The sequence below is a fragment of the Lactuca sativa genome, chromosome 5, assembly GCF_002870075.4.
Source record: "Lactuca sativa cultivar Salinas chromosome 5, Lsat_Salinas_v11, whole genome shotgun sequence".
In the NCBI taxonomy this organism is placed as follows: domain Eukaryota; kingdom Viridiplantae; phylum Streptophyta; class Magnoliopsida; order Asterales; family Asteraceae; genus Lactuca; species Lactuca sativa.
Window position 1 is genome coordinate 157,027,291 of NC_056627.2, and position 72,089 is coordinate 157,099,379.

The 72,089-nt window shown below is 36.2% G+C and overlaps 2 protein-coding genes across 2 annotated transcripts; both read right to left on the reverse strand.

Annotated features, from left to right (window-relative positions):
- Positions 1-8,989: 8,989 nt before the first annotated feature.
- Positions 8,990-10,114, reverse strand: LOC128134247 (putative F-box only protein 15). The gene has a single exon (XM_052771760.1). The coding sequence runs from the start codon at positions 10,112-10,114 to the stop codon at positions 8,990-8,992; it is 1,125 nt and encodes a 374-aa protein (XP_052627720.1).
- Positions 10,115-23,151: 13,037 nt separating this feature from the next.
- Positions 23,152-24,276, reverse strand: LOC128134248 (putative F-box only protein 15). The gene has a single exon (XM_052771761.1). It carries the CDS (start codon positions 24,274-24,276, stop codon positions 23,152-23,154), a length of 1,125 nt encoding a protein of 374 aa, XP_052627721.1.
- Positions 24,277-72,089: the final 47,813 nt, after the last annotated feature.

Below are 72,089 nucleotides of genomic sequence, written 5' to 3' on the forward strand. Positions count from 1 at the left end.
CCTTCAAAACCGTGGGTTATATATTGACTTCACTTTTTGATTGTTTTGTCATTTTGGCCCTCTTATGCGATTTTCTTAGTTTTAAACAACCTTGTAATGTTTTAAACCTTTTCTTTGCATAATAAGTTGTATTAAGTGCTATGTTCTACATATATCATTATAATTTAGCATATTTTCGAGTTTATGAAGTTTACAACACATAATCACAAAATATATCATGAAAAACATACATAATTATGCATATACACATAGGTCTACACAAAACAACTTGTATTCTCCCCCAAAACATAGTAAAAACCAAAAATAGGGGTATGAATTCACATTGGGTTGATGGATCGTGTTTTGAAGAAGTGAAGAAGGAGATGTCGGCCTTAGCTAACCTCTTGAGGAGGTTTTCGAATCTTGATGGTTCTAGAGAGTAAGTAGATGATATTTGATGTCAGACTCTTGGTATCACCACAAGATCATGAAAATTGCAAGGGATGGATGAATGAGATCTTCTTATGTTTGAGAGGGAACATAAGAGAGTGTTTGATGAATTTTGAAGTGATGAATGGTGGGGAAAGAGGTCTTGGCTGTGAGTAAGAAGAAAGAAGAGAGGAGAGAGACAAAATGTTGCATGGAAACATGAGATTGCATAGATAAATATTGTGTTTTGTGCATTGATATACATTAGGTAATATTAAGGTGTCACTAATTCATATAATCCATGTTTCTTTTTCTTTTTTTTTCAACTGAGAAGATGAGAGGGAAAAGAAGAGAGTGTTTTGGGCTTATATTGAATATTCTTGAAATTATAAGCCCAATATGAAGGTTTTCGGCCCATTGTGCTCTCTTTATGGGTTTACGACCCAATAAGGTTCAAGAAAGTTGTTTACGGCCCAATAAGGACCATGAAACAAAGTGAGACATTTTAGGTCCAATAAGCCCCGTAAAAAGTCTTATGGCCCAAAATGTTGTAGTTTAATGGATGTGGGTCCAATTAGGACCTAAAGAGGCCCAAAACTCCATAAACAAAGATATGAGCATTCATGAGGCAAGATGGAAGCTTTTACCTCAAATGAGCGCCAAAAGGTGGAATAATCTCAGATTCTTGAGCTCAAGATACTTAAGTTCTTCTGCTCCAACTTCTCCTTTCTTCTTTTAAGCCTCTAAACACCACCAAGAACATCACAAAGACAAAAACACACAAGAATGGAGAATGAGAGGTTGTCTTGGGTTTCTGAGGTTGAGAGGCTGATAAGGAGGATAGGGTTTGAGTCATAATGTTCTTTATATAGTGCTTAATCCTAAAAATTAGGGTTTAGGGACTCTGAACATACATTGGGCATACGCTTCTAACATTCGTGTTCAAATACTTCTCTATGTTGGGCGTACCCCCAGCTTACGTTGGGCGTACATTTGCGCTGGCCACCTTGCATGCATGGTATCTTCTTATCACTTTTCTCCATTAAGGACCAATATTGCCAATAACTTCAAAGTGGCATATCTTCCTCATCCGAGGTCTGTTTCTGATGAACCTTATATCCATGAAAAGGTGTCGAGAATCCCTACTCTCCTAACAACGTGCCCAAGTCTTAAAGCCTTTCGAATAAAACCCAAAACCCATAAAAAGCTCGAACTGCCACTTTACCGATATACCCTTTGGGTCCAAGACACAATCCAACTCCCGGATCACCTCAAATACATTATCCGTACATTATAGGTCGGGATCTCTCTTCTCCAAAGGCCCTAAGCCTTATGATATCCTTTCCTCAGGCCACAGTCCTGAATTAGGAAAACCATTTGGAACAGGGCGTTACATAGTGCTTCAAAATCTTGATTAAGCACACATGAAGACATCAAACTTCTAATTTAAGACATGCGCTTCATTTGATCTAATAGATTCATTTATGTTGTTCTAAAGTACTCTAATGGATCAAATAAAAAATAAAGATGTTTTAATCCTTTTAAAACATAATTACATAATGATATATGATTCAAATGTGATGATCCTATAATTTAGAACTCTAAAAGTTTGTTTATGACAATATAAACCATTCCAACTTCCAAATGAGTTATAGCCTCAATTCATCAACATTATTGAATCAAATAGAAATTATAAGCTAGATATGTGACATTTCATGAATTTAAAACAATTTAAATAAGAAATTAGGTAATAACTCAACTCAAATCCCCATTAAAGCTCCCAAACACCTTACAAACTTCAATTGGATAAATATATGCAAAAGTTATATCTATGATGGATTATCTATATAGATGCGAGTTAGAAAAATTGTAATGAAACTAATCTAATATTCAATTTCATAAATGAATCTCAAATTAAAATTCATCATAGTTAGGATTTAAAACTTCAAATTTACACCTAATCTCCCAAACCAAGCAATGCAAGAGTAACTAAGTGTATATTGAAGAATAAATTGTTGAATAGAAAGTAGAACCTCATTTGAGAACTTCAATAGAAATGTTGGATTTAGAGGAATTCTCCATACCCTTTATCAATTTCTGATGAAGAACAATGAAAAACTATACATTTTAAGCTTTCAAGCAATGCCTCTTACCTTAAACTATTCTATTGTCTTCAAGTTCTCTTTCAAATCTCATTTATGATCACAAAATTGTCATTCCTCTTGCTCTCAAGCTCTCACTATCGATCCTTAATTCAAATAGGGAAAGAAAGAGCTTTGTTCTAAACTTTTAACTATTGGCAACTTAAACACATCAATCCTCGTTTATTTCACATTGACTAAAACTAGTCACCAACTATCTAAATAGTTTCTTCACAAGCTAGAATCACCCTAAGTAGCTAAATTTTGACATTTTTATCACTAAACTAAGTCAAAACAAGGTGAAATCGAGCTTTGATAAAATGATACTTTTAGTTCCTCATTCTAAATTTTTAGCTTTAAGCTAAGACTATCTTCCTATTTCACTTGTAAATGTTTATTTTTATTATTATTATTTTATTAATTCATTTGAACCCTCTATAAAAATGACACATACACCCTATGAAATTTCTAGGGTTTTACCGTTTTAGTCACTTCATATTTTAAGTGGATTTATGAGGGAACGAAGTGTGTTGCAACCTAGCAATTTAGTCCCTTTTACTTATTATAGCCAGTAACCATGCCACATTATCTGAATTTGACACATCATCATTGACATGACCAAAATGTCTTACGTCTAATGACCCAAACGACGTCATTTTTGAATGTGAAACGTAGAGGCCATGTTCACACTGTCCCCACCCCCCCCCCCCCGCCGCATTCGTATAAAAGTTGAAGATTATGCCCTAAACTGGCACAATTTGAAACCTGGTTACCCTGACTGCACCCTAAACTTCAATACCAATCGCTAAAACCATGCCTTCACGATCATCTCCAAATCACGGTTGGTCACCCAATTATAGTTTACACATGGTTGAAAATGTCTCAAACGAAGTCACCAATGAAGACATGGTGATCAATCTGTTGTAGACACATTTGCAGGTGCTGCTTGTGGGGGAAGAGATTTGAAACGACCTTCGTGAACTATGATGCAACATCACTAGAGACTTGGATACCCTAAACCATGAAGTCGATGATGTTAGGGCAGGTCAGCTCGATCTATCTAACATGGTTGCTGATTTAAAGAAGCATTTGTGTTCACTACAAGCGTCATATGTCAACATCGTCTTGGGTAAAGACAAGTGCAACAAAGTCAAATGGGTTCTTGGGGTTTTTGTTGTTGCTGTTGTGGGGGTGTTAACCTACAGGTTCTTAAAATGACAGAAGAACTTTAGGTCACAACATTTCTATCCTGGGTTTCTATTTTGTTTTGATGTGCATCTGGTTTATTATCCTTATTAATAAGGCTCTTTGTTCTTTGTCTTTTAGTTTCTGGTGGTAGTATTTGGTGGTCGTGCTTGGTGTTTTTGTGATCATTTTGTTGTGATGATCAGTTTTTTCATGGTAATCACAGGTGATGGTATTCGTATGTAGTAAGATGCAGGTAGAAATATTGTTTTAACTTGTGTAATAGATGTAAAGATGTAACAGAAACCCATGAATGAAATGTTGGTTAAGTTAAAATGTTCTTGTTATAAATCTAAATCTGCATGTGTCATGAAGTAATACCCAAATTTTTTGTTGATGTTCTTCCTGGGACCACATAACAAAGTCAAACTTTTTAAACTATTAACACATGAACCCCAATGTTTCTGCTGGGGACATGGGACAAAAAAAGAAGAATCTAATACACGAGGCATGTAATACCCAAATTTTGTCGTTGCATATATCCCAGAAATAGAAAACAATGGAAAAGTTCTTTTTTGTTGTTTTTGTGGTTGCCTACTTCGATAAATGCCTGGAAGAAATGATATACTCCTAATGGGTTAAGTCAAATAAAAAAGTAATGACTGAAATACCCCTAATGGGTTAAGTCACATAAAAATATTGACTGAAATACCCCTGATTGGGTTAAGTCACATAAAAAATAATGACTAAAATACCCCTATTTGTTTAAATAATTAAAATGAAACTAATACCCCTAACATATTGTAATTAATCTAACTTCTTTGATTTACTAAAATACCCCTACTTTATTAATTACTTGAAATAACATACACCTATTGGATTAACTGATTCGAATGACTAAAGTACCCCTAAACTAACATTAACATGCCTTGTTGAAATATTTGCAATGACTAAAGTACCGGTACACACTAATATAAATAAGATCATATATATTGTAAATACATACACGAATCCAAATATCAAATGTTAAGGTTAGTATAACATACATGAACATAACAAACACAAAATCCCTTGTTCAATCCACATAACAGACACACAATTAAAATTTTAATTAATCTAACTCCATTGGCGATCCAACACTACTAACTTCACCTTCAACTCCTTTAGAAAGATTTAGTTTAAGTTTTCTCTCAGACTTTTTCCTCTTGCTTGGTTGACCTGTAGTATACACATGCCCAACAACTTGATTAATCCTACCCAGTTTCTCATGTTCATTAACCCTCACCACTTGCTCAGATTCGTTTACCCTCATAACTTCCTCAGCTTGTGGCTCAACTGCATCACCCATAACAACATCTTCTCCACCCCCTTGCATACTCACTGACTATTGTGTTTGCATGGTCTTCTGTTTCTTTGTGACATTAGTTTTAGGTGGCCTTGGCACTTGAGTGCATATGGTCTTATTGTGCCCTTCCTTTTTGCATATGCCACAAGAAAAATTTCCCCTGCCTTTGAAACCATGTGTTTTCCAAACCTTTCAGAAGCATCCCATATTCTTTTCATGGTTGGCCTACCTGGCATTCTTCTTTTTAATGGAGGCAATGGAGGTAAAAAGTTTGTAAAATGCCACATGCTCATCTCATTCATGCCACTAATGGATTGTTTGTAGGTATTATGGAAGAAAGCTCCCAGGTACAATGGGTCTACATATGCTCCATCAGGTGTGATGTTTAAATATGTTAATGTTGCTACTGAATGAACATAACCATTCTCATTTAATTGCCATAACCTACAAATGCATTCCTTTTTTCTGACATCAACAATGTATGACTCATCAATTTTCCTTGTTATAAACTTCATACCCCCACAAGATACAACCTTCCAATGCCTACATAATGTAATGCAAATGTTTAGAGTTGAGAGAGGTATGGTATGTATGAATAAATAAGTGTGCAAACCTTCGCTCATTTTGGAGAATATTCAATTTGGTGCTGATGTTTGGACAAACAGAATAACGATTCCATTCTTGATATGTTAGTTTCATAGTCACCATCCTTTGTATCACATATATATGAATTTCCTCTAACATGCTGATAATAGGTTTCCTCCTAGCATCTAAATCACACTATTAAAGCTCTCTAAAGAGCCATTCTCCACATATTCACAAGATGAATTGTGAACTCTAAAAAAAAGATAGAGACCAAGTCTTTGGATCTCTATCTATAAGATGATTAACAGCTTTAGGATTCAACTTTTCAATCTCTTTCATGACTATGTTAAAATGTGCTTCAGTTGTTGCCTTGTTTGCTCTCCAAAACAAATTTTCAAACTTGGCTCCACTAAACTTCTTTCTAAAATTGGCATATATATGCCTAGCACACTGCCTATGTTATGTTGTTGGGAATACTTCTTTGACTGCCTCAACCAAACCCTACATATGTACTAGGAATAGGCGAAGTTAGAAATGTAAATATTTATTATACTATTTTAATATTTTACAAAATACCTTGTGTTGATCAGAAATTAAAACCAAACCACTTCCTTCATTCCAACACTACAAATCTTCTGAAAGATTTTCAATGAACCATTTCCAATTCTTCTTGTTTTCCACACATACAACTGCCCAAGAAATTGGGAATATTCCATTATTAGCATCCCTACCAATAGCACAAAGCAACTCACCTTGACAAAAACTTTTTAGATAACAACCATCCAAGTTAATGATCGTTCTACACCCTCCCCTCCACCCCTCTTTTAACTATAGCAAAGCATATGTAAATCTTACTGAAGTAATTCTTACCATCAGGCATTGCATCAACATAAATTTTAACGGTGAATTTAGGATTTGATCTTTTAATCTCTTCACCGTAAGACCATATTCTAGCATAATTTTATGCAACCGTGCCTTCGGCTAGACTCAGTGCATACTTCTTGGCTCTCCTACACCGACTCATACTCACAACAATGCCAAAAGTGGTTTTCACTTCCTCTCTAAGTAATCTCACACTCATCTTTCGATTGTTAAAAAATTATTGGGTAAAGTGGGTACCCATCCATTTATACGTAACAATTTATCAGAATTTGAAATTCTTTGAACAAATATGGTCACTAATAAGAGACTTGATTTGGAAAGACTTATCATTATTCATCCATGAACCCTAAACCCTAAATGTACATTTTCCATCACAACATTTGGCTAGCAACCATCTACTATTATTTTACACAAAACATAATTGATAACCATTTGCAACAGCATAGTTACAGAGCATGTGTTTCAATTGTTTAGGACTCTTAAACCTCATACCTAACACAGGTTCCTGCTCCTTCCAGTGCATCTTTTCATTGAAAATATTTGGCAACTTAGGATAAACATCTTCATTGTCATACATGGCTTCTTCCAAAGGGTCACCCAAACCTGCATTCTCATCCATGTCGACATCAGGGCCATTATCTTTTTTGAAAAAAATGAGGGTTGCTATGGTCATCTTCATCTTCATCAGCATCCACATCCTTAGCCCTATGATCATCCTCATCTTCATCATCATCCTCATCTTCATCTTCATCCTCATCCTCATCCTTATCCAAATGGCCTGTCTCAATCTCTGTAATCCCCCCGGTGTAGTGTATGGGGTATTTTGTGAAGATTCCTTGGAAATGCGCATCGACTTGGATGAATACGGGATCCATGTTTGAGGTTTGAGGAGACAAAAGCAAGTAAGAGTTTATCGAAATAGATGGAAGTGGTGAACAGTTGATGGGAAAATATCTCGTTTAAGTAAAGCTATTATTAAATGACATGCATACACGGTCAGCAAGCTAAGGGGTTTAAGTAACACAGATGACACAAATATGACCGGCTGACCCCTTCATAAATGAAATAATGACGTAATCGACCCAACAAAATAAAATTTGTTCACTCATAAAGTCATTTAAAAAGTTAAGTGACTAAAAGGGTAAATCGTAAAAAGTTCATAAGTCGAATGTGTCATTTTCCCATTATTTAATTAATAAAAAAATTAATTTGCCTCAAAATTAGGATGCTACTTATAAGAGGGTTGCATTTAGTAATTAGAGTATGTATATAGTAGCACCTCAAATAAATCAATATCCTACCACCATAAATTCGTTATTGTCCTCCCTTTTAAAATAATAATGCTCCCACATAGATACAGCGAGCTAGCATTATGTTAATATGCATCAACGCATCCAATTTTGAATTAAGATGATACATTAGCAACTATATAAGTTATAACCCAGATAAACTTTAAACCATATTCCGACATTAAACCATATTCCGACAATTCTGAAATATGTAATCAGTGGTAGGTTTGATGTAAGAGAAGATAAACATTTGGACAGAATCCTCAATGAATCCTCAAGTTTGAAGCCTTTTGGAGGAATGGAAGCATAAAGGAATATTTACGATAATAGAAAACCTACTTATTTCAACTCAAACACCTTTCATCTCCATGTTTGCCAATTTATATATTAAATGCCTGAAGTAAATCTTTCCACATGATCATTTGTAGTACTTAAATCATAAAAACATAAATCAACTTTATAACATATGTAGACAAGAAAATACTTATTTCAAGTGGAAACACCTTTTTATGGAAAAGGCTCGAGGAAATCTACATTTGAAAAAAAACAGATGGATTAAACTAAAAATCTAGGAACGACAATACCAAAGAAAATGTCTAACATTAAGGCCGAAGGGTAGGTATATCATGGCAATAGTGGTGGTTTCCTTCCACCTCAACCCCCATCTATTTCCACCTCATCACAATCTCCTTCTAGAATGGTGATGGTATATCCACAATAATAAGAATATAAAGGAACGATGAAGAAAAAGGAACAGAGAAGAAAAAGAAAGATCATTGGGTATGGTGTCTCATGGTATATACCTCATGAGGCCACGATCGTGGCTCCAAGTCATCACCACGAGACTTCTGGGGTTGTGTGCATGGTGGTTTCTTTCCTCCAATCACCACGAGACCTTCGCAAGGCCTAACCAAACATAATTAATTATGCATATTGCTCCAAAAAAATGTTAGAAACATTGATCTAAAAGCTAACACGTCATAAATTTATATATAATGCATTTAAATTATTATCAAAAATGGTAACTCACATACCACTAACAACACTTTGAAGATCCTTTATTACATAGGCCAATTAACTTATTATATATCAACTTCAACTAATATGGACTCCATTGCCTGCTACAAAATTTGTCTTCGAATCCTCGATTTATGTCAATAATCATTACAATCACACCGACCAAGGAAAAGTAGTGTTTCCACATAAGAGTTCACAGACATCATATCACTTGTTCTAGAAAACTCAAGATCAGTGAAATGGTCTGAGCAGCGTGTGTAGGTTTTACAAACAACAAGTTCAGAAGCATCATCTACTTTCACATCCATTATAGGTTCGCCACTCTTCAAAAATCCCATTATTGATCCATGGGGTGCCGTAATGTTGAACATCTTTGCAAACGATCTTTCAACATCCATCATCCATACATCATAAACTCTGGTGTTTATATTGTATTCAAGAATGGCAAGAGACTCCTTTAGTTTAGAAATGGACAAGTCTTTTAGAGGGTGGCATGCTAAACTCTTTGGGAGGTCTACCACTTTAAAACTATCATTAGTCATATCAAATGACATAACCACATTATGAAACCTGCGTAACCCATTATCTATAGTCAATCTCTGCTCTGCACACCAATAGATAAACCTATCAACAATCACCTGAGGACATTGAACTCGAACTGATTTACTTGGAAGATTTCTAGATAAGCTTTTCCATTTTGCAGAGCTCAATCTGTAAACCTTCACGTCCCAAAGGCCAGTGAACCCGACTTTTACAGGCCACTTATGAAACTGCGTAATCACCATGATCATAGGGTCATAAGTAAGAGGACAAACTCCAAAACCAAGAACTGTTTCATCGTTTTCATATAACTCAATAGACACATTGCGAACAATCGATTTTCTAATAGAGGGATTCCAAATAACAGTCATATATGTCCTGCTGATATATCCTAGATTAGGTTGATTCGAATCAGTAAAAGCGTTGAAGCACAACAAGCCTTGAGAGCTACCGACTATTCTTGAATGCTGGTGAACTGACCGGGGAAGAGTCGGAACTAGACCCTGATCGGGGAAAGTGTCGTCGTCGACAAAAGAAACAATTTTTTGATCTTTGAAGGTTACAAGCATATGCTGTGGACGGAAGATGTGATTGGCAATAAACTCGGAGTTCTCGATCAAAGATTTCCATGCTTTTGAAACGCACGTAAATCGAATAAGTGATTTGACAGGAAGCCTTTTCATGATCTCCGCTTGAATATGGAAAGGTATATGGTCTGACATTTTGATTTCTGGTAATAGTTTTTAGGGTTGTTGTTGATGTTGTTGTGATGAAAAGAGATCGGGGAGAGTGAAGACCCTTTTTGTCGAAACGGCGAGTCCATGCGAAATTGAGCCCCATCAAATAAACGCACAAATCGCAACGATCATTTTAAATTTTGGTTTGACCACAATTTCAAGCATAAACTTAATATATCTTTCATATAACCATATGAATAAAAACAAATATACAACAAACTTTTATATATAAAAAACTATACAATAATGATCCACAAATCAATTACTTTTAACAAAAGTATTGATATTTTAGGCGGGCTACAAAATTAGCTCAAAGTAGAGGTTGAAGAGCGTTAAAATTTTAAGTACGACATATAATTTAAAATATTATGTTAAATTATATATATGAGTGTTTTTTTATTTATGAAAATGAATATATTAAAAATAAATGTTTATATGTTTTTAGAATTATACATATATGAAAACCAGTATTTGGAAACATTAGAAAGTGAAATTGTTAAGCAAATATTTTGTAAAAATGGAAAATTATAAAAACATACATAACTTAATTCTATATTAATAAAACAATAGTTTAATCTATTTTGTCATGTGTCACTTTAATACAACTTTACATTAATATTATGTCATATATCAAGGAGATATATTAGGCAAATCACTATCATAATTAATGAGATTAAAGTTTTAAATAATAGATTTTAAACTTTTTATAGAAACATTTACTTTTTTAATTATATACTAGGTGTGAGACCCGTATGTTATACGGGTTTGATAAACAAAAAATTAAATATAAACGTTTAAACAAAATTTTATTTAAATTTAAAATTTAAAATTAAAAATTTCAATTTTAAAGGAAACATATTAAATACTATATGAGTATTAATATTGTAATTTATTGGTTATTTTCAATTAAGGTAATCATTAATTGAGGTGTAAATATGATGTGCTAATTAAGAAAAAATAAAAACAAAATAAGAAAATGACAAATGGAAAAAACATTTAATCAAAAATACCAAAAAGTAACATGTGTCCAAGTTAATGAAAGAGTACCATGTGGCAAAATTATTTTCATTTATTAGAGACGATTAAATTTAAGAGAAATTAAATATCATCATACCATTTGTTCCTATTTTTCCTCCTACCATATCAAATGTTGACATGTGTCACATTTAATTAGACATTTAATGAAATTAATAATCATTTAATCCACTTGTCAACATTTGATATGGTAGGAGGAAAAGTAGGAACAAATGATAGAAGGATATGTAATTTCTCTAAATTTAAAGTTATAACTAACTTTTAAATTTTGGTATATCTTTTAATTAATAATTTATTTAAAATTATTGATTAATAATTATAAATTTTTGCTATCAAAATTAAATTAATTTTGTAATCGTGGTTTCCACCTGTTATAAACTAATACGAAAATATATAAATATTAAAAAAAAATTGTGAAAACACTAACCTCCGTCAATTCTATTTGATTTGCACTCTTGATGTGTAGTTTTAGCTTCTCCACATGGTAAATTCATCTCTAATAAATGAATATTTTTTTTGTCACTTGTCACATTTTTATTCAATTTATCAAATGTTATTTTGTGGTTATTTTGAACTAATTTTTTTCCACATGTCATTTTATGAGTTTTTTTATTTTATTAAATTTCACAAAATATTTTAATATAATAATTGCAATAAATATAGTAATAAATTGATATCAATTTCATTTATGAACTCACATTTTAATTTCAAAATTCTCAAAATTAAAGTTTATTAGTTTCTTTTATTTATTTAAATTATTTCTTTAAATTTAAAAGATAAAAGACATTTCTATTATAATAATTCATTATTTTTTATTTTCTTATAAATTCAAGGTTGTCAGATATTTTGACATTTATATTTATTTATTTTTTTAATTTAACTTATATAATACACGGGTCTCACAACAAGTTATTGATTAATTCACAATCGATCCTAAGGATAGAAGAAATGATAACACTCCTAACATCTTGCTACATTATTTTTTTAGTGTCACATTATTTCTTTGTTATTTACATCTCATCCAATTCTTAACATTCCATATGAAGTCGTAACATGCACTCCTAGCACTCTATTTTTTTTTCTTATTGAAATTTAATGAAATTATATTTTTTTAGAAACACAAATAATTAATATTAAATAAATTTTATTTTTTTAAACCACAAACAATTAATATCAAATAAATTATATTTTTTAGAACACAAGCATTTCATATTGAATTAAAAAAGTTACAATGAATTAAAACTTAAAATACCTAGAAGCACGAGTTAATAATTCAAATCACGACAAACATGATTTAATACCTAGAAACACAACTTAATATGTAAGAAACACACTTCATAACTAAAACATACATCATAAAAAACACATTAAAGCAACAGATCTTCCTCTGAAAATTGGCCTTCCAATTCGTCTTCTAGAAGCATATTAAGATCAAGATTATCCATCGTCCCAAGATAATCGATCAAATGGCGGCGAAGATCGGCATGGATTATTGCATTGTTAATTGTCCTCATTCTCTGTATCCATTTTTTGACTACTATATTCTAGTGGTTGTGTCTCGAGAATGACTTCATTTTCTTCGTACATACATATTGGGTTTCCTTCATGTTCTAGTATCATATTATGCAATATGATACACATATACATCACATCTGTCATAGTAGAAACATCATGAAACAAAGATGTTTTGGTAGCTATTTACCAATGCTTTTTAAGTGCTTCAAACGCTCGTTCGATATATTTCCTCGCTTTTTCTTAGACTCTCTTAAACCTATACCTTTGAGGGTCATCCGTACATGATAAAGTTTTAACGAAACATAAAGGTCAAGATAGATCTCATCGACAAGATAGTACCCAAATTTGTATTTGATTCCTCGGAGTATAAATGACAAATTTAGGGTAGTACCATCATACACCTTGTTGAATATTGCTAAGTTATTGAGAATATTAACATCATTAATTGAACCAGGGCTACTGAGCTAGGCATGGCAGAACCACAAATCTCGTGAGGCTGCAGCTTCAAGTACGACTGTAGAATAATGATAATTGCCCTTTGTGTAATTTCCATGATACGCATTTGGACACAAATTCCATCTCCAATGCATGCAATCTAAACATCCTAACATCGTATGTAAACCATGCACATTCACATGATGAGCATACAACATTTGTATGTCACTAGAAGTAGGATGATGCAAATATTGTGGACCATGCAAAGACAAGACCAGTATGCAAAATTCGTGAAGATTTTTTCGTATGGTACGTCCAGACATCCTAAAACTCTCATCTAGTGCATCAGGAGGGGTGGCATATACTAACATATGAAATACACTAGTACATTTTTTAATTGGGTTAAAGCCTAACATACCTCTTGCGTCTGAGCGTTGCCGCATATACTCAGACACTGAACTCACACCTTCGACAATATGCATAAATAAATTTGTATGCATCCATAACCATCGGTGGAAATAATATCCTTGAAAGATAGCATGCTCGTCAAGATAATCATGCATGAGACATTGGTGGGTTGTTGTACGCTGTCTTTGGATATATATTCTCCATTTACATTGCATATTGCTCGATTTGTGGTTGTTAAGATGTTGTTCTAGCCTATTGTGGTAAAAATGACACTTTAGGTTCCTTAAACCAAAAGTTTACCTTTAAGGGCTTGTATCAAATAAAACAACATTTTTAGCCAACATTTGTCAAGAATAACATTTTCGGCCCAATTTTATGAAAATTTACATTTTTGCCTAAAATGATTATAAATTATATTTGCGGCCCAAGCTTAATAAAATTGTCATTTTCAACCCATAAATCTGAAAAATAATATTTTTTGGCTCAAATTCGTAAAAAATGACACTCAAGCCCACAAAAGACCAAAAATTTACAAACTTAGCCCAAAAACCGTGAAAGCCCAATATGAGGCCCATTGTGAAACTTTACACTTTTAGCCCTTTTAAAATCATAAATACCATAAAGATCCATATTTATTCAAAATAAATCCTTTTTGGTCCCTTCAAAACCGTGGGTTATATATTGACTTCACTTTTTGATTGTTTTGTCATTTTGGCCCTCTTATGCGATTTTCTTAGTTTTAAACAACCTTGTAATGTTTTAAACCTTTTCTTTGCATAATAAGTTGTATTAAGTGCTATGTTCTACATATATCATTATAATTTAGCATATTTTCGAGTTTATGAAGTTTACAACACATAATCACAAAATATATCATGAAAAACATACATAATTATGCATATACACATAGGTCTACACAAAACAACTTGTATTCTCCCCCAAAACATAGTAAAAACCAAAAATAGGGGTATGAATTCACATTGGGTTGATGGATCGTTTTTTGAAGAAGTGAAGAAGGAGATGTCGGCCTTAGCTAACCTCTTGAGGAGGTTTTCGAATCTTGATGGTTCTAGAGAGTAAGTAGATGATATTTGATGTCAGACTCTTGGTATCACCACAAGATCATGAAAATTGCAAGGGATGGATGAATGAGATCTTTTTATGTTTGAGAGGGAACATAAGAGAGTGTTTGATGAATTTTGAAGTGATGAATGGTGGGGAAAGAGGTCTTGGCTGTGAGTAAGAAGAAAGAAGAGAGGAGAGAGACAAAATGTTGCATGGAAACATGAGATTGCATAGATAAATATTGTGTTTTGTGCATTGATATACATTAGGTAATATTAAGGTGTCACTAATTCATATAATCCATGTTTCTTTTTCTTTTTTTTTTCAACTGAGAAGATGAGAGGGAAAAGAAGAGAGTGTTTTGGGCTTATATTGAATATTCTTGAAATTATAAGCCCAATATGAAGGTTTTCGGCCCATTGTGCTCTCTTTATGGGTTTACGACCCAATAAGGTTCAAGAAAGTTGTTTACGGCCCAATAAGGACCATGAAACAAAGTGAGACATTTTAGGTCCAATAAGCCCCGTAAAAAGTCTTATGGCCCAAAATGTTGTAGTTTAATGGATGTGGGTCCAATTAGGACCTAAAGAGGCCCAAAACTCCATAAACAAAGATATGAGCATTCATGAGGCAAGATGGAAGCTTTTACCTCAAATGAGCGCCAAAAGGTGGAATAATCTCAGATTCTTGAGCTCAAGATACTTAAGTTCTTCTGCTCCAACTTCTCCTTTCTTCTTTTAAGCCTCTAAACACCACCAAGAACATCACAAAGACAAAAACACACAAGAATGGAGAATGAGAGGTTGTCTTGGGTTTCTGAGGTTGAGAGGCTGATAAGGAGGCTAGGGTTTGAGTCATAATGTTCTTTATATAGTGCTTAATCCTAAAAATTAGGGTTTAGGGACTCTGAACATACATTGGGCATACGCTTCTAACATTCGTGTTCAAATACTTCTCTATGTTGGGTGTACCCCCAACTTACGTTGGGCATACATTCGCGCTGGCCACCTTGCATGCATGGTATCTTCTTGTCACTTTTCTCCATTAAGGACCAATATTGCCAATAACTTCAAAGTGGCATATCTTCCTCATCCGAGGTCTGTTTCTGATGAACCTTATATCCACGAAAAGGTGTCGAGAATCCCTACTCTCCTAACAACGTGCCCAAGTCTTAAAGCCTTCCGAATAAAACCCAAAACCCATAAAAAGCTCGAACTGCCACTTTACCGATATACCCTTTGGGTCCAAGACACAATCCAACTCCCGGATCACCTCAAATACATTATCCATACATTATAGGTCGGGATCTCTCTTCTCCAAAGGCCCTAAGCCTTATGATATCCTTTCCTCAGGCCACAGTCCTGAATTAGGAAAACCATTCGGAACAGGGCGTTACATAGTGCTTCAAAATCTTGATTAACCACACATGAAGACATCAAACTTCTAATTTAAGACATGCGCTTCATTTGATCTAATAGATTCATTTATGTTGTTCTAAAGTACTCTAATGGATCAAATAAAAAATAAAGATGTTTTAATCCTTTTAAAACATAATTACATAATGATATATGATTCAAATGTGATGATCCTATAATTTAGAACTCTAAAAGTTTGTTTATGACAATATAAACCATTCCAACTTCCAAATGAGTTATAACCTCAATTCATCAACATTATTGAATCAAATAGAAATTATAAGCTAGATATGTGACATTTCATGAATTTAAAACAATTTAAATAAGAAATTAGGTAATAACTCAACTCAAATCCCCATTAAAGCTCCCAAACACCTTACAAACTTCAATTGGATAAATATAAGAAAAAGTTATATCTATGATGGATTATCTATATAGATGCGAGTTAGAAAAATTGTAATGAAACTAATCTAATATTCAATTTCATAAATGAATCTCAAATTAAAATTCATCATAGTTAGGATTTAAAACTTCAAATTTACACCTAATCTCCCAAACCAAGCAATGCAAGAGTAACTAAGTGTATATTGAAGAATAAATTGTTGAATAGAAAGTAGAACCTCATTTGAGAACTTCAATAGAAATGTTGGATTTAGAGGAATTCTCCATACCCTTTATCAATTTCTGATGAAGAACAATGAAAAACTATACATTTTAAGCTTTCAAGCAATGCCTCTTACCTTAAACTATTCTATTGTCTTCAAGTTCTCTTTCAAATCTCATTTATGATCACAAAATTGTCATTCCTCTTGCTTTCAAGCTCTCACTATCGATCCTTAATTCAAATAGGGAAAGAAAGAGCTTTGTTCTAAACTTTTAACTATTGGCAACTTAAACACATCAATCCTCGTTTATTTCACATTGACTAAAACTAGTCACCAACTATCTAAATAGTTTCTTCACAAGCTAGAATCACCCTAAGTAGCTAAATTTTGACATTTTTATCACTAAACTAAGTCAAAACAAGGTGAAATCGAGCTTTGATAAAATGATACTTTTAGTCCCTCATTCTAAATTTTTATCTTTAAGCTAAGACTATCTCCTATTTCACTTGTAAATGTTTATTTTTATTATTATTATTTTATTAATTCATTTGAACCCTCTATAAAAATGACACATACACCCTATGAAATTTCTAGGGTTTTACCGTTTTAGTCACTTCATATTTTAAGTGGATTTATGAGGGAACGAAGTGTGTTGCAACCTAGCAATTTAGTCCCTTTTACTTATTATAGCCAGTAACCATGCCACATTATCTGAATTTGACACATCATCATTGACATGACCAAAATGTCTTACGTCCAATGACCCAAACGACGTCATTTTTGAATGTGAAACGTAGAGGCCATGTTCACACTGTCCCCCCCCCCCCCCCCGCCGCCGCATTCGTATAAAAGTTGAAGATTATGCCCTAAACTGGCACAATTTGAAACCTGGTTACCCTGACTGCACCCTAAACTTCAATACCAATCGCAAAAACCATGCCTTCACGGTCATCTCCAAATCACGGTTGGTCACCCAATTATAGTTTACACATGGTTGAAAATGTCTCAAACGAAGTCACCAATGAAGACATGGTGATCAATCTGTTGTAGACACATTTGCAGGTGCCGCTTGTGGGGGAAGAGATTTGAAACGACCTTCGTGAACTATGATGCAACATCACTAGAGACTTGGATAACCTAAACCATGAAGTTGATGATGTTAGGGCAGGTCAGCTCGATCTATCTAACATGGTTGCTGATTTAAAGAAGCATTTGTGTTCACTACAAGCGTCATATGTCAACATCGTCTTGGGTAAAGGCAAGTGCAACAAAGTCAAATGGGTTCTTGGGGTTTTTGTTGTTGTTGTTGTGGGGGTGTTAACCTACAGGTTCTTAAAATGACAGAAGAACTTTAGGTCACAACATTTCTATCCTGGGTTTCTATTTTGTTTTGATGTGCATCTGGTTTATTATCCTTATTAGTAAGGCTCTTTGTTCTTTGTCTTTTAGTTTCTGGTGGTAGTATTTGGTGGTCGTGCTTGGTGTTTTTGTGATCATTTTGTTGTGATGATCAGTTTTTTGATGGTAATCACAGGTGATGGTATTCGTATGTAGTAAGATGCAGGTAGAAATATTGTTTTAACTTGTGTAATAGATGTAAAGATGTAACAGAAACCCATGAATGAAATGTTGGTTAAGTTAAAATGTTCTTGTTATAAATCTAAATCTGCATGTGTCATGAAGTAATACCCAAATTTTTTGTTGATGTTCTTCCTGGGACCACATAACAAAGTCAAACTTTTTAAACTATTAACACATGAACCCCAATGTTTCTGCTGGGGACATGGGACAAAAAAAGAAGAATCTAATACACGAGGCATGTAATACCCAAATTTTGTCGTTGCATATATCCCAGAAATAGAAAACAATGGAAAAGTTCTTTTTTGTTGTTTTTGTGGTTGCCTACTTCGATAAATGCCTGGAAGAAATGATATACTCCTAATGGGTTAAGTCAAATAAAAAAGTAATGACTGAAATACCCCTAATGGGTTAAGTCACATAAAAATATTGACTGAAATACCCCTGATTGGGTTAAGTCACATAAAAAATAATGACTAAAATACCCCTATTTGTTTAAATAATTAAAATGAAACTAATACCCCTAACATATTGTAATTAATCTAACTTCTTTGATTTACTAAAATACCCCTACTTTATTAATTACTTGAAATAACATACACCTATTGGATTAACTGATTCGAATGACTAAAGTACCCCTAAACTAACATTAACATGCCTTGTTGAAATATTTGCAATGACTAAAGTACCGGTACATACTAATATAAATAAGATCATACATATTGTAAATACATACACGAATCCAAATATCAAATGTTAAGGTTAGTATAACATACATGAACATAACAAACACAAAATCCCTTGTTCAATCCACATAACAGACACACAATTAAAATTTTAATTAATCTAACTCCATTGGCGATCCAACACTACTAACTTCACCTTTAACTCCTTTAGAAAGATTTAGTTTAAGTTTTCTCTCAGACTTTTTCCTCTTGCTTGGTTGACCTGTAGTATACACATGCCCAACAACTTGATTAATCCTACCCAGTTTCTCATGTTCATTAACCCTCACCACTTGCTCAGATTCGTTTACCCTCATAACTTCCTCAGCTTGTGGCTCAACTGCATCACCCATAACAACATCTTCTCCACCCCCTTGCATACTCACTGACTCTTGTGTTTGCATGGTCTTCTGTTTCTTTGTGACATTAGTTTTAGGTGGCCTTGGCACTTGAGTGCATATGGTCTTATTGTGCCCTTCCTTTTTGCATATGCCACAAGAAAAATTTTCCTTGCCTTTGAAACCACGTGTTTTCCAAACCTTTCAGAAGCATCCCATATTCTTTTCATGGTTGGCCTACCTGGCATTCTTCTTTTTAATGGAGGCAATGGAGGTAAAAAGTTTGTAAAATGCCACATGCTCATCTCATTCATGCCACTAATGGATTGTTTGTAGGTATTATGGAAGAAAGCTCCCAGGTACAATGGGTCTACATATGCTCCATCAGGTGTGATGTTTAAATATGTTAATGTAGCTACTGAATGAACATAACCATACTCATTTAATTGCCATAACCTACAAATGCATTCCTTTTTTGTGACATCAACAATGTATGACTCATCAGTTTTCCTTGTTATAAACTTCATACCCCTACAAGATACAACCTTCCAATGCCTACATAATGTAATGCAAATGTTTAGAGTTGAGAGAGGTATGGTATGTATGAATAAATAAGTGTGCAAACCTTCGCTCATTTTGGAGAATATTCAATTTGGTGCTGATGTTTGGACAAACAGAATAACGATTCCATTCTTGATATGTTAGTTTCATAGTCACCATCCTTTGTATCACATATATATGAATTTCCTCTAACATGCTGATAATAGGTTTCCTCCTAGCATCTAAATCACACTATTAAAGCTCTCTAAAGAGCCATTCTCCACATATTCACAAGATGAATTGTGAACTCTAAAAAAAGATAGAGACCAAGTCTTTGGATCTTTATCTATAAGATGATTAACAGTTTTAGGATTCAACTTTTCAATCTCTTTCATGACTATGTTAAAATGTGCTTCAGTTGTTGCCTTGTTTGCTCTCCAAAACAAATTTTCAAACTTGGCTCCACTAAACTTCTTTCTAAAATTGGCATATATATGCCTAGCACACTGCATATGTTATGTTGTTGGGAATACTTCTTTGACTGCCTCAACCAAACCCTACATATGTACTAGGAATAGGCGAAGTTAGAAATGTAAATATTTATTAAACTATTTTAATATTTTACAAAATACCTTGTGTTGATCAGAAATTAAAACCAAACCACTTCCTTCATTCCAACACTACAAATCTTCTGAAAGATTTTCAGTGAACCATTTCCAATTCTTCTTGTTTTCCACACATACAACTGCCCAAGAAATTGGGAATATTCCATTATTAGCATCCCTACCAATAGCACAAAGCAACTCACCTTGACAAAAACTTTTTCGATAACAACCATCCAAGTTAATGATCGTTCTACACCCTCCCCTCCACCCCTCTTTTAACTATGGCAAAGCATATGTAAATCTTACTGAAGTAATTCTTACCATCAGGCATTGCATCAACATAAATTTTAACGGTGAATTTAGGATTTGATCTTTTAATCTCTTCACCGTAAGACCATATTCTAGCATAATTTTATGCAACCGTGCCTTCGGCTAGACTCAGTGCATACTTCTTGGCTCTCCTCCACCGACTCATACTCACAACAATGCCAAAAGTGGTTTTCACTTCCTCTCTAAGTAATCTCACACTCATCTTTCGATTGTTAAAAAATTATTGGGTAAAGTGGGTACCCATCCATTTATACGTAACAATTTATCAGAATTTGAAATTCTTTGAACAAATATGGTCACTAATAAGAGACTTGATTTGGAAAGACTTATCATTATTCATCCATGAACCCTAAACCCTAAATGTACATTTTCCATCACAACATTTGGCTAGCAACCATCTACTATTATTTTACACAAAACATAATTGATAACCATTTGCAACAGCATAGTTACAGAGCATGTGTTTCAATTGTTTAGGACTCTTAAACCTCATACCTAACACAGGTTCCTGCTCCTTCCAGTGCATCTTTTCATTGAAAATATTTGGCAACTTAGGATAAACATCTTCATTGTCATACATGGCTTCTTCCAAAGGGTCACCCAAACCTGCATTCTCATCCATGTCGACATCAGGGCCATTATCTTTTTTGAAAAAAATGAGGGTTGCTATGGTCATCTTCATCTTCATCAGCATCCACATCCTTAGCCCTATGATCATCCTCATCTTCATCATCATCCTCATCTTCATCTTCATCCTCATCCTCATCCTTATCCAAATGGCCTGTCTCAATCTCTGTAATCCCCCCGGTGTAGTGTATGGGGTATTTTGTGAAGATTCCTTGGAAATGCGCATCGACTTGGATGAATACGGGATCCATGTTTGAGGTTTGAGGAGACAAAAGCAAGTAAGAGTTTATCGAAATAGATGGAAGTGGTGAACAGTTGATGGGAAAATATCTCGTTTAAGTAAAGCTATTATTAAATGACATGCATACACGGTCAGCAAGCTAAGGGGTTTAAGTAACACAGATGACACAAATATGACCGGCTGACCCCTTCATAAATGAAATAATGACGTAATCGACCCAACAAAATAAAATTTGTTCACTCATAAAGTCATTTAAAAAGTTAAGTGACTAAAAGGGTAAATCGTAAAAAGTTCATAAGTCGAATGTGTCATTTTCCCATTATTTAATTAATAAAAAAATTAATTTGCCTCAAAATTAGGATGCTACTTATAAGAGGGTTGCATTTAGTAATTAGAGTATGTATATAGTAGCACCTCAAATAAATCAATATCCTACCACCATAAATTCGTTATTGTCCTCCCTTTTAAAATAATAACGCTCCCGCATAGATACAGCGAGCTAGCATTATGTTAATATGCATCAACGCATCCAATTTTGAATTAAGATGATACATTAGCAACTATATAAGTTATAACCCAGATAAACTTTAAACCATATTCCGACAATTCTGAAATATGTAATCAGTGGTAGGTTTGATGTAAGAGAAGATAAACATTTGGACAGAATCCTCAATGAATCCTCAAGTTTGAAGCCTTTTGGAGGAATGGAAGCATAAAGGAATATTTACGATAATAGAAAACCTACTTATTTCAACTCAAACACCTTTCATCTCCATGTTTGCCAATTTATATATTAAATGCCTGAAGTAAATCTTTCCACATGATCATTTGTAGTACTTAAATCATAAAAACATAAATCAACTTTATAACATATGTAGACAAGAAAATACTTATTTCAAGTGGAAACACCTTTTTATGGAAAAGGCTCGAGGAAATCTACATTTGAAAAAAAACAGATGGATTAAACTAAAAATCTAGGAACGACAATACCAAAGAAAATGTCTAACATTAAGGCCGAAGGGTAGGTATATCATGGCAATAGTGGTGGTTTCCTTCCACCTCAACCCCCATCTATTTCCACCTCATCACAATCTCCTTCTAGAATGGTGATGGTATATCCACAATAATAAGAATATAAAGGAACGATGAAGAAAAAAGAACAGAGAAGAAAAAGAAAGATCATTGGGTATGGTGTCTCATGGTATATACCTCATGAGGCCACGATCGTGGCTCCAAGTCATCACCACGAGACTTCTGGGGTTGTGTGCATGGTGGTTTCTTTCCTCCAATCACCACGAGACCTTCGCAAGGCCTAACCAAACATAATTAATTATGCATATTGCTCCAAAAAAATGTTAGAAACATTGATCTAAAAGCTAACACGTCATAAATTTATATATAATGCATTTAAATTATTATCAAAAATGGTAACTCACATACCACTAACAACACTTTGAAGATCCTTTATTACATAGGCCAATTAACTTATTATATATCAACTTCAACTAATATGGACTCCATTGCCTGCTACAAAATTTGTCTTCGAATCCTCGATTTATGTCAATAATCATTACAATCACAATGACCAAGGAAAAGTAGTGTTTCCACATAAGAGTTCACAGACATCATATCACTTGTTCTAGAAAACTCAAGATCAGTGAAATGGTCTGAGCAGCGTGTGTAGGTTTTACAAACAACAAGTTCAGAAGCATCATCTACTTTCACATCCATTATAGGTTCGCCACTCTTCAAAAATCCCATTATTGATCCATGGGGTGCCGTAATGTTGAACATCTTTGCAAACGATCTTTCAACATCCATCATCCATACATCATAAACTCTGGTGTTTATATTGTATTCAAGAATGGCAAGAGACTCCTTTAGTTTAGAAATGGACAAGTCTTTTAGAGGGTGGCATGCTAAACTCTTTGGGAGGTCTACCACTTTAAAACTATCATTAGTCATATCAAATGACATAACCACATTATGAAACCTGCGTAACCCATTATCTATAGTCAATCTCTGCTCTGCACACCAATAGATAAACCTATCAACAATCACCTGAGGACATTGAACTCGAACTGATTTACTTGGAAGATTTCTAGATAAGCTTTTCCATTTTGCAGAGCTCAATCTGTAAACCTTCACGTCCCAAAGGCCAGTGAACCCGACTTTTACAGGCCACTTATGAAACTGCGTAATCACCATGATCATAGGGTCATAAGTAAGAGGACAAACTCCAAAACCAAGAACTGTTTCATCGTTTTCATATAACTCAATAGACACATTGCGAACAATCGATTTTCTAATAGAGGGATTCCAAATAACAGTCATATATGTCCTGCTGATATATCCTAGATTAGGTTGATTCGAATCAGTAAAAGCGTTGAAGCACAACAAGCCTTGAGAGCTACCGACTATTCTTGAATGCTGGTGAACTGACCGGGGAAGAGTCGGAACTAGACCCTGATCGGGGAAAGTGTCGTCGTCGACAAAAGAAACAATTTTTTGATCTTTGAAGGTTACAGGCATATGCTGTGGACGGAAGATGTGATTGGCAATAAACTCGGAGTTCTCGATCAAAGATTTCCATGCTTTTGAAACACACGTAAATCGAATAAGTGATTTGACAGGAAGCCTTTTCATGATCTCCGCTTGAATATGGAAAGGTATATGGTCTGACATTTTGATTTCTGGTAATAGTTTTTAGGGTTGTTGTTGATGTTGTTGTGATGAAAAGAGATCGGGGAGAGTGAAGACCCTTTTTGTCGAAACGGCGAGTCCATGCGAAATTGAGCCCCATCAAATAAACGCACAAATCGCAACGATCATTTTAAATTTTGGTTTGACCACAATTTCAAGCATAAACTTAATATATCTTTCATATAACCATATGAATAAAAACAAATATACAACAAACTTTTATATATAAAAAACTATACAATAATGATCCACAAATCAATTACTTTTAACAAAAGTATTGATATTTTAGGCGGGCTACAAAATTAGCTCAAAGTAGAGGTTGAAGAGCGTTAAAATTTTAAGTACGACATATAATTTAAAATATTATGTTAAATTATATATATGAGTGTTTTTTTATTTATGAAAATGAATATATTAAAAATAAATGTTTATATGTTTTTAGAATTATACATATATGAAAACCAGTATTTGGAAACATTAGAAAGTGAAATTGTTAAGCAAATATTTTTTAAAAATGGAAAATTATAAAAACATACATAACTTAATTCTATATTAATAAAACAATAGTTTAATCTATTTTGTCATGTGTCACTTTAATACAACTTTACATTAATATTATGTCATATATCAAGGAGATATATTAGGCAAATCACTATCATAATTAATGAGATTAAAGTTTTAAATAATAGATTTTAAACTTTTTATAGAAACATTTACTTTTTTAATTATATACTAGGTGTGAGACCCGTATGTTATACGGGTTTGATAAACAAAAAATTAAATATAAACGTTTAAACAAAATTTTATTTAAATTTAAAATTTAAAATTAAAAATTTCAATTTTAAAGGAAACATATTAAATACTATATGAGTATTAATATTGTAATTTATTGGTTATTTTCAATTAAGGTAATCATTAATTGAGGTGTAAATATGATGTGCTAATTAAGAAAAAATAAAAACAAAATAAGAAAATGACAAATGGAAAAAACATTTAATCAAAAATACCAAAAAATAACATGTGTCCAAGTTAATGAAAGAGTACCATGTGGCAAAATTATTTTCATTTATTAGAGACGATTAAATTTAAGAGAAATTAAATATCATCATACCATTTGTTCCTATTTTTCCTCCTACCATATCAAATGTTGACATGTGTCACATTTAATTAGACATTTAATGAAATTAATAATCATTTAATCCACTTGTCAACATTTGATATGGTAGGAGGAAAAGTAGGAACAAATGATAGAAGGATATGTAATTTCTCTAAATTTAAAGTTATAACTAACTTTTAAATTTTGGTATATCTTTTAATTAATAATTTATTTAAAATTATTGATTAATAATTATAAATTTTTGCTATCAAAATTAAATTAATTTTGTAATCGAGGTTTCCACCTGTTATAAACTAATACGAAAATATATAAATATTAAAAAAAAATTGTGAAAACACTAACCTCCGTCAATTCTATTTGATTTGCACTCTTGATGTGTAGTTTTAGCTTCTCCACATGGTAAATTCATCTCTAATAAATGAATATTTTTTTTGTCACTTGTCACATTTTTATTCAATTTATCAAATGTTATTTTGTGGTTATTTTGAACTAATTTTTTTCCACATGTCGTTTTATGAGTTTTTTTTTGTTTATTAAATTTCACAAAATATTTTAATATAATAATTGCAATAAATATAGTAATAAATTGATATCAATTTCATTTATGAACTCACATTTTAATTTCAAAATTCTCAAAATTAAAGTTTATTAGTTTCTTTTATTTATTTAAATTATTTCTTTAAATTTAAAAGATAAAAGACATTTCTATTATAATAATTCATTATTTTTTATTTTCTTATAAATTCAAGGTTGTCAGATATTTTGACATTTATATTTATTTATTTTTTTAATTTAACTTATATAATACAAGGGTCTCACAACAAGTTATTGATTAATTCACAATCGATCCTAAGGATAGAAGAAATGATAACACTCCTAACATCTTGCTACATTATTTTTTTAGTGTCACATTATTTCTTTGTTATTTACATCTCATCCAATTCTTAACATTCCATATGAAGTCGTAACATGCACTCCTAGCACTCTATTTTTTTTTCTTATTGAAATTTAATGAAATTATATTTTTTTAGAAACACAAATAATTAATATTAAATAAATTTTATTTTTTTAAACCACAAACAATTAATATCAAATAAATTATATTTTTTAGAACACAAGCATTTCATATTGAATTAAAAAAGTTACAATGAATTAAAACTTAAAATACCTAGAAGCACGAGTTAATAATTCAAATCACGACAAACATGATTTAATACCTAGAAACACAACTTAATATGTAAGAAACACACTTCATAACTAAAACATACATCATAAAAAACACATTAAAGCAACAGATCTTCCTCTGAAAATTGGCCTTCCAATTCGTCTTCTAGAAGCATATTAAGATCAAGATTATCCATCGTCCCAAGATAATCGATCAAATGGCGGCGAAGATCGGCATGGATTACTGCATTGTTAATTGTCCTCATTCTCTGTATCCATTTTTTGACTACTATATTCTAGTGGTTGTGTCTCGAGAATGACTTCATTTTCTTCGTACATACATATTGGGTTTCCTTCATGTTCTAGTATCATATTATGCAATATGATACACATATACATCACATCTGTCATAGTAGAAACATCATGAAACAAAGATGTTTTGGTAGCTATTTACCAATGCTTTTTAAGTGCTTCAAACGCTCGTTCGATATATTTCCTCGCTTTTTCTTAGACTCTCTTAAACCTATACCTTTGAGGGTCATCCGTACATGATAAAGTTTTAACGAAACATAAAGGTCAAGATAGATCTCATCGACAAGATAGTACCCAAATTTGTATTTGATTCCTCGGAGTATAAATGACAAATTTAGGGTAGTACCATCATACACCTTGTTGAATATTGCTAAGTTATTGAGAATATTAACATCATTAATTGAACCAGGGCTACTGAGCTAGGCATGCAGAACCACAAATCTCGTGAGGCTGCAGCTTCAAGTACGACTGTAGAATAATGATAATTGCCCTTTGTGTAATTTCCATGATACGCATTTGGACACAAATTCCATCTCCAATGCATGCAATCTAAACATCCTAACATCGTATGTAAACCATGCACATTCACATGATGAGCATACAACATTTGTATGTCACTAGAAGTAGGATGATGCAAATATTGTGGACCATGCAAAGACAAGACCAGTATGCAAAATTCGTGAAGATTTTTTCGTATGGTACGTCCAGACATCCTAAAACTCTCATCTAGTGCATCATTAGGGGTGGCATATACTAACATATGAAATACACTAGTACATTTTTTAATTGGGTTAAAGCCTAACGTACCTCTTGCGTCTGAGCGTTGCCGCATATACTCAGACACTGAACTCACACCTTCGACAATATGCATAAATAAATATGTATGCATCCATAACCATCGGTGGAAATAATATCCTTGAAAGATAGCATGCTCGTCAAGATAATCATGCATGAGACATTGGTGGGTTGTTGTACGCTGTCTTTGGATATATATTCTCCATTTACGTTGCGTATTGCTCGATTTGTGGTTGTTAAGATGTTGTTCTAGCCTATTATGTATGGAGACGACTGATTGTATTACATTATCAAAAACATTGTCCGATGAAGAAGATGATGATGATGATGATGACAAAGACGACACTTTTTATAGTTTGTGTGTGTAAAATGTTGAGATTGTAGTATTGATTTATAGGGGTTGGATTAAAATTTAAAATTTTGAAATTGGGTAACAACATATATTTTTAATAAAAAAGATAAATTATGTTTAATTTGAATGTTGCGTCCATTCAAAGAGAAAGCAATCAATCACCTTCACCAAATTCTTTCTCTCTCATCTCACCAAGTCAGTAGCGACTCCATCGTAGCGAGCCCTGTAACGCTGGCTAGCGTGCGGTATTTCATTTACTTGGTGAGCTTTAGTGACCCCCCTTGGCAACTCGACTTTGTCTAGCCTTGCATGGAAATGTCCTTTCATCCTTCTATTTTTGTTAACATAATGGTCATGTAGCACCCTTTTAAAGGGTTTACTTGCATACCATTGTTTAGTCGTTAAGTATATCTCTGGTTAGATAAATCCCTTTCGATTTTAACTATTTTTTGGTAACTGCTAAGATTTATCTCTCTGGCAAAACATTATTAGTCGTGTTTGATGGCAGTAAGAACTCACTGAGTTTCATGATACGGTTCATTATGATTTTCATACCAATATACTCAGAATCAATTACATTGCTAGGTTGGATTCAATTATGGATTTGTAAGGCTCAATTATTCAAGATTTAAATAATTTCGATTACGAATGAATTAGCAGATATTAACAAATAGGAGGAATCGACAAGGATATAACATGAGGAGTGTCTAGAAGTGGTTGGGATTAAGGGTATATAATACAACTATAAAACGAATCAAACTCACATGGAAAAATTGCATAATCGGTCTATGTGACAAACTTTCCACAACATTTCGGAACGTGTGACCTATAGGAAACATGTGCAAGACAAGATGCATTAATCGATATTTTTTATCTCACCAATATTATCTGAGTTGGATAAATATATGGGGACCTTTATATTTTATGTAGAGAAAAAGAAAAAGTATTCTTTTTGTTAGATAGGGAAGATATTTTCTTTGTTATGTTTGTAAAGGTTAGCAACATAGAGAAATTGTTGAAGCTATTATGTTATACATGGATGTCATTTCTGCTTGATTGTGGTGAGGCAAAGATTCATAAGAAACGCTAATGGGAAGCATACACATGATCATATAGAATTAGCTAAATGCCCATACAAACATTATCATGTTCCAACCTATGACCGTAAATCTTAAGTTAGTGATGTGTTGGGTGATCATGATAAGCAAAAAGGAGAAGTTCGTTTCTTCTAATCTAATATTTATTTTCATGTTGATAATGTTGCTTTTCTTCGGTTTGTTGGCCATGTTATTGATGTTCATAATCAATTATGTGTTTTATGTGGAAAGTTGAAATGTTTTCATATGAATCCTAATATAATAAGCATTTGTCTTAATGAGGCTTTTAATGAAATTAAGTTGAAGTTGTTGGGTTTGTGACAACTGGAAAAATTTCATCCCCGATCACTGTTAGGAAAGAGTTAGAAAAGATTAAATGTAATAACTTAGGCTTGTATGGTTTGATTTATATCATAATATAATCAAATATGTTGTTACATTTAGAGTTAAATCAACTGTTAGGCTCAAAAATTAGCATCCAAAAAGTTGTATCATCTTTTAAAACGGTTTAGATATTTAAATAGCACTCTTCGACGCGATCTCAATGATATAAAATTTGTAAATATCCGATTCCGATTAGAGGAGTTATGGATTTAGTTAAAAGTAAAAAATCAATCGTGTAGTTAAAGTTAATTACATCAAAATGGTATCATGAAATCCGTTGAGTTTTTGCTAGTGTCGTCAAAAGGAGAGTTGTAGTACTCCTTGGGATAAAAACTTTAAGATAAAGAATGTTGAAAACGTGATCCGCATGAGAGAGATATGATTTTTGTAAAATCATTTAATCTTTCCCCCGTTTGACTTAAAAATAAAAGTCTAAACTAGCTAACGCAACCTAAATGAAAGTTGTAGTAGTAATTGAGAGCATTGTATAGATACAAAGAGGGCTTAGATCGAAGTTCACAAGAAAAAGTAATGATTTTTTAAAAAGCTTTTCATCCGTGTGAGGGGCGCGTCTATGCCCGTCGCTCACCTAACACGGGATTCGAGTAGATTGCGAGTGACATGGCCGAGCGGGGGAGTGACACATGGCAAGTTCATGTGAAGCCATGATGTTTATGCTTTTCAAGCATGGATCTTACCCGACGTGCACCTCCAAAACTCGACTATAAATAGAAAGCAGTGTTATTCCATCTCTGCCCACCTCTCTAATCTTTATCTTACTCTCTAGCTCGAAGTTGGTACTTCCTAGGCGGTTCCCCAGAGTCCCGAGCTCGATCCTACCCTACACCAGTAGTTTCAAACACCTAGAGTGAGTTTCACAGCCCCATTTTACGATTTTAAAGGTTTTTTTTGTTTTTTTTTGGGGGGGGGGGGATACATGTTATATTTAAACTGTTTTATAAAAATATATTTTATAAATATATTAGTAGTTTTTATAAATGCATATAACTTTAGGATGATATATAGATACCATGCCTAAATGTAAGCTATGATATTATGCCTAAGAGTTATGTTGCCCAATAGCTTAGGAAATGATTTTACCTAGATGTTATGCTGGCCAAATTCCTAGGATAACATAGTACCTAGAGGCTATGTTGATCAAATTATCCAAATATGCATTATACTTGGTTGTTACTCTGTTGAATATCCTGTTTTCAAACTAAACATAAATATAGGGTATATATACAAAGATAATTATGTGAAAAATAAATAATAATTATCATATAAATAGAGGTATATATTGATAATTATGAAGAGTTTTTATAAAATAAAAGATTCAAAGATAAGATAAATTACCCAAGGTTAAAGTGTTAATGAGCTTAAATTATTCATCATTTAGCCTTGATTAAATCCGTCTACCCCGGCCTATAATCATTAATCTTAAAGAGAGCTAGAAAAATATGTATAAATCTATACGGGGTTTGACACCCCAACCTATGATTGCTAGCTACAATCCCGACAAGATACATTTCTTTAATCAGTTAATATTACGACATCCGATGAAGCGTCGTACGGGGTTATTATAAGTCTACAATGTCGGTTATAGGAGCTCATGGTAATGCGATTAACAACCTTAGGAGAAGCGAATACTAAGAGGGATGACTTCAAGTAGTTAAAATGTTAAGATATCATAAGATAAGATAGATCTAGGATAAATAAAATACCCTAAAACTTAGGAGGTTAGGATTTTCAAATAACAAAAAAAGATGTTTCAAAAGAGATTAATATACAAAGAAAAGGATTTTATATCTAAAAGATAATATAAAGTAGAAATCAATAAAAACTTGTGAACTCAGTAACATCCTGTTGACGTTTTCAAGAAACAGGTATTCTCAGGGACATAAATGTGGAGAACGGACAGTACGAAGAGGGAGTCGTCGTGGAAGAATGCTAGAACTTGTTCATGTTTATTCTATTGTAACACCCTATTTCGAGTCGTTTCATAATTTGAGTCTGTGACCCGAAGATCAAGTATCACAAGGCTTCGAGCTTTAGGAAAGAGAGGTTTAGACCCATTTGGATGTAGGTAATGTATATTACGGGATCCAAGAGTTTGGTTTGTGTTTGAGTCAAAGGGTAAAACGGGAAAAGTGATGTTTCGGACTTCTTTCATGAAATAAGGATTTTTGTTTGGGACATTTTTAGTCCAAGATATCTAGATAATATTTAGGGTAACCTTCTAAACCTTTCTATAGATATAAAGATTGTTGAAAACGGAGTTGGAACGAAGAAGTTATGATTGTTTGAAGTTTGGAAGGTTTTGGGCTTAGTCTAGTATGTTGGGTGTACCGGATGTACGTTGGGCGTATTAGGTATACCTAGAGTACGTTGGGCGTACGCAATCAGTGCTCAAACCCTATTTTCGTGGTTTGAGCCCTATTTAAGCTTCTTAACTTCCCCAAACCCATTCTATTCTCATCCTCCACCTCTCTAACACCCTCCCTTGAAACCCTAACCCTAGTTTGAGCCTTGTGATCAAAAGATGGTGTTCTTGAGTGCTTTGGAATGTTCTTGGTGCATCTTAGAGAAGAAGGATCTAATCAGTGAAGTGTTGGTTGCATTAGAGCTTGTAGATCCAGACTTTGTTCACTTTGATCTTTCTTCTAAAGGTATAAAGGTTGAATCTTGATGATGCATTTGTTAGATCTAGCTTGTTTTGGGTGTTATGAACTTTTGGTCACTTTAGTGCATAAAGTTTAGATCTTGAAAGTTTGTGACCCTGTTATGGATAAAGTTGGAAACTTTATCCATCTAAACCTCATATTGATTCAGATCTAAAGGTTGGAGACTTGGACTTAATGGATTAAGTTGAAAAAGATGCACTTTTGGGTCCCTTTGAGACTTAAATACTAGATATTGGTTGTTTGGAACATTCTAATGGATAAAGTTGGAAACTTTATTCACTATGGAGTCAATAGAAACCATAAAAATGTGACCTTTGTCCCTAGTTTTCGTCCATGAGTGGTATTGGATGTCTTAATGGGCTAAGAAGTTAGGGTTTTTGGATGTTGAATACTTAATGGCCATGCAAGACCATAAAGTTGGAAACTTTATGGTTAAGGATATCATTTTAGGGTTAGATCTGGATTTTGGACGAAAGAGCTTAAAAGATTAAGCTCTTAATAGTTTGGGAGGGTGGCAACCGTGTATGCTGGGTGTACCAAAGGTACGCTGCGCATACGTGGTCAACCCCTCAACTTCTGGTCAAGGCGTAGTACCCCTCACGTACGTGTTGAGTACGCCCAGCGTACTTAACTGAGTTGACCCAGTCGACTCATTTGATTTTTGACTTTGACCAGGATTTTGACCAAGTTTAACCCAAGGGAATTTTGGCTAATTTGATTCATAGTTTGAGATTTGGGTTCCTGTTAATTGTATAGATGACCGGTACAAATAGCCTTTAGAGAAGTGATCGATGCAACTATTCTTTCAGACCGCAAGGTGAGTTTTCCCACAGTATCCGTGGGTCGAAGGCACCAATGTCGGCCCATTACTTGTTATGTAGAATGCTAGTTGTCTCTATGATATTTTCATGAAATACTAGGATATCGCCCCTAGCAATTGTATGAAAACTCTAGGTTTTATTATGGTCTGACCAATGCATGCTTAAATCTGGATAGGGTAGTTGGCAACCTAAGCACTTGATGATTTATGGATTAATGTCATAATTCGACTAGCTAGGATCCTTAGATAGAATTAGGGCCAAGATCACTACATGAGGATTCTACCCATAGCTCGAGGATGATGATCTAAAGGCACTTATCATACATACCCCCTTAGAGAAAATCAAAGTAGATCTGGTACTCTCTACTATATATACTTATAACTGAAGATTATTTGTATAATCAATTTTTTTCTCTCTCATAAGCATCTAAACCATTTGATATTTTATATATGGCAGTCGAAGAAGCATGATCATCGGGAGATCATTGATGGAGGATGTTTAGGAGTGGGTATCTCATCCTTCCCCAGAGAATGGACAGGTAGTGTTGCACTCTCCTGTGACAGAAGAGGCTGAGTATGATCCTTGGATGCCTAGACCACTTACACCTGCAGATGTATAGGATCCATATGAGGATGAGGAGTCATTTGAGGATGCCGAGCCGTTGGAGGATGTACATCATGATTTGAAGGTAGCCTGAGACCCAGCTGACAGCTTGCCATATCTCAACTCATCATCCCATAATGAAGCAAGCGATCATTTGAGGTTCATGAGGAGGATAGTTCTAAGTCAAAGCCTTCACTGAAGATTCTAGCCTCATCTTTAAACCAGCCTTTCAAGACGCGTACTTCAGGACCCTGAGTGATTTACACCCCGCAAAAATCGATTCCCATACCACCCCAAAAGCAAGTAGCATCAGCCATGTCTTCCCTGAGAGCCTCCAAGAAGCTATACCCTACACACAAGTAGACCCCTAAGGTAGACGAGTTCGTCGAGGAGGATAAAATTGGAGTGTATGGGTTAGAGAGTCTGCGAAAAAATAACTGAGAGATCTTATCCCATAAGACCCTACTGATAGGGTGACTTCTGTATTGGTTTCTCGAGGGGCACGACATGGTGATAGGATATACCATACAGAGGTGGATCATGACTCGGTAAGAGAGGAGATCAGGTTGTTGAAGGATAAAGTGCAAGAGTTAGAGCAGGGTAGGGAGTTCGATGAGATGATGATCCTTCATGCTTACGAGCATCTAGAGGAGACCCATTCTCAGATACAGTTGCAACGGATAGTGATAGATAGGTTGGAGCATCGTTTGGATGAGATGAAGTATAGAGCCATGATGGTTGGGTACCTACACCATCAAATGGCACAGCTTGTGGTGTTGGTGGTTGTTTATTTTGGTCTATGGTGGATTGCCGAGCTAGGGAAGCTAAGGACTATAATTTTGGGTTTGGAGGAAGGAAAAATAGGGTAATAGAATATAGGGTACTATTACGTCTTTTATGTAAAATAGACACTTTTCCTGTTCAAACCACATCACTATACATTTTATTTTTCTGTAAAAACTATTGTAATAATTATCCAAAATCAATATATATAACCCTTTGTTTGATTTGTTTTTTTTAACTTGTTAACTCTTTAACTAAATTCTCGAAAACAAACTAGTCATAACAAATAACTTATACCTTAAGTTTAGAACCATGACTGTCACAAGAGGACGACCTGAATCTAACCCCAAGCCCATGAGTTAAGCCACCATCGAAGCTTTAGTAACTCAGCACATAGTCGACACCTTAGCTAACCTAGAAGCCAATAGGAACGCCAGTTCATGAGGAAATTGAGGTGAGAGTTCGCACGAAGATAATCGAGGTCCAACTAGGGCTTGTTCATATACAGACTTTATGAACTATAAGCCAAGATCTTTGACAATAACAAACGAGTATATGGATTGACTCGATAGAGAGAAAACATGGATTCTATTTTTGTAATAAGCTTCTGTGTGGAAGACTACAAAATTAGGTTCACTACTTGCACATTGGAAGATGTTGCCCTAAGTTGGTGGACCAGTTATGTAAAAACCACGGGAGTCACTATAGCAAATGCAATGTCTTGGAGCGAACTGAATTATCTTATGATTGACGAATACTACCCCCATTAAGAGATGCAAAAGCTAGAGCAGGAGCTATGGAATTGGATGATGAAAGAAGTCGATGTAGCTGCTTATACAAACCACTTCAATGAATTTGCTACCTGATGTCTTGGAATGGTCACCCCAGAATATAAGAAGATTGAAAGGTACATTTAGGGTTTTCCCCAGCCTATTTAACAATTGGTTACTTCTTTAAATCTAGCCACCTATGACATCGCCAAGAGACTAGCTTTTAGCCTAATGAATCAATAGATCTATCGTGGAACAATGGTCCAAAAGTTTGATCTCCCATGGTCAGAGAATAGGAAGAGAAAGCTTGGAAAGGAATCCAAGGAAAGGGTTAGGCGACCAGCAAAGAGGAAACGGGAGGCAGTTCAGGCATTTACGGTTACAACCCCAGTAGGGACTAATACAAGAAGTAGTCCAAGGTGTAACTAGTGTGGGTATAATCATTCAAGAGTTTGTTGGATCTGCACAATTTGTGGTAAGAAAGGTCATCTTGCCAATGGGTGTAGGACTCCAACAAATCAAAGGATGGCAACATCAACAACAACTTCAGGAGATAAGGTATGTTTTGAGTGTAAGGAGGTGGGCCATTTCAGGAAAAAATATCCAAGGTTGAGGGAGCAAGGTAGAGGTCGAGCATTTGTTATAGGAGCACGAGAAGCCGTTGAGGACCCAACGGTAGTTACGAGTATGTTCCTAATAAATAACTTACATGCCAATGTACTTTTTGATATGGGTACCGATAGGAGCTCTATTACCCCCGAGTTTAGGAAACCATTAAATCACCCATCTAGTAAACTTAGGGAAGCCTATAGAGTAGAAATGGCTAACGGCCAAGTCAGTAGTACCCAAGAGATACATAGGAACTGTACCTTAATGACGTTAGATAATCATAAATTCCTCATCGACCATATGTCTATGGTTATTGGTAGTTTCAATGCTATCATCAATATGGATTGGTTATCCCCTAACCACGTCGAAATCTTATGCTTCAAAAAGGCATTGGGTCTACCCTTACCTAACGGATAATCCTTAGCCGTCTTCGGTGACAAACCTAGTAGAAACCTTAGAATATTTCCTGCATGAAGGCCAGAAGATACTTGCACAAGAAGTATTATGCCTTCCTAGCCCACATCATTGATAAGAAGAATGACAAGAAGAGGATCAAAGAGGTACCTTAGGTGTACGATTACCCAGACGTATTCCAAGAAGAGCTACCAAGACTACCGTCAACTCGACAAGTAGAGTTTAAGATCGACCTAATCCCAAGAGCCACCTCGGTGGAAAAGTATCCTTATAGATTAGCACCTTCAGAGATGCAAGAGCTCTCCAGTTAGTTACAAGAAATTCTTGACAAGGGTTTCATCAGACTAAGTTTCTCAGCTTGGGGTGCACCCATCCTATTGTCAAGAAGAAAGATGGATCTTTTCGGATATGTATCGACTATAGAGAGTTGAATAAGTTGACTATTAAGAATCGATATCCACTACCCCGAATAGATGATATCTTCAATCAACTGTAAGGATCCAGTTACTACTCCAAGATCAACTTGAGGTCGGGATATCATCAACTCCAATTTATGGAAGACGACATTCCAAACACTTCTTTTAGAACTCGATATGGCCATTTTGAGTTCTTAGTCATGTCTTTCAGGCTGAATAATGCCCCAACTGTTTCTATGGATCTTATGAAGCAAGTATGCAAACCCTACTTGAATAAATTCTTGATAGTTTTCATTGACGATATTCTGATCTACTCATGAACCAAGGAAGAGCATGGGCAACATCTTTAAATGATCCTAGAGCTATTAAGGAAAGAAAAGTTGTATGCAAAATTCTCTAAGTGTGAATTTTGGATAACATAAGTACACTTTCTAGGGCATGTGGTAAGCAGTAAGGGCATTCATGTCGACCCATCCAAGATCAAAGCAGTGAAGAGTTGGGAAGCGCCCAAGACACCCACTAAAGTTCGCTAATTTTTAGGACTAGTTGGCTATTATGGGAGATTTATAGAAAATCTGTAACGCTTGATATCGGGTTTTGAGTTAATTTCAAGTTGTTTGTGTTTTCTCTTTAGGACACGGCGTATTGGAGCCTCAACACGGCGTGTCGAGATGTTTTTGTCCATGGAGCTTAATGAACCAACACGGTGTGTTAGTATCTAGGAAGGAAACCTTAATTTTTAGGGTGTTACACCCTATTTAAAGGCCTTAAGTTCCCTTGACCGACCTCCTTGCTAGCCTCCTTTATTACCTAAAACCCTAAAATGAGTATTAAGCTTTCTTGGTGGTATTCTTGAAGTTTTGAGTGGATTCTTGTTGATTTTTGTGCTCATGTGAAGGAGCTTTGGAGTTTGAAGGTGCCTAGCTTGGAAGGAGGACCATAGATCTAGATTCTCACCACTTGTTGAAGTCTCCTTGAGGTATCAAGTTTATACCTTACTTTGTTGTTGATTAAATCTTCACTTATGGGGTTTTATTATGATTTTGGTTCCTTTGTGGATCTATGGATGATTGGGGTTGTTTAAGGGCTTGTTCATTCAGGTCTGGGTTGTTTTGGTATCCTTGAGCATAAAGGTGCACAATTTATGTGAAGAATGGTGTCATGCATGCTTTAAGTCCTCTATTAAGTCCCTTTTTAGCTTAAGAGCTTCATTTAGTCATATATGGATGTAAAGTTGGAAACTTTACGTGGTAACCCAGCTCAAGGATGTCAGATCTATGTTTGGGGCTATGTCTATAAGGATTAAGTGCTTATTGGTTAAGCTGTTGAATCTTGAGCAAACACGCCGTGTTTGCAAGCCAACACGACATGTTAGCTAGGGATTTCCCGATTATCTGGATGTTAGAAGAACACAACATATCCAAGAGGTAACACAGCGTGTTAGGTCAACATGGACAGTTGACCTTGAATTTGAATGAATTTGGAAAATTAGGCCATTATTGGGCCTTGGATGATTATTGGTTTGAGTGCATTTATGATTGTGAGTTTTGGCCTTAGTGTTGTACCAAACTATGTGAGGGGTAAAATGATCTTTTTACCCCATGTATGGATTATTGGGTTTGGTTTGGAACCTGATTGCTAATAGGGTGTTATTTTTTTGATAGTGCGGGGATTCTAGCAGATCAGCAGTCAGAGATCTATTTGTGGGTTCATTTGTCGAGGTGTGTCTCCTCACTATGTTTAGCGGGGCGAAGACACCAATTCTGGCCCATGGTTTTCTAAGTAGAGTGCTAGATGTCTACGTAAATCTTGCATGTGTATGTGTATTGTATGCTTATTGGGCAGGGCCTGATGGTTATTTCGAATGCTAGTATCAGGTTTTGCATATATGATTTGTATGTGGGTGGGGTCCGATGATTGTACAGTATGCTATTATCTTTGTGATTTTCGCATGTGTTTGAATGTTTATATGATTACATGGTCATGTGAATGTAGGCGGGGCCTAATATACGAATGTGGTAGGGGTCCGTATCTTAGTGGGTGGGGCCCGTTATGTGAGTATGGGCGTCGCCCGTATCTCAGTGGGTGGGGACCGATATGCGAGTGTGGGTGGGGACCGTATCTCTGTGGGTGGGGCTCGTTATGTGCTTAGTTATGTATGGTATGTGGTATTTGGGGAACTCACTACGCTTTGTGTTTACATTTTATGGTTTATGATTTCAGGTACCTCCAGTTCGAAAGGGAAGGGCTCGGCTTGATCGCAGCGTATACACCCGTGTTTTTCCGTAATTCATGATTTTGGGATTTACTCTGATACTTGTTTTACTCTGGAATATTTTTAGTTGTTTGGATAAGTATATGTGACATCCCCAAAATCTCGGCCAGAAAAGACCGATTTTCATTTATGCTTTTAAATATTTTCAGAGTAAATCCTTTTGATTTGAAAGAGTTTTGGAATTTGTTCCCAAAAACAAAACATGATAAAACAATGTTTACCGAAGCATTTCATAAAAGAAATGTATTTTCATTATAATCAAAACTCGGGGTGTCATGTTCCGATACAGACCAATAAGCATAAACGAATACATTACAAGTCATATAACAAATATAAACATATGCAGAATTGTAAACAAAACAACTTGATGGTTCATCCATCTCATGCCCTTCCGCCACTACCTGTAATACAATTTAAAACTGAGTGGGTCAGGCTTGGGAGCCTGGTGAGCATATAGGGTTTTCAACCCACAATAAATATCATATTTAATTTTCACCAACCAACAATAACCCAATTACCCATTCCCGTTATTCTCACTTTAATGTCCCTAAAACAACTAACATAAGGGACCTAGTCTAAGAATATTTCATCGGGGCGACAACACATGCTTCGGGGGTACCTCAGCAATATAAGTCAAATAAGGCAACCATGAGGGGGATGGAGTATAGCGAATGAACACCCAAGTTCATTAACACCTACAGGTGGCGAACCTGCTAATGTTTCCACAAGACTATCTAGAAAAGTATGTGGTCGTCATCTAAACTCCGCTAGATGACTAAATCAAACAACAACGAGGTCTCTCATCTGTTTATTACACACCAACTATCTACCCATGTTCTACCCAACATATTAGTAGATAAAAATATACATTTGTATACATAGTTTAAAAACCTGTATAGCATGCTTTAATCAACACATATATCACATAACAGATGAGGCACACACACATAACACATATCTCATAGAGAAATAATCAGATCTATAAGATAGAAGAGAGTGAATACACATTCACACATAACACAACCAAGTATATACACATAGCACGTATTTTATATAAAATACTTCATATTATTGTATTTGGAAGAAAGTAACTACACACTCACTTAATCAGAAGATGATCAGACAGCACTACGACTTGCAAAAGTAGTAATCCTCAGCAGATCTGGAAGATCTCTTCAAAAATCGAACTTCTCGCGGGCAGAGCTTCGGCTCGGGAACCGCACTTCTCGGGATCTTCGGGATCTCGGGACTTGCTTCGGGACTCGGGAATATTACCGGGGCTTCGGGGTACTTCTGTCACGCAAATCGATGCAAAACGGGAGAGAGAAGAGAGAAAATAGCAACCCTAAACGGCTGGCCCTTCAAATCTATTTATAGGGCAAATTTGGCCCTTGCCACGTCGTGGCAACCTTGTTCCACGTCGTGGGCTTGGTCGTCACTGCATGCGTCATCCCAAGTTGCATCTGGGGGCCTTCCGGAGGTGACAGGACACTTGCCACGTCGTGGCAACCTTGTTCCACGTCGTGGGCTCTGACAGTTTTGGGGTTTCGCGCCTCGAATTCAGAAATTCATAACTTTCGCATACGAACTCCGTTTTCAATGTTCTTTATATCGCCGCGAAGGTGAGATTATGCTATACAACTCTTGTTTATACTCCATTGGCTAATTTTGACTTTAGTTTTAATATATTATAAGTATATTACTTATATATTATCTTTAGTAGGCCGGGACAGGAAAACTCCATTCGAAATTCATAACTCCTTCATCTGAACTCCGATTCCGTCTGTCTTTCCGTCGTTGCACTACTATAAATGAGATCTTCAATTCTCATTTAGATCACTAAGGATAGATATCTATCTACCTTAAATTCACTATTTACGTCGCGCTGGGTCGCGCTGGGTCGTGCCGGTTCTGTCGCGAAACTTCGACAAGTCATAACTTCTTCGTTATAACTCGGATTTTGGCATTCCTTATATCTCCGGAATCCTTGTTTCGACCACTACAACTTTATGAAAAGATATCAGGCTTATCTCACACTTTAATTTTGACGCTTATTTTTATTCTTAACTAATCAAACCACATAATTAAGCAATTTAGCACAAAACACATAATATTCAAATAATACACTTTTATTATTTCAAAACGGGTTACAAAGGTTAACCTAGACTATTACATTGCTAAAAATGGCAAGCCCGGAAACACAGGCGTTACAATTCTCTCCACCTTAGAATGATTCCGTCCTCGGAATCACACATCAACAAATAAATGCGGATAGCGACTCAACATGCCACTCTCCGTCTCCCAGGTGAGATTCGGCCCATTCGTGTGTTTCCATCGTAAAAGCACTAACCCAACCATTTTGCGTCGCAACTTCTTAGTCTTTCGGTCAACAATTGCCTCTGGTTCTTCAATCAACCTTTTGTTCTCATCAATTCTCAATTCAGAAATTGGAATTATATCGGGAACTTCTCCCGTGAACTTCATCAAATAACACACATGAAAGGTGTTGTGAATTCCTTTCAGTTCTTCGGGTAATTCGAGCTTGTAAGCTTGGTTCCCAATCCTCTGAAGGACTTTAAACGGTCCAATAAACCTTGGACTCAACTTTCCCCTTTTACCAAATCTTATAAGTCCCTTCCACGGCGAGACTTTAAGCAAAACCGAATCTCCAACCTCAAAAGTCATCGGTCTTCGCTTCTTGTCAGCATAGCTCTTTTGATGATCTTGAGCTGCTAACATTCTTTCCCTAATTATTTTCAACTTTTCAGCAGTTTGATGAACCATCTCCGGTCCCATAAACTGCTTTTCCCCAGCCTCAAGCCAACAAGACGGCGTATGACACTTCTGTCCATACAAAGCTTAATAAGGTGCCATCTTAATGCTCGAGTGAAAACTATTATTATAGGAAAATTCTACCAACGGTAAATGTTCATCCCAATTACCTAGGAATTCCAAGGTACATGCTCTCAACATATCTTCAAGTGTTTGTATTGTTCTTTCACTCTGACCATCAGTCTGCGGATGGTAAGCTGTGCTTAAACATAACTTGGTACCCATTTCCTCTTGTAGACTTTTCCAAAACCTTGAGGTGAAACGGCTATCACGATCCGATACAATCGTTAACGGAACACCGTGAAGCCTCACAATTTCCTTCACGTAAGAATTCGCAAGCTTTTCCATAGACCATTTCTCCCTGGCCGCTATGAAATGCGCACTCTTAGTGAATCGATCAATGACCACCCAAATCATGTCGTGACCATTCTTTGTTTTGGGCAGTTTAGTGACAAAATCCATAGCAATGTCTTCCCACTTACCCATAGGCACATGCAATGGTTCTAAACTCCCGTAAGGTTTTTGATGTTGTGTCTTGACTCTCGCACAAGTCACACACTCGGCCACATACTTTGCAACATCAAGCTTCATCGTCGGCCACCAGTAGTAGGGTTTCAGGTCCCTATACATTTTAGTGCTACCCGGATGAATTGAGTACATGGTTTTGTGAGCTTCTTCCATTAGAAGATCCCTAATTCCTCCTGACTTAGGTACCCAAATACGATCTTGGAATACCTTCAGTCCATGACCGTTAGTACCAAACACCAACATTTTACCCAAACGTTCCTCCTTTCGGTCATTTTTCTCAGAAGCTTCGTCTTGAGCTTTCTTTATACTTTCCACAATGGTCGAGACAACTTCAATTCTCAACGCTCTTGGCCTCTTCCTTTCAAGATTGACCTTCCGACTGAGAGCATCAGCAACAACATTAGCTTTACCGGGGTGGTAAAGTATCTCGCAGTCGTAGTCTTTAAGTAATTCTAGCCAGCGTCGTTGTCTCATATTCAATTCTTTCTGATTAAAGAGGTATTGGAGACTCTTATGATCAGTGAAAAGTTTGCACTTCGTGCCATAGAGGTAATGCCTGGATATTTTCAGAGCGAAAACTACCGCTACCAACTCCGAATCATGAGTCGGGTAATTCTTTTCATGCTCTTTCAGCTGTCGAGACGCATATGCTATCACCTTTTCTCTTTGGGTCAAAACACAACCCAATCCAACACCAGACGCATCGCTATAAACAGCGAAGTCTTCAACTCCATCGGGTAGAGAAAGTATCGGTGCCTCGCATAGCTTCTTCTTTAACTACTCGAATGCTTCTTTATGCTTCTCACTCCAAGCATAAGTAGCTCCTTTGTGGGTCAAAGCTGTCAATGGAGTAGCAATCGAAGAAAAGCCTTGGATAAACCTGCGGTAATATCCGGCTAATCCCAAAAAGCTTCAAATCTCCGTGGGACTTTTCGGTTGTTCCCACTTCGTCACAGCTTCGATCTTCGTTGGATCAACCATTATCCCTTCTTGGTTGACCACGTGACCCAAGAATTGGACCTCACGAATCCAAAAATCACATTTTGAGAACTTCGCATAAATCTTCTCCTTCTTCAAATCTTCTAACACTTCTCGCAAGTGCCTGCCATGCTCCTCCTGGCTTTTCGAGTAAATCAGAATGTCGTCTATGAACACTATCACAGATTTATCAAGGAACGGGTTACAAACCCTATTCATCAAATCCATGAACGCTGCTGGAGCATTGGTTAGTCCAAACGACATAACCAAGAACTCGTAGTGTCCATATCTAGTTCTGAATGTAGTCTTCTCGATATCTTGCTCTCTTACTTTCAGCTGATGATATCCTGACCTAAGATCGATCTTCGAGAAATAGCTCGAACCTTGCAATTGATCAAACAGGTCATCAATCATCGGCAACGGATATCTATTCTTTATTGTTGCCTTGTTCAGCTCTCTGTAATCGATGCACATTCTCATACTTCCATCTTTCTTCTTTACAAATAACACCGGAGCTCCCCAGGGCGATGAACTAGGTCTAATGAAACCTTTGTCCAATAACTCCTGAAGTTGCATCATCAGCTCCTTCATCTCCGTCGGTGCTAATCGATAAGGTGCTTTTGCTATTGGCGTGGTTCCTGGTAACAAGTCTATTCTGAACTCCACTTGTCTATCAGGTGGTAATCCAGGAAGATCTTCGGGAAATACTTCCGGATAATCACACACCACTGGAATGCTCTGCATCACCTTCTTTTCTTTCTTAGCATCAATCACAAACGCTAAATATGATGTACATCCCTTGGTCAAACACTTTCTGGCTTTCATTTGAGAAATGATCCCAGAATTCACTCGCCGTTTGTCCCCATACACCATAAACGAATCTTTTCCAGGCGGGTTTACTTTAACTATCTTCTTCTTGCATAAAATTTCGGCATCATTGGCGCTAAGCCAATCCATTCCCAAGACGATGTCGAAACCATTAAGTTCGATAGGCAATAACGCCTCGTGAAACTTATTCCCATTAAGGTCGATTAAGATGTCTTTCATACGGTGGCTAACAGGTACAAACTTGCCACTAGCAACTTCGACTAATAAAGCATTATCTAGTCTATCAACAGGAAAAGCTAGCTTTCTACCAAACTCATGCGAAATAAAGGAGTAGTTGGCTCCAGAATCAAACAATATATGAGCAGGTAATTCGTTTACGAGAAAGGTACCTGAAGCGACATCAGCTTCATCTTTCGCAGCCTCAAGTGTCATCTGGAAGGCTCTCGCCTTCGGCTTTGGTGGAATGTTGGGCTTTGCTGCTTCCTTCTTCTTCGGACAATCTTTCAAAATGTGTCCCTCTTCATTAAAACCAAAACACATCCTTTTGTTGTTCGGACATTCATTGGCAAAATGTCCAACCTTTCCACACTTGTAGCAGGTCACATCCTCGCTACATTTCCCAAAGTGCTTTTTCTTACACTTATCACACCACTTTGCTTCGCCTCCTTTTCCTCCAAACTTTTTCGAATCAGATTTCGAAAATTTTCCTTTCTTACCGGAACTAGATGTTCCCTCAAACTTTCTTTTCTCACCAACATCAACCTTGTCGGTGGTTCTCCCCTTGATCATGTTCTCCACAGACTTGGCAGCCCAGATAGCTGCCTCTAGGGTAAGTGCCTGACGTACTGGCACCTCGTACTCCCATGGGAGTCCCTTCGCATACCGATCCACCTTTGTCAGCTCATCTGGAACGATAGGCAAGGCAAACTCCATCTTATCGGTGAAGTTATTGGTGTATTCATCAACTGACATGCTGCCTTTCGTCAATGTCAGAAACTTGTTCTCTAACTCCAACAGATTTTGAGCCGAGCAGAACTTGCGCTTGAACTGCACCAAGAACTCTGCCCATGACAATTGCAGTGGCTCATTAGGACTTAAGGTCTTCCCTAGAGTGTTCCACCAACGAACGGATCCACCTCGGAATTGACGCACGGCCTAGATAGTCTGCAACTTACCTCTGCAGCCACAAGTCATGAAGGCTAGCTCTATTTCGGAGATCCAATCCATAACCCCAATCAGATCCTCCTTCACGATAGATATTCAAATCATCCTTATCTCTCCGAAACGTTTACGTGCTTGTTCTAATATCGTAGACGTACGCTTAGAATCCTACACACATAAGGTTTCTAGATCCGGTCGGCAACAGACCATAGATCCGAACAAATAATATCATTTATGGCAACATATAACATTTAGCGCATAAAAGCATTTTAGGCAACTTTCCTAAAATAAATAGTGCTCGTGTCTAACACATAACAGACACACATCTCAAAATTCCACTTAGCATTCTAAGTTTAAGTCTAGAAATCCTACAAATTCCTAGTTCGCTTAAACTAATGCTCTGATACCAACTGTGACATCCCCAAAATCTCGGCCAAAAAAGACCGATTTTCATTTATGCTTTAAAATATTTTCAGAGTAAATCCTTTTGATTTGAAAGAGTTGTGGAATTTGTTTCCAAAAACAAAACATGATAAAACAATGTTTACCGAAGCATTTCATAAAAGAAATGTATTTTCATTATAATCAAAACTCGGGGTGTCATGTTCCGATACAGACCAATAAGCATAAACGAATACATTACAAGTCATATAACAAATATAAACATATGCAGACTTGTAAACAAAACAACTTGATGGTTCATCCATCTCATGCCCTTCCGCCACTACCTGTAATACAATTTAAAACTGAGTGGGTCAAGCTTGGGAGCCTGGTGAGCATATAGGGTTTTCAACCCACAATAACTATCATATTTAATTTTCACCAACCAACAATAACCCAATTACCCATTCCCGTTATTCTCACTTTAATGTCTCTAAAACAACTAACATAAGGGACCTAGTCTAAGAATATTTCATCGGGGCGACAACACATGCTTCGGGGGTACCTCAGCAATATAAGTCAAATAAGGCAACCATGAGGGGGATGGAGTACAGCGAATGAACACCCAAGTTCATTAACACCTACAGGTGGCGAACCTGCTAATGTTTCCACAAGACTATCTAGAAAAGTATGTGGTCGTCATCTAAACTCCGCTAGATGACTAAATCAAACAACAACGAGGCCTTTCATCTGTTTATTACACACCAACTATCTACCCATGTTTTACCCAACATATTAGTAGATAAAAATATACATTTGTATACATAGTTTAAAAACCTGTATAGCATGCTTTAATCAACACATATATCACATAACAGATGAGGCACACACACATAACACATATCTCATAGAGAAATAATCAGATCTATAAGATAGAAGAGAGTGAATACACATTCACACATAAAACAAACAAGTATATACACATAGCACGTATTTTATATAAAATACTTCATATTATTGTATTTGGAAGAAAGTAACTACACACTCACTTAATCAGAAGATGATCAGACAGCACTACGACTTGCAAAAGTAGTAATCCTCAGCAGATCTGGAAGATCTCTTCAAAAATCGAACTTCTCGCGGGCAGAGCTTCGGCTCGGGAACCGCACTTCTCGGGATCTTCGGGATCTCGGGACTTGCTTCGGGAATCGGGAATATTACCGGGGCTTCGGGGTACTTCTGGCACGCAAATCGATGCAAAACGGGAGAGAGAAGAGAGAAAATAGCAACCCTAAACGGCCGGCCTTTCAAATCTATTTATAGGGCAAATTTGGCCCTTGCCACGTCGTGGGCTTGGTCGTCACTGCATGCGTCATCCCAAGTTGCATCTGGGGGCCTTCCGGAGGTGACAGGACACTTGCCACGTCGTGGCAACCTTGTTCCACGCCGTGGGCTCTGACAGTTTTGGGGTTTCGCGCCCCGAACTTCAGAAATTCATAACTTTCGCATACGAACTTTGTTTTCGACGTTCTTTATATCGCTGCGAAGGTGAGATTATGCTCTACAACTGTCGTTTAGACTCCATTGGCTAATTTTGACCTTATTTTTAATATATTATAAGTATATTGCTTATATATTATCTTTAGTAGGCCGGGACAGGAAAACTCCGTTCGAAATTCATAACTCCTTCATCTGAGCTCCGATTCCGTCTGTCTTTTCGTCGTTGCACTACTATCAATGAGATCTTCAATTCTCATTTAGATCACTAAGGATAGATATCTATCTACCTTAAATTCACTATTTACGTCGCGCTGGGTCGTGCCGGTTCTGTCGCGAAACTTCGACAGGTCATAACTTCTTCGTTACAACTCGGATTTCGGCATTCCTTATATCTCCGAAATCCTTGTTTCGACCACTACAACTTTATGAAAAGATATCGGGCTTATCTCACACTTTAATTTTGACGCTTATTTTTATTCTTAACTAATCAAACCACATAATTAAGCAATTTAGCACAAAACATATAATATTCAAATAATACACATTTATTATTTCAAAACGGGTTACAAAGGTTAACCTAGACTATTACATTGCTAAAAATGGCAAGCCTGGAAACACTGGCGTTACAGTACAAAGGAATGTTTAAATATTTATATTAAAATGTTTTACCCTATGATTTTGAGGATGTTACAAAATTTCTCCTGTATAGCCAATCCCCCCACAACACTAACCCAAAAGGAAATAAAATTCGTTTGGGGAAAAAAAACAAGAAGCAACTTTCCAAAGACAGAAGGAAATGGTGTGGAGCGCACCGATACTATCCCTCCTAGAAGGCACTAATGATTTCGTCGTATATTATGATGATTCACATTAGGGTCTGGGGTGCGTAATGATGCAAATGGGGAAAGTCATAGCCTATGTTTCACGATAATTAAAGGTGTATGCGAACAACTACACCACCCACGACCTATAACGGGGAGTTATAGTTTTTACCCTAAAAATGTGGCGTCATTACCTTTATGGAACAAAGTGTATCATATAAACTGATCATAAGAGTCTACAACACGTCTACGATCAAAAAGAGCTCAACATGAGGCAACAATGATGGATATAGCTGATAAAAGACTACGATTGTGAGATCTGTTATCATCCAGACAAGGCTAATATAGTAGTTGATGCCTTAAGTCGAAAAGAATGAGTTAAACCTAAATGAGTCACTGCACTTACGATAACTATCCATTCTAGTCTAATATCGCAGATGAAAAGTACTCAGCTCAAGGCTCTAACGGAAGTAAACATCAAGTAAGAAGGCCTTGGAGGGATGAAAAAACAACTGGAGATTAAGGAGGATGGAACGAGATACTTCATGAAAAGAGTATAGGTTCCAAATTTTTGGGATATGAAGAAGTTAGTCTTAGATGAATCCCATAGGATTAGGTATTCCATTCATCCTGGAGTAGCCCATATGTATCATGATTTAAGAACGCTTTATTGGTGGTCTAACATGAAGGCATAGATTGTCGAGTATGTAAGTAGATCTGATGGGTTTTATGAAAAAACAATAAACTTAAACCCTTAAGAGTGCATGCAACCCTAATAGATCTATGTTTTCTCTAATTGAACATACAACTTTGAACAACAATTAAGAAACCCTAAGATCCCTAGCATATTTTTCAAAAATTACTAATTAAGCTCAATAGAAACATACCTTGATTGTTATTGACACATAACAAAGATCCTTCTATTGTTGAAGCCTTGAGAGCAAGCACCACAAATTTCGTGCGTCTAATGGTTCAGACCCAACACTAGCAAGAGGATGAATACGGAGAGAGGAGAGGGGAGCTTAAAATTTTCGTTGTCTCTTCAAAGGGACGAGTAGCCGAAAATCCTCGGTGTGGGGTTCCTCTTATAGTGCAACAAGGATGACCTGCATAACCCTAATCTGAATATCATAATAATATTTCAAATTGGTAATTATCCACCTCCATATTAATCCACATGAGATATTTTAGAAACCCTAGAATATCCTTGTTGAAACCGTCCATGCCTTTCCTAGGAAGGTTCTGGAGCCTTTTGTTCAACTATTGAACAATTGCACTTTAGACCCTGCACTCTTAATTAGTTCTTTTAATCCCAAATTTAATTCTAATTAGTTTCTGACTAAATATTAATTAAACATTACTATTTCTAAGTAATATAATATTCTCATAATATATTAACAAATTGTTTATTTCAATTATTAATCAAATAATAAATCAATCTCTTTCTCCAAAAGTCATATGATCCAGTTGTTAGTTTTAAGGCAACCCAAAAGGACTATGCTACAATTAATTCAAGTATATACTAATTATAGTTATGGTCTTAGACACCTAATCCAATAGTCTCTCACTTAGATAAGACTAATAACCTAAATTGACAGTATAACTTCTAAACTGATCAGCAAATTGTAGCTCTCCAAAGCTGTTGTCAAACTCTGACCTAGTCAGTTATATGTCCTAAGATAAGTGATCATATAATCCTCCGTTCTGCAACATATCATTAGGACATCAGACATGGAGCATAATCAATCTCATTGTCCAATATTTTGTTTCCCGATTTCTGATTTGTAATGACATAGAACTTTTAATCAAACACATCAATCAAGTCATGGTCGGGACCAGCACTATTAGTCAACACCAAATCACCGAGGGGCCCAAAGATATCGCTTTTCCCATTAAGACAAAAGGAACAGATAAGCTTTGACTTATATCCTTGTACTACTAACTCACCAAATTATGCACAGCAATACGTTTTATAACATCAAGTTACTGATGTGTTTACATATTATCAATGCACAACCAATTTGTAATCTACAACGCATATATCTCCATTTAAAGATTATAAGATACTATCGTCTCAGAATTACTCGTGATGAATTTCATGAAGTAATTCTCAGAGCATGGGTTAATCTAATACTTAACCTCTCCATCTCAAGGTACTCATGAATATTTCAACAATACCATTGCTATGTCAAAAACCCTTTAGACAATCTACAATTCAACTCATGATAGTCTTAATTTACTACTTACTTCCAAAAGTATGATCGACTGTGGATATTTGAATAATCAAAACATTCGGGAAGTAAAACATGAAAAATGAAACATAAAATAATAAAAAATTGATAAAAGATAGTAAACAATACACATAAATAATTCTCCATTACTTAATCATCAAACGCCCCTTCATTATCACAGAAAATTTCCATTGGCTCCTTTATGGTTGGCACAACTCCAAGGTCTCCGATCAAGTTCTTCAACCAAATAGCCTCCTTCGATGCTTCAATTGTTGTTATGTATTTTGATTCACAGGTAGAATCAGCCACCATCTCTTCTTTGGAGCATTCCAGGTTATCGCTCCTCCATTTAAGGTAAACACCCAGCCAGATTGAGAACATAAGTTGTATCTGTCTGTTTCAAAGTTGTCATCACTATACCCAATCACTCTCAAATTATCATTGCCACCAAGTACAAGGACCCAGTCCTTATTTCTTCGCAGATACTTAAGAATATTCTTAATTGCTATCCAGTGAGCTCTACCTGGATTTCCCTGATACTGACTAACCATGATCAAAGCGAGCAACTACATGTCATATTATACATGATAGACCCAATGGCCGAGGCATATGCAACTCTACTCATTTCTGCTCTCTATGCATCAGTACTTGGGTTTTGGGTCTTACTCAGTTTGGTATTACTTTGGATATGTAGTTCTCTTTGCTTGGAATTCACCATACTAAAATGCTTTAGCACCTTTTCCAAGTATGTAATTTGACTAAGTCCAATTAGCCTTTTACTCCTGTCTCTCAAAATCCTTATCCCCAGTATATAAGTAGTCTCTCCTAGTTCCTTCATAGAGAAACACTTTCCAATCCAAGACTTTACTTCTTGCAAAGTCAAAATGCTATTTCCTATAAGAAGTATGTCGTCAACATACAATACCCGGAAGGTGACTATACTCCTACTATCTTTGAATATACACATGACTCATCTTCACTTCTAGAGAAACCAAATTCTTTGACCTTCTTGTCAAAGCAAATATTCCATCTACGAGAAGCTTGTTTCAATCCATAGATTGATTTCCCAAGCTTACACACTCTATTTGGATACTTTTCATCTACAAAACCTTTTGGTTTTCATATCCATCTACCAAATTTTATAGCATGAAATGCAGCTATGGCTAAAATTACCCTAATAGATTTAATCTTAGCTACTGGTGATAAGGTCTCATCATAATCAACCCATGGGGTTTGAGTAATGTCTTTCATAACCAGTTGATCTTTGAAGGTGTGTACCTTACCATCCATGTCGGTCTTCTTCTTGAAGATCCATTTGCACCCAACTGTCTTACGACCTGGTACATTATCAACCAAATTCCAAACCTGGTTGTCATACATGGACTTGATCTCATTTTCCATTGCCTCTTTCCATTTGGCAGCTTCAAAGCCTGCCATCGCTTTAATGTAGTTAGAAGGTTCATCCAAATTTACCAGTGTACTATCACTGATAAGCTTATCACCATTTGTAGTAATATGGAAGCCATATAACTCAAGTGGCATTGTAACTCTACTGGAACACCTAAGAGGTAATGATTCATCGATTGGTTCAACTGGAATCTCTTCCTCAGGTTGAAACCTAGCGTCTTTAGAGGTTCCTTCATCGTTTGACTCTTTAATCTCTTTAAGATCAATGGTACTCCCACTGTCCTATTTACATAGGAGCTCTCTCTCACGAAAGACTACCCTTCGTGCTACAAAGACCATGTTCTCACTAGGTTTGTAGAACAAATATTCAAAGGAATTTTGTGGATAGCCAATGAAAATACATCTCTCACTTTAAGGTCCAAGCTTGTTGTGAGTCTCTCATCTAACGAAAGCTTCACAGCCCCAAACCTTGATATGTGCTAACGAGGGAACCTTCCCTGTCTACATCTCGTGAGGTGTTTTGGAAACCTTCTTAGTTGGGACAAGATTAAGAATGTAGGTGGTATTCTCTAAGGCATTCCCCCATAATGAGATTGGAAGTGAAGCTCAACTCATCATGGAGCGGACCATGTCCAACAAGGTTCAATTGCGCCTCTCAGCTACACCATTAAGTTTGGTGTCCTAGAAGGCGTCAATTGTGAAACTATTCCACATTCCTTGAGGTAGTCATGGAACTCGATAATAAGATACTCACCGCCTCTATCAGATCTAAGCATCTTCATCTTCCTACCCAATATATTCTCGACTTCTTGCTTAAAATCTTTGAAATTTTCAAAGGGTTTCTGACATATGCTTAATTAAGTAAATATAGTCATATCTGCTATAATCATTAGTAAAGTCACATAGAATTGATTTGCATCCCTAGTAGTAGATTTGAAGGGCCCACACACATCTGTGTGTATGAGATCCAACAATCCTTCACCTTTTTCCCAAGAACTAGTGAAGTGTGGTTTTGTCATCTTACCCAATAGACAAAATTCACATGTATCATATGACCTTAAGTCAAATGGAACCAACACTCCATCATTTTGGAGTTGGGCAATGTGTTTCTTGTTTATGTGCCCAAGATGACAATGCCACAAGCACACATTGTCTATACCATTAGACGAATCAATTTGAAAAAAAAAACTATTACCTACATTGTCTACAATCATCACAGTTTCATACATACCATCACAAGGTAAAGCTTCAAAAAAAACACCATTTTTATAAGATTAAAGAGAACCATTCTCATCATTAAAAAGAATATCTAAAACCTTGTTTATGTTGGGTTTTCAGCATTCTAACACTCCTATGGTGTGCATGAAACCCTCGAAACCTTGCATCTATCTTTTCTCTATTATACATGTAAACTTTATTTTTCCAAGGTTTCATCCTAGCTAGCATATCATGGAGTATATGTAATATAAAATTCTAGTAGAATGACATACCTTTCTTGTAGCTTTGATTCCTTAAGACATTGTGAGCGTAGCACCCCAAGTGTGATGCCTCAAATGCTTCACACAACACCACCAACAATTGGAATAAATTGAGAGAAGAACACTTGCTTCACAAATCGGCTAGCCCTCACTTCTTATCACTTAAAGGTATCGATTCCAAGCCTATAGGGTCCTTTATATACTTTGATACAATTAGGATTACACCATGCAAACCCTAATGTGCATGTCTTTCCATATTCCTTATGCTCCATGGGTTTTAACCTCCATGGAGCATCCATGGGTCACCCTATGGGTTTAGCCCAACATGTAGAATCATGGATCAAAATCCCACTATATAAGAATGAATGATTTACACAATCAATCCCCATATATTTAATTAGTCTCTTTTGATCAAAAAAATTAGGGATAATGACTTGAAAGGGTAACGAACTTTCGACTTTTTCACATGTAGTCACTAAACTTTTTTTCGTTATCTATTTGCCATTGAACTATTGAAATTGTTCACATTTTACCCTTATGACCAGCTGTTACCGGTCATAAGGGTAAAATGTGAACAGTTTCAATAGTTTAGTGGCAAATAGATAACGAAAAAAAGTTTAGTGACTAAATATGAACAAAATCGGAAGTTCGTTTCCCTCTAAAAAGTTCAATGACTAAATGTGAACAAACTTCCCCTTGTATTATGTTTTAGCAAATTATTTATTTTTGTTAAATTGTAGTAACATTTGTTGATGAAGAAATCTATGAAATAAAAAAAAAAACAAACAAAACCCTGAAAATATATTTAAAAAAAAAAAACAAAAAGCCGAAACCGAAATAAAAAACCAATCGTTTGACATTTTCCAAAATAAAAAATCAAAATTTCCAATCTAATTTTGGTTTTAAAAAAAATGAACCATTCTCACTGATGTGAATTATGACCATTGGTTTGGCATGCGGAATTTGTGACATCCCATGAATATGTAGTTACTACATCGTTTGAACTCCTAATTCATAGTAAGGGGTTAGAGTATCATCGCATGAATACGTAGTTACAACATTGCCTAAACTTGTAATTTATCACCTACAGGTTATGGGCCTGCTGGTGTTTCCACTGGGTTGTCTAGAATAGTCCGTGGTCGCCATCTATACTCTAGTAGATGACTACATCGCCACATTGCCGGTTAAGGTTATGGTATCTGCTTTCATCCTACATCACCTATTCATCATCATCTATTTACATAATTATCATCACCTATCTCTCATCATTTTATTTCATCACACACCAACTATTTCATCTACCCATGTTTCATCCGCAACATATTTGTAGATATAAAATAAATATATCGTTTAAATCTTTTAAAACATGTATAAAATCGTTCATCCAGCATAGACAGCAAGTATTCAAATAATATGCACACATAGCACGTAATTTATATAAAATACTTCATATCTATGTGTAAGATGAAAGTAACTATATAAACCATAAAAATCCCATAAATGCTTCCTAACTTCAAACCCCAAGGTTTACTCTACTAAAGCTTCATATTCTCGGCTCTCTGGACCTAGAAGGGTCCAGATCTATAACACAAACTTGCAAGAGGGGTTTGAGGCATTCAAAACCCCAAACATGAATTGATTCAAGCCCTAACCCCAAAATGGAATCTACACAATAGGGAAGGAAAGGGGTTCATTTTTTTACCTCAGAATGAAGCTTGTTGCTTGAATAACTCAGAACAATAACCTTCCTTGGTCCCTCTTGCTGGAACTCTTCTCCTTTCTTGCAAAATCACACCGAAATGCTCAAGATAGCTCTTCCTCTCACTCTACACACTCAAGCTCGCTAGGGTTCTCACTTATGGGAAACGTAGTCGCAGTTGAAGGCCATAAGTGCCTTTAAATATGGCTTGGGCCAAAAGATTTAGGGTTTCTGCCAACAGCACAGACTTGTCGAGTCGCCTCACCGACTCGTCGAGTCCATTCATTAATCCGAGTCATCAGTCGCAACCTTACTCGACGAGTTGAGGCATCAACTCGTCGAGTCTCTCTTCTTAACTCAAAAGAAAAATACTTAAATTATGATACCTGGAAATCTGGATGTTACATTTTGTTTTTTTATTTCATAGATTTCTTCATCAACAAATGTTGCTACAATTGAACAAAAATAAATAATTTGCTAAAACATAATACAATAGAAAGTTTGTTCACATTTAGTCATTGAACTTTTTAGAGGGAAATGAACTTTCGATTTTGTTCATATTTAGTCACTAAACTTTTTTTCGTTATCTATTTGCCACTAAACTATTGAAACTGTTCACATTTTACCCTTATGACCGGTAACAGCCGGTCATAAGGGTAAAATGTGAACGGTTTCAATAGTTCAATGGTAAATAGATAACGGAAAAAAGTTTAGTGACTAAATGTGAAAAAAGTCGAAAGTTCATTACCCTTTCAAGTCATTATCCGAAAAAATTAATTCTTGATCAATACTAATTAAATAATATGATTTCATATTAATATATTAGAACTTATAATATATTAATAAATCATAAATATCCTCTTCTCACAAAAGTCTATCCAAATTTTTCCGATGCCATGCAACCCAAATGGATCATGCTAAATCGGGTCAAGTACATACCAAATATAGTTTTGGACTTAGACACCTTATCCAATAGTCTCCCACTTGGATAAGTCTAATAACTATAGTTGCCAATACGACTTCAGGATCCGACCAGCAATCGTAGCTCTTAAAAGTCTCGTGGAACTAAGTTGTGCCATTTTAGATAAGTGATCATATAATCCCTTTTCTCAAGATATCAACTGGACAAATACATGGAACAACGTCGTACTTATTGTCTAGCAGTTTGTTTCCCGATTTCTGATTTGTTTGACATAGAACTTAATCGAACACATCAATTTAGTTCTGACCGGGTCTAGCACATAAGTCAAAAAAAAATCATCGAGGGGCCTAAGATATCGCTTTCAATCCTCCAAGGACTGATAGGAACAAATAAACTTCTACTCATGTGCGTGTACTAACTAATCATCAAATTGTACACAACAACACGTTTTATAATATCAAGTAACTGATGCGTTTTCGTACTATAAATGTACAACCAACTCATAGTCAACAACTCATATCTCTTGGTTTAAAGACATATATGATATTACCATCTCACGATCACTCGAGATAAATTCCATGAAGTGATACTGGTGAGCGTGGGTTGTAGCTTATGAGCTTTCATGAATTTTGCAGCAACAATTTCTATGTCTAATACAATTCCGACAAATCTACAAATCCAATTCATGACAGTCTTATTTCAATACATGCTTCCAAAGTATGATTGAGTGTGTATAGTTTGAATAATATAATTATTCTAGAACTCAAATCATGCAAAATGAAACAATAGTAAATGATTGACACAAGACAGTACCATACTAGTAAATAAAAACACCTTTTATTTAAACATCAAATGTCAATTACATTTTAACTATTACAAGTTTCGAAAGCTATCTAATTACAAAAAATAATATCATCCTTCAGCCTAATCTGCCTCGCATGCTCTAAATGCTTAACCATGCTCAGTCCCTTCGTGAGGGGGTCTGCTAGGTTCTCATCTGATGATATATCCTCTTTTCCACAAGGAGTCCTTCTTCTATTCGATGTCTAATGAAGTGGTATTTTCTGTCGATGTGCTTGGATCTGCCATGATCCCTTTGTTCTTTGGCAAAGGCAACTACACTCTCACTATCACAGAAAATCTCCATAGGCTCCTTTATAGCTCGTACAACTCCAACGTCTCCAATGAAGTTCTTCAGCCATATTGCCTCCTTCGTCGCCTCGCTTGCTACTATGTACTCTGATTCGCAAGTTGAATCAGCCAGTGTCTCCTGCTTGGAACTTTTCCAAGTAATTGATCCTCCGTTTAAGGTAAAGACCTAGCCCGACTGAGAGCGAAAATTATCCCTATCAGTCTGGAAGCTAGCATCACTATAGTCTACAACTCTCAAGTCATCACTCCCACCGAGGGTAAGGACCCAGTCCTTAGTCCTCCGCAGGTACTTGAGGATATTCTTTACCGCAGTCCAGTGAGCCTTACCAGGGTTCCCCTTATATCTGTTGACCATGCTCAATGCAAAGGTTACATCAAGACGAGTACAAGTCATAGAATACATGATCGAGCCTATAGCGAAAGCATATGATATTCGACTCATCTCATCCATCTCAACCTATGTACTCGGGCTCTGAGTCGTACTCAGTTTGGCGTTACTCTGGATCGGTAATTCACCTTTCTTGGAATCCTGCATGCTAAGCCTATTCAGCAGCTTATCCAAGTAGGTACTTTGAAAAAGTCCAATTAGTCTCTTACTCCTGTCTCTCAATATCCTTATCCTTAGGATATAGGTAGCTTCTCTAAGGTCCTTCATAGCGATACTCTTCCCAAGCAAATACTTAACCTCCTGCAAGGTTGGGATGTCATTTCCTATGAGTAGTATGTCATACACATATAATACAAAAAAGCTAACTATACTCCCACTAGCCTTAACATATACACAGGACACATCCTCGCACATCTAAAAGCCAAACTCTTTAATCCATAGATGGATTTCTCAAGCTTACACACTCTATTAGGGTACTTTGCATCAACAAAACCCTATGGCTGACTCGTGTAAACATTCTCAGCCAACTTTCCATTAAGGAAAGCGGTTTTGACATCAATTTTCCATATTTCATAATCATGAAATGCGGCTATGGCTAACATAACCCTAATAGACTTAATCTTCGCTACTGGTGAGAAGGTCTCATCATAATCAACTCCTTGAGTTTGAGTAAAACCCTTCACAACCAATCACGCCTTATAAGTGTGTACTTTCCCGTCCATGTCACTCTTCTTCTTGAAGATCCATTTGTACCCAACCGTCTTACGACCCGGTACATTGTCATCCAAGTTCCAAACTTGATTGTCATACATGGACTGAATCTCGTTGTCCATAGCCTCTTTCCATTTAGTAGACTCAGGGCCTGCCATGGCTTCCTTGAAGTTGTTAGGTTCATCCAAATTTACCAATGTAATATCACTGATAAATGCATCACCTTCTATAGTAATATGGAAACCATAATAAAAATCAGGTGTGCTCCTAACTCTTGTGGAATGCCTCAGAGGTACGGACTCAGCAATCGGCTCAACAGGAGTTTCCTCCTCAGGTTGATTGCTAGTGTTTGAGGTTCCTTGTCCGCTTGACTCTTGAAGTTCTTCAAGGTTAATTTTCCTCCTAATGTTTCCTTGGTTTATGAATTCTCTCTCACGAAAGAATCCTCTCCTCGCAGCAAATACAACATTGTCACTCGGTCTGTAGAAGAGATGACCAAAAGATTTATGTGGGTAGCCGATGAAAATACACCGCTCACTTCGAGGTTCGAGCTTTTCGTGAGTCTCGCGCCTCACAAAATCCTTGCAACCCCAAATTTTGATGTGGTCTAAAGTGGGAACTTTCCCAGTCCACAGTTCGTGAGGTGTTTTGGCAACCTTTTTGGTAGGGACTAGATTAAGGATATAGGCGACAGTCTCTAAGGCATACCCCCAAAATGATATTGGTAACGAATCTCGACTCATCATGGAACGAACCATGTCTAACAAGGTTCGATTGTGCCTCTCGGCAATAGGAGGTTTCAATTTTGAAACAATTTAACCTTCCTTAAGATAGTCAAGGATCTCAATACTAAGATACTCACCACCCCGATTGGATCGTAGCATCTTTATCTTCCTGCCCAACTGATTCTCCACTTCTTATTTAATCTCTTTGAACTTTTCAAAGGTTTCTGACTTATGCTTGTAAGTAGATATAGCCATACCTACTATAATCATCAGTAAAAGTCACATAGAAGCGGTTAGCATCCCTTGTGGCGGTTTTGAAGGGTCCACACACATCTATGTGTATGAGGTCCAACAAACCTTCACCCCTAGCACAAGTACCATTGAAGGGTGACTTAGTCATTTTTTCAAGTAAACAAGATTCACAACTATCATCTGACTTTAAGTCAAATGACTCCAAGACTTCAGCCTTTTGGAGTTGGCCTATGCGCTTCTTGTGGACATCTCCAAGACGACAAAGACACAATGATACCTTATCCAAACTAGTGGAAGAATCAATATGCAATACATTATTTCCTAAGTTGTCTACAACTGACACAGTTTCATATACACCATAACAAGGTAATGCTTTAAAATAAAAACACCATTATAAAACAGCATTAATACTACCACATTCATTATTAAATGAAAAAGTAAATCCTTGTTTGTACTAACCATGAAAGGAAATAATATTTCTCACCATTTCATATGAGTAACAACATTTATTCAAATCTAATATTAACCCACTACTAAGCAATAAAGAATAAACTCCAGTCTTAGTGACAGGTGAAGCTTTCCTATTCCTCATGATCAAGTTTATCTTCCCATGCTCCACATCCTAACTTCTTTTTAGGCCCTGCAAATCAGAACAAATGTGAATTCCATAACCTATATCAAGGACCCAAGAATTAGTATGTGAAGAGTTATTAGACAATATAGTGTAAATACCTGTATGGGTAGGTTTCACTATCCCATCCTTAACATCCTGCAAGTAATTGGGGCAGCTTCGCTACCAATGCCCTTTTTCTTGATAGTAGAAGCATTGTGCATCCTTTGGGTTGGAAGAGGGAGTGGTTGAACCCCTTTTGGTTCCACTCGAAGAGGAGCCTTCTTACCTTTGAGACTACTTTCAGCAGTAGGAGTGATAACAACATTCTTACCTTTGAGACTACTTTCAGTAGTCCTCAAAAGTCCTTAAAGTTTGCTAAGTGTGACCTCCTACTTATTCATATGATAGGTCATGTGGAACTGATCATAACAGGAGGGTAAGGAGTGTAGAATGATATCTATTGATGTAAGGGTAGTTTGGTTGTAATGAGTCGAAGTCTTATATGTACTCTTCGTATGATCTGTTATCAATTTTACTAACGCACATTATTCGAAGCTTATTTGTCTAGTCCTTAGTATATTATTTGTACGCTTTTATTCTCCTATAAATAGGAGTCTTTACTAGAGTTAGATAAGGTTTTTACAGTCTTGTCTATTTTGCACTCCGTAAACCTAAAAGCGTAATATTGAGCTGAATCAAGATCTTATTTACATTGGTGTTCAATCTTACATACATTTTTGATTTCAAACTCTGATTAATATTCAAACTCGATTCTTTGATTCTTCATTTGGTATCAGAGCAGGAATCATATCTCTGATTTGATTTTCATCCTTTCAAAAGTTTTTAAATCAATTTTTTTGGTTTAAAAGTTTCCGCACTTTTTGAAAAGTGAAAACTTCATTGGATCTAAGTCTGTGATTCTATTCTGCACTTGAATCGTTGAATCGAGTGTTCATCTAGTAATTTCAATTTGAATCAACTAGTTTGCTGTTAAATTCTCAAAGTTTCTGCAAAATTCTCAAAGTTTTCTTCCATACAACAATGGCATCATTCAATCTTAATTCCATGACTTCATTTTCTCAATTGTTAGGATCATCAACAAAAATTCCAATGCTAATCCATGAGTATTACGATCAGTGGCCTGATTGTATGGAGGATTATCTCAATGGTTTAGATGAAGAATTGTGGACTTGTATTTCTGGTAATCTCAATCCTCCATCGAATGTTCAACCACTTGGAGCGTCTTCTGGAAGTTCTGGAGTAGAGAATCAAACTGATCGTATGAAAAAGCTAGAGAAGAGATGCATAAGAGAGCTGCGAGGAGCTTTGCCTCCAGTTGTATATAACTATGTGAGGAGTTATAAAACTGCAAAGGAGATCTGGAACAATCTAAAGGAGAAATTTCAAGGAAGCGAGAAGACAAGAGTTAATTCAGTGAAACAATGCTTGGTTGAACTGAAAGACTTCAAACAGAAAGAAAGTGAAACTATTGAGGCATATTACGATCGTCTGAATGAATTAATCTATCGATGCAACCGATATGGAATCACCAGATCAGTGATGGAGTTCAATCTTATCTTCGTCATGGGTCTGAGAAAGGAGTGGCGAAATGTAAGCATGATGGTCAACAATCAACAGAGCTTTGATAAGTCAACTTTGAATGATGTGTACAATCAGTTAAAATCACATGAAAATGAAGTGAACGAAATTGCTGAAGAAACGAAGGCGAGTTTGGGAGGTCCACTGGCTTTGGTTTTAAAAATGGCTGAGAAAGAATTTCATGAGAAAATTGATTCTAATGGAGAAGAGGGATTCATCATGAATTCTAATGATGAAGCGATAGCATTTTATTCAAACAATCGTGTCAAAAAGTTCTTCAAAAATCCATTCAATTCAAAGATTAAGTCAGCTGAGATAAAAGGAAGTTTTGTGAATAAAACTGCAAGTGATGAGAAGAAGATGGATGAGAAGAAGGATGCGAAGCTTGTTGAGCGGAAGATTGAGAAGAAATTGAAGGGAGATGCTGGAGTAGATTGTCACTACTGTAATGGGGCTAATCATCTAGCCAATGATTTCATGTTGAGGAAGAAAGATGAGAAGAAGAATAAGGTAAAAGATGAAGCTTATTATGCTGAAAGACTGGAGGAAGTTCGTACGAAGGCGAAAAACTTGTCATTGGTTGCCATGGGTGAACAAGAAGATGATGGAACTTATTAGGTCTGGTCAGCTGGATCAGATGATGAGGAGATGAGAAATCCAACACGTGGAGCAATGTTTGCAAAGATGGAGGAGGAATATGATGAAGAAGCATACGAAGTAAAAGGAAGATGCTTCGTATCAAAGGCTGCAGACAAATCTCCAATGACAACAAAGGTACGTAATATTCTTGAATCTTTTAATATTCCAGTACATGCTTATAATTCTGAATTGGTATCTTTTGATGAAACTATTACTTATTTTGGTTCAAATTTGGTGTCTGCTAGCAATGAGGCTAAGAAGCTTTCTATTCAGTTGTTAGAGACAGAGAAGAAGTTAGATTTGAAAAACACTAAAGTAGATTGTTTAGAACTTCATATTACGAACATTATGGTTGATAGGGATAATTTGTCAAGTGAAATAAAACTGTTGTTAGCACAAAGAAACATTTACTGTAATTCAGCTAAGAGATTGTATGGGAAATTAACAAAATTACATCATACTTGCGAAATAAGTAAAGAACAATATAGAAAATTATTGCCTTCTTTAGCTTACGAAAGAGCTAAGGTAGATAATATTTCATATGATTGTGAGAAAGAAATAGTTGAATTTGACAAAGTTCCTGATGACAGATATAGATATAGAATAGTCAAAGTAGATGAATGCCTTTATACTACTGAATTAGTTCATATTGTAAATAATACTTTGACTAAGTCTGAACAATTCACATTTTGAAAAAGACTAAAACTTCAACATCTGATTCTCAATCTAATTTTGCTGATATTTAGGATAATTCTAGCAATATCAGTGAAATTAGTGATCTTGAGGATGTTGATTGTTCTCAGTTGTCTATTATTAATGTTGCATCATCATCTAAAGGGAAAGAAAAAGTTAATGATTTGTTGGTTAAGATTGATACTAATCAACCCTCAACTTCGAAAGTTTGTGATTTGGACTTCGTGGAAATCAGAGACAGTCAAACAGATGATAGTGATGATGAAAAAGATGAGAAACTTTCGAAGGAAAAGGAATTTTCAAAGGATGAAGAAATTCATCGAATTGTAGTTGACTAGGTGTATGGAGATACACAAAAGTACGAAAAAGTGTTGAATGAACAAGGTGCTCATTACCTTGAAACAAATATTGTGGTGTATCCGATTTTCAAGTGTACAGATGATGTTGTTTTTCCAAACCAAGTTTTCGTAACAACTGGAAATGTTGAAAATGTCAAACCAGAATTCAAGAAAGTGGTGGAACAAGACAATTTGAAAACATCAGATGAAGGGTTCTTCGCAAATCAAAGCTCAGTTGAAAACAACCAAACGAAGAATTCATATGTTTTTCAAAGACAAAAATCTCCGAGAAAGTTGGTTGAAAAATCAAAACTTGAGACAGAAGTCACCAAACAAATTTTTGAGGAAACGAAAAGTGTTGTCAAATTAAATTCAAAATAATTCAAAGAACAAATTGAAAATTTTTTCGAAAGAAAATAATGTTTCAAAAAGACAAGGAAGAAAGAAAATATTTTGGCAAACAATGGAGTCTCGAAAAACGTCAACTGAATTGTCGAAACCAGTTAAGACTGTGAATTCAGAAAATTATTCAAACAAAAAGAAAAATCCCGCTCATCCAAGCAAAAATGTGTCTGAATTAAAATCACCAAAATATATTTTCAAAGTGAAAATTTCATCTTTTTGAAAAGGAGAACAAATTTATCGTCCAACAACTCATTCTAAGTTTGAAGTGAAAACATCTCCAAAGTTTTCGAAAGTGTCAAAACCTAACATTTCAAGGAAAATATCAGATAATTCATTGAATTCTAATTCACCAAAGTTTTTTTCTCAACGTCAACATTTTAAATCAACAGTTGATACTTCCTATGCTGAATCTTTTGTTTCAAAACCAAAAATTGATTTTGTTCCTCAAAAGCCAAATTTTTTCCTAATCATACGAAGAAACAAACATTGAAAGCTTTGCATGAAAAAGGGATAACTTCAAGAAAAAATATTGATCACTGACTCGAAGGAAGAGGAAAAATTTATCAATCGAGTAAATACTCGAAAGAACAAATCAACGAAGCTTATGAGAAGTATGTGAATACTTCTTCAAATGGAAGTTTGTCATCAAAGGATTTGAATATCTTGCTGAAAGCATGGAAACCAGTCACAAAAGCGAAGACTGTACAATCACAAACTCAATACGAAGGGTGATGTCAGTATACATACTAAAACAAAACCTTATGTTTCAATCCCTACAAATGAAGATGTGGACATTATTAATAGTCTCAAAACTAAAGTTTGTGATTTAGTCAAAAGTTATTCTTTCAACTCTTTGTTGCAATCTAATTTCCAAGGACCCAAAAAGCCTTGGGTACCTAAAGTTTTTCAATGATCGTAGGTACTTTGTGACGAGCAATATGATAAAAAATGGTACATTGATAGTGTTTGCTCTCTTCACATAACTGGAAAAAAGGAGAATCTTATAGACTTTCGAAGCTTGAAAAATGTTGGATTTGTTAAGCTTGGAAATAATCAAAAGTGTCAAGTCAAAGGATATGGGAGAATAACGAATGTTCAATTCACAGTGAATCGAGTTCCTTATGTCGAAGGTTTACAACACAACTTGATAAGTGTATCACAACTTGTGGTAGGCACTGGAAATCAAGTATTTTTTAATGAAGAGGGAAGCATTATTTTGAATGTTAACACAAAAGAAGTTTTGCTTAAATCCAAACAGAAAGGTGACATGTTTAGTTTGGACTGATGGGTTTTGAGCATTCTAACACTTCCTAAGTGTACATGCAACCCTAATAACCTTGGATCTATGTTTGTCTAATTATCATGCAAAGTTGAATTCCAAGGTTATATTCCTATCTAGCATACATGGGGAACAATTTTAACTAGAATCATAGATAGAATAACTTACCTTGTTGTTGCTTGTGTTCCTTGAAACCTTGTGAGCCTAGCACCCCAAGTGTGATGCCTCAAATGCTTCACACAACACCAAATGCTCTTGGAAAGACTCTTGAGATAACACACACTTCTCAAAAATCGGCCAAGCCCTCTTGTTTCTTAGTAGTAGTAGTAGTGCCGATTTTGGTGGAGAATATGCTTCTTATATAGTGTTGACACATCTAGGGTTACACCATGTAAACCCTAATGTGTCATGGCTCTTCATTTCCATGACCCATGGGTTTGTAACTCCCATGGAGCATCCATGGAGCATCCTATGGGTAGAACCCAACTTGATAATCCATGGAGCCTCTTAGCCCACTATACAAGATATGGATGATTTACACAATCAACCCATATATTTAATTAGTTATCCTTTGATCACTTAATTAATTCCAAATTAATTCTTTGATCAACTAATCAAATAATATTATTAATATATTAGAACTTATAATATATTAATAATCTCCAAGTGTTATTTCTCTCATTTAGTCTATCCAATTGCATGGTGCCATGCAACCCAAATGGACCATGCCGGGTCGGGTCAAGTACAGGCCCGAAATAGTTATGGACTTAGACACCTTATCCAACAGTCTCCCACTTGGATAAGTCTAATAACTATATCTCTAGTACTTCAGGAACCGACCGGCAATCGTAGCTCTTTACAAGGTTTCTCGAAACTTGAGAAGATGATGGTATGCCATTTAAGATAAGTGATCATATAATCCTCCGTTCTAGATATCAGCCGGACAAATACATGGAACATAGTCTTGCTTATTGTCCAGCATTTGTTTCCCGATTTCCGATTTGTTTGACATAGAACTCAATTGAACACATCAACTTAGTTCTGACTGGGCCCGGTACATGGGTCAAAACAAAATCATCGAGGGGCCCAGATATCAGCTTCTAATCCAAGAAGGAACAGATAAACTTCGACTCATATGTTTGTTCTACCACTCATTGAACTACACACAAAAGTACGTTTTATAACATCGAGTTACCAATGCGGTTTCGTACAGTCAATGCATAACCAACTTGTAAGTAACAAATCATATCTCTAGGTTTGAAGACTTATATGATATTACCGTCTCACGATCACTCGAGATAGAATTCCATGAAGTGATTCCAGTGAGCGTGGGTTGAGTCCAATGCTCAGAACTTATGAGCACTCATGATTGTTGTAGCCTTGTCCAACACCTTGGACCTCTACAACCCATCATGACAGTCTTGATTCATACCTACTTCCGACATATGACCGACTGTGGAGGTTTGAATAATATGTTACACCAAACAAAATTATTCTGGAAGTCAAAACATGCAAAAGAAATATAGTAAACGATTGACAAGAGATAGCAACACTTTACTCATAAATAAAACACCTTTTATTCATCATCAAATGTCAATTACACTTTACAAATTTCTGAGTTATCTAACTACTAAAACTTATATCATCCTTCAGCCCTATGCTCCGAGCATGCTGGAGATGCTTAACCCTACTCAGTCCCTTCGTGAGGGGATCTGCTGGGTTCTCATCCGATGATACCCTCTTTGCCACGAGGAGTCCTTCTTCGATCCGATGTCTAATGAAATGGTATTTTCTGTCGATGTGTCTGGATCTCCCATGATCCCTTGGTTCCTTGGCTAAGGCAACAGCACTTTCACTATCACAGAAAATTTCCATTGGCTCTTTAATAGCTGGTACAACTCCAAGGTCTCCAATGAAGTTCTTCAGCCATATCGCTTCCTTTGCTGCTTCACTAGCTGCAATATACTCTGATTCACAAGTAGAATCAGCCACTGTCTCTTGCTTGGAACTCTTCCAAGAAATTGCTCCTCCGTTTAGGGTAAAGACCCAGCCCGACTGAGAGCGGAAACTATCCCTATCAGTCTCGAAGCTAGCATCACTATACCCTACAACTCTCAAGTTATCACTCCCACCGAGGGTAAGGACCCAGTCCTTAGTCCTCCGTAGGTACTTGAGGATATTCTTTACCGCAGTCCAGTGTGCCTTGCCAGGGTTCGCCTGATACCTGCTAACCATGCTCAAGGCAAAAGCTACATCGGGTCGAGTACACGTCATAGCATACATGATCGATCCTACAGCCGAAGCATAAGGTGTTCGACTCATTTCTGCTATCTCAGCCTCAGTGCTAGGGCTTTGTGTCTTACTCAATCTGGTGTTACTCTGGATGGGTAACTCTCCTTTCTTGGAGTCCTGCATGCTGAATCTCTTCAGCACCTTATCCAAGTAGGTACTCTGACTAAGTCCAATTAGTCTTTTACTCCGATCTCTCAAGATTCTTATCCCTAGAATATAGGCAGCTTCACCAAGGTCCTTCATAGCGAAACACTTCCCAAGCCAGGACTTTACTTCCTGCAGGGTTGGAATGTCGTTTCCTATGAGTAGTATGTCATCCACATACAATACCAAAAAGCTAACTATACTCCCACTAGCCTTGACATACACACAAGATTCATCTTCACTCCTAGAAAAGCCAAATTCCTTGACCTTTTCATCAAAGCAAAGATTCCATCTGCGAGGTGCTTGCTTCAATCCATAAATGGATTTCTCAAGCTTACACACTCTATTAGGGTACTCGTTGCTGACAAAACCCTCTGGCTGACTCATGTAAACATCTTCAGCCAGCTTCCCATTAAGTAAAGCGGTTTTGACATCCATCTGCCATATTTCATAATCATGAAACGCAGCTATGGCTAACAGAACCCGAATAGACTTAATCTTGGCTACCGGAGAAAAGGTCTCATCATAGTCCACTCCAGGAATTTGAGAGAAGCCCTTTGCAACCAGTCTAGCCTTATAAGTGTGTACTTTACCATCCATGTCGGTCTTCTTCTTGAAGACCCATTTGCACCCTACTGTCTTACGACCTGGTACATTCTCAACCAAGTTCCAAACTTGATTGTCATACATGGATTGTATCTCGCTATCCATAGCCTCTCTCCATTTTGCAGACTCGGGGCCTGCCATGGCTTCCTCGTAGCTGTTAGGGTCATCTTGACTTACTAGTGTCTCATCACTAATAAGTGTCTCACCTTCTGCAGTAATATGGAATCCATAGTAATGCTCAGGTGCACTCCTAACTCTCGTGGAACGTCTCAGAGGTACAGATTTGTCAATTTGCTCAACAGGAGTTTCCTCCTCAAGTTGAGGGCTAGAGTTTGAAGTTCCTTCACCGCTTGATTCTTGAATTTCTTCAAGATCAACTTGCCTCCCACTGTCTCCTTGGCTTATAAACTCTCTTTCTCGAAAGACTCCTCTTCTTGCTACAAAGACCACATTGTCACTAGGTCTGTAGAAGAGGTAACCAAAGGAATGTTGTGGGTAGCCGATGAAAATACACCTCTCGCTTCGAGGTTCGAGCTTATCATGAGTCTCGCGTCTCACGAAAGCCTCGCAACCCCAAATCTTGATGTGGTCTAGTTTAGGTACTTTACCAGTCCACATCTCGTGAGGAGTTTTGGCAACTTTCTTTGTAGGGACTAGATTAAGAATATGGGCGGCAGTCTCTAAGGCATACCCCCAGAATGAGATTGGTAGCGTAGCTCGACTCATCATGGAACGAACCATATCTAACAAGGTTCGATTACGCCTCTCAGCCACACCATTCAACTGTGGTGTCCTGGGAGGTGTCAATTGTGAGACTATCCCACATTCCCTTAGATAGTCGAGGAACTCTGAACTAAGATACTCACCACCACGATCGGATCGAAGCATCTTAATGTTCCTGCCCAATTGATTCTCGACTTCCTGTTTAAATTCCTTAAACCTCTCGAAAGTCTCTGACTTATGCTTGATCAAGTAGACATATCCATATCTACTATAATCATCAGTAAAAGTCAAATAATAACGATTAGCATCCCTTGTGGCATGTTTGAATGGTCCACACACATCCGTGTGTATAAGGTCCAACAAACCTTCACCCCTCTCACATGAACCTGTGAAGGGTGACTTTGTCATTTTTCCAAGTAAGCATGATTCGCAACTATCATCTGACTTTAGGTCAAACAACTCCAAGACTCCATCCTTTTGGAGTTGGCCTATGCGTTTCTTGCTTATATGTCCAAGACGACAATGCCATAATGATGCTTTATCCAAGTTATTATTAGTAGAATCAATACACAAAACATTATTTCCCAAGTTATCTACAACAGATACAGCTTCATACACACCATCACAAGGTAATGCTTTAAAATAAAAGACATTATTATAGAAAACTTCTATAGAACCAACTTCATTATTAAATGAAAAGGTAAACCCTTGTTTGTACAAAGCATGAAAGGAAATAATATTTCTTGCCATTCCTGGCGAATAACAACACTTATTCAAATCTAAACTAAACCCACTACTTAGCGATAAAGTATAAACTCCAATCTTGGTAACAGGTATAACTTTCCTATTCCCCATGATCAAGTTTATCCTTCCTTGCTCCACATCCTCACTTCTTCTTAGTCCCTGCAAGTCACAACAAATGTGAATACCACACCCGGTATCAAGGACCCAAGAATTAGAATGGGGTGAGTTATTAGAAATGATAGTGTAAATACCTGCATGGTTGGGTTTAACTTTCCCATCCTTCACATCTTGCTGGTATTTTGGGCAGTTCCGCTTCCAATGAGCTTTTTCATGGCAATAGAAGCATTCAGCCTCTTTTGGGTCAGAAGAAGGAGTAACGAAACCTTTCTTGGTTCCACTTGAAGAAGAGCCATCAAGGGTCCGAGCCTTGGTACCCTTAGAAGAGCTCTTTCTCTTCCTCCCTCGATTCTTCCCAATTGCCAAAACCGGAGTAGAGTTTTGAGTAGGAGTGATAGCAACCAACTTCCCCTTAAGACCTGTTTCTGCGGTCTTGAGAAGTCCCTGAAGTTTGCTGAGGGTGACTTCTTCCTTGTTCATGTGATATGTCATGCGGAATTGATCATAGCACGATGGTAAGGAATGCAAAATAATATCTATTGCAAGATCCTCCGGGAAGTTCACATTAAGCTTCAGCAAACGATCCACATACCTTTGCATTTTCTGCATGTGGCTCGTGACGGATTCCCCGTCCTTCATCATGGTTGTTATCATGGAGCAGATGATTTCATACCTCTCTTGTCTTGCACTTTGATGGTATCTTTCCATCAAATCTTGGTGCATGTCATAAGGGTAGAAATCCTCATAAGACTTTTGGAGTTCCGCTGTCATCGTGGCCGTCATGATGCAAGCCACTTTCGTAGCATCCCTTTCATGCGCCCGAAATTCAGCGATCTCCTGAGGAGTTGCAGTGGACTCATTAATCTCCTTAAGCTCCTTGTCAAGGACATATTCTTTGTCCTCGTAGCGGGTAATCATCCTGATGTTTCTGATCCACTCATTGAAGTTGGATCCATCAAAGGTGACTTTCCCACACAAGTTCATAAGGGAAAAGGAGCCATTAGGATTAGAGCCAGAAGCATTGTTGAAAGACATCTGAAGGAAGGAGGACAAGATTAGTTTAGATATAAGAGAGTCCTTAATAAAACACCCAAATGTAATATTAAGGCTAGGATCCAATCACAATATAATATAACTTAGAAGAGGTATGCCGTAATCTAAGCTATATCATATTTGAAAGGTAGGTGAATGACGATTCACCAATTTCCACCACGAAAACCGCAATATTTTACTATTAGGTTTTTTGAATGGTTCTTAGAAATTCCTAGATTCTTTGAGATTCAATGAACTTTTCAAAGGCATGTTTCAATCTCGAGTGTGCCCTCCAAGTTTTGTGACTGGGATACCGAGGATCACAAAACGAGGTGTGAAGTAACCATGCAAATCACTTGGTACCCTTAAAGTTTATCACTCAATCGATGTGCCGGTTAACCACACACGCTCCATCGATACTATAATAAACCCTAAGTCACCCTTTACCTACCTTGTTAAGTCCAAGTTAGTGTGCCGGTTAACCACACACGCTCCACCAACGACTTAATCAAAGTGTAAAGTGTAATTTCATGGAATAGCACCTTATTCACATTTTTCCTAAAGTAACTAAGATTGGGAATTTAATAAAACATTTAGTTACTTTATAATATTCATCATACTTTGAATGAGAATTAATAAGTCCTTGTCTTACCCGTTCGGCTAACGACCCTCCACCGATCAAGCAAGCGGTGGGTGAGAGTGGACACCCATTAAGTCACCATTTTATAGGCAACAACCTTATACCCACCTTATAGACCGGCTTCGTGAATGAGGCGTACTAGCGGTAAGACGACTTTGTTCTTATACATATATATATAATTATTAAATCATAATAATATAAGTATAAGGGTTGAATTTTAACTTTTAAAATTCTAGGGGTTGGAACTAAAGTTTTAACTTAACTTTACTTGTTCCAAAACTTGAGGGCAAGTTTTGTAAACTTTCAAAACTTTTCATTTCTTGTAACTTATGAGTTTAATAGAGTAATAAAATGAGAACTTTTCATTTTTCTAACTCTTGTGTTCTTTTAATGGTTTTTTAATCCAAGAGACTTTTGGTTTTCCATAACTTGAGGACAAGTTATGGACTCCATTAAAACACATTATGATCATGAATTAATCTACCACATAGGTTACAAATAATTCCTATGATCATCTAAACATCATAAGAACAAGAACATGAACATGAACACTTTCAAGAATCAAAATCACATTTAATCTTTGTAATTTTGATAACTAGTTGTTGTAAATGAGTTAGAAAAGACATTACACCTTCTAAAATAAGTTTTCAAGTACCAAAACATTTTAGGGTAATGATTCTAATCCATTTCCAGCAACACAAGTCGAAATTCTGCACTCTGTCGACCCTACTCGCCGAGTGCATAAACCTACTCGCCGAGTAGGTTGAAGATACACATGAACTCGTCGAGTCCTCCCCATGGACTCGCCGAGTCCACCAGTCAGACAGCAAGATTTTCGACTTTTCTTCAACTTTTAAGCACAAATAACAAACAAACAAGCCTAGGCTCTGATACCACTGATGGGTTTTGAGCATTCTAACACTTCCTAAGTGTACATGCAACCCTAATAACCTTGGATCTATGTTTGTCTAATTATCATGCAAAGTTGAATTCCAAGGTTATATTCCTATCTAGCATACATGGGGAACAATTTTAACTAGAATCATAGATAGAATAACTTACCTTGTTGTTGCTTGTGTTCCTTGAAACCTTGTGAGCCTAGCACCCCAAGTGTGATGCCTCAAATGCTTCACACAACACCAAATGCTCTTGGAAAGACTCTTGAGATAACACACACTTCTCAAAAATCGGCCAAGCCCTCTTGTTTCTTAGTAGTAGTAGTAGTAGTGCCGATTTTGGTGGAGAATATGCTTCTTATATAGTGTTGACACATCTAGGGTTACACCATGTAAACCCTAATGTGTCATGGCTCTTCATTTCCATGACCCATGGGTTTGTAAC

Bases quoted from the DNA above. Each gene is read 5' to 3' on its own strand.
- LOC128134247 (XM_052771760.1), bottom strand. From the start codon at position 10,114: ATGTCAGACCATATACCTTTCCATATTCAAGCGGAGATCATGAAAAGG.
- LOC128134248 (XM_052771761.1), bottom strand. From the start codon at position 24,276: ATGTCAGACCATATACCTTTCCATATTCAAGCGGAGATCATGAAAAGG.